The 72,089-nt window shown below is 39.4% G+C and overlaps 1 protein-coding gene and 1 long non-coding RNA gene across 8 annotated transcripts in view; both read left to right on the top strand.

The window, feature by feature from the left end:
- Positions 1-14,678, top strand: part of Parp8 (poly (ADP-ribose) polymerase family, member 8) — a 175,178-nt gene extending 160,500 nt beyond the window's left edge. For 5 of the 7 annotated variants that reach the window (XM_006517719.4, XM_006517720.2, XM_030247321.1 and 2 more), the window contains 4 exons: positions 1,261-1,334; positions 2,376-2,445; positions 3,226-3,310; positions 10,228-14,678. In XM_006517719.4, coding sequence (XP_006517782.1) covers positions 1,261-1,334; positions 2,376-2,445; positions 3,226-3,310; positions 10,228-10,330 — 332 coding nt within the window. In that variant the 3' untranslated portion in view covers positions 10,331-14,678. Of the gene's footprint in view, positions 1-1,260; positions 1,335-2,375; positions 2,446-3,225; positions 3,311-4,983; positions 5,001-10,227 lie in introns of all 7 variants that reach the window. The other 2 variants (XM_011244679.3, NM_001081009.2) reach the window with 2 other exon arrangements.
- A 12,663-nt stretch (positions 14,679-27,341) lies between these two features.
- Positions 27,342-63,425, top strand: 4930435F18Rik (RIKEN cDNA 4930435F18 gene). Its single transcript, NR_153406.1, has 4 exons — positions 27,342-28,318; positions 29,170-29,533; positions 29,634-29,747; positions 63,095-63,425. It is a non-coding gene; the product is annotated as an RIKEN cDNA 4930435F18 gene (long non-coding RNA).
- The last annotated feature ends 8,664 nt before the right edge of the window (positions 63,426-72,089 follow it).

Here is a 72,089-nt window from a genome sequence, read left to right as displayed (position 1 = left end):
GAAATAACTAAAATCAGATTTAAAACTAAATACTGTTTAGCTAAATAGTACATCAGCAGCATAGATAGCCAAAATGACAACAAAAATCATTTTTTTTTAATTTCTGCTTTCTTATGCTAGTGCATAGAGTCCTTAAATGGGATCGTAGAAACAGTTGGGAGAAGACTAGATACAGACTGAACGGATGCAAACTTTTGTCTTTGCGTGTGCACTTATCTAGAAGGGAGTCTACAGCTTTCATCAGAATCTGAAGGTCCTTGACATATTTCTAAAAGGAGGAATCAAGGACTTGGGTGATAGAGACCTTGAGTTCTGTCCATAGCCCAGGTTGGGGCAGGGGTTAGGGGTGTAAAGTCCCCAGAGAGAGATGAAGTTGTGGTTAGTTTTGAGGTCTGAAGACATAGAGCCTAGACCAGCCCTGCAGGCAAGACTTTGCCTCCCCCTCGCCCCCCTGTTCTACATATCAGGTCTGTTCTACCCACCCAAGACACTTCCAGAGAATGCCTGGCTTAGAAAAGGTTAGAAGAACTTCCTTTGCAAATTTCTGAGCAGCTCCACTCCTGCCACCAAGATACTCATTGACGTTCAAGAATTTCTCAGTTTCTGGTGTGGTAGTATGTCAAACGTTCTCATAAATTTAGTTTTTACATAGTTTATAATAAAATATGCACTGGTTCCCTTTTTCTAAAATACTTCACAGCAGAACATTATATCATGACCTCAATAGAGCAAAACTAAAATTTATGATTGAGCACAGACAAAAGAATATATAGTTGTTTGAGTTAGAAAGATAGTAATTTCTACACAGACACAGAAGTGAGTGTATATTAGCAGTTTACAACACCATGGTGAAATCTCTCTTTTCTCCTGTCTGAATTTTCCACTCTGTATCTTATCATAGTACTCAACAGACAATATGGATGGGAGTTAAATGTAATTCAGTAAACATTTTAAAATCAACTTCTGTAAGTACTCTAGTTATAGTGTATGCAAAATAATTTCCTGTCCCTATTTTCAATGCCAAGAACAAACAGAGAGATTCCTATTTTACAATCCTTCTGGGGTATCTCAGACCTTCAGAACATCAGCTCCGAGGTCTGGGATACAAGCAGCTGTTGCCTCGTGAGCCTGTCATGTCTGCATCTGGCACAGTGTGATTAGACTTCAGCATACAGTACAGCTTCTGCCATACATCGATTGTACTTTCGTTTGCTTCAGTCAGCCGTGTCTCTGAGTTACTACTGTGCTGATGTTTTTCAGGGATGAACAAGAAGCAGAAGGTGTCAAGCAAGGACGAGCCAGCTTCCAGTAGTAAAAGCAGCAATGCATCACAGGTGCTGTAGTCACTCACAAGTCAGGCGTGAACTGCAGTTTCATTAGACAACCGGGTATCAATAAATACTGAGGATTATTAAGCCCTCAAAATGTACTTTAAGTGGTCATTACTCATAAAGGAGTCAAACTCACTGTACATGCAAAAACCTCATTGCTTGTAGGTAATAATTAATATACATTCATGAACACACACATTCTGGTGTCTCACTGTACTACCAGAGTCTAGTCTCTGGTGAATAAAACTAGATTACTTCTCCTGTCCTCTTGACAAAACAAAGTATAAACATGCTTAAGTCAGAGGACTTTTAAATGAGGAAGAACAATAGCTCACAGAAAGGGCTGTTTAATGTTATAGAGAAGTTAATACTGGAACGAGTGCTACATGGCATGCTCATGAATCCTTCTGAGAAGGATAGCCTTTGAGTATAGCAGTGGAGATGGAGACAGCATGAGCCACATGTCTCTGAGAGAAACAACACTCCAGGCAGAGAAGAGTGGGGCGAAATCTCATGCTCTCATGAGACTGTAAGAATGTAGTCAGGAAACGGAAACCCATCTGATGAAGAATAAGCATTGCTCATCTTAAATCTGAAAGTACGCCCGGAGGGAGTGCTTTGAAACCTCCGTGGCTCCAGTAAATGTTGTTGTAAATGTGGGTCGGTTTGGCTAGCTGGTTGTATTATCTGGTTGTATTGAAAACATCATGCAAACTTCATTGTTTGCCTTGATATACATTTGTCAGCCTCACCGGCAAAACTAACTTTGAATTCTACTTATGTGTTTATGAGACTACTGAACTCTGTCTTAACATTGCTCCAGGTCAGTGGCCTTATGAAGGACTTGACAGAGATTATTTACACACATTAAACAATGCAACAAAAACAGCTGGAGGTTAAAAGAATGCATAGATGGTGGTAGATAACTCTCCACAACCATCTTATTGGTTCATGCTTATCAATGACCAGCTCTTGTTGTTGATGCTTACTAGAGTGCCCCGTTTTAAATTTTAACTGTAAGTTTTCAATTGTTTTATGATTTAGTCTCAGAAAAAAGGACAGCAATCCCAGTTCCTGCAAAGCCGTAACTTGAAATGCATAGCCTTATGTGAAGGTGAGTGTCCGACTCTTATATCCTACCTTTGCATTTCGCAGCTGAAGTGTGTTTACAGAGAGTTCATGATGAAATAGTGGAGGATTGTTCCTTAGGACCGTTTCAGAGGGCACTGTGGGAAATGAGCATACATGAGATCGTAGAGGCTAAAACCAAAGTGCAGAACTGGCGTGGGTTCAGACAGGGCCGTATGATTCCTGGGAGATTTTCCAAACATAACTCAGCTTTCAGATAGTGTGATTCTTATTTGTTCTTGTGATACTTCCTCTTCAAGTTGGTGCTTGACTGTGTGAGATAATGAAAACCTTGAACGAGCCATGCACCAAGAAGAAAACATCATAGGACTTTCCTTCACTCCAGGGAAGGCGTTTCTTTCTGAGCTCCGTGCAGAAAGATTGAGACGTAGTTTGGAAGACCATAGGCTTTTCTTTGTTCTTGCTCTAATGTCTGACGGGCTTCAAGTCATCTTTTCTTTCTGAATTAAGACTTTCCTTACCCTGTAGTGTCTGTCCCAAGTGTTCCACTCCTGACTGTTATGTGTGACAGTGAATTGCTGTCTGTGCTTTCAGGACCCATTTGTTTCTGATAGTAGTCAAATGATTTCCTTAATGGCAAAGTGGCCTTTTGTTGATTTCATTTACATTTATTGATAGCTTCTGTGGTTAGGTATTCATTATATGTTCCTTTGGACAGATTTCAGAGAGAAGGACGATAGTTACTTAATTGGATTCCTGTTCCTTTCCAATGAAATAGGTCTTTAATTATGTCTTCCACTTTCAGTGATCACGTCACCTGACCTGCACAAACATGGCGAGATATGGGTTGTCCCGAACACGGATCATGTCTGTACAAGATTCTTTTTTGTGTAAGTCTGCATGCTCAGATTTGTAAGTTACTGTGTTTTCTACAAATGGAAGACTGACTGCAGTATTGTTTGTTCAATTTAGCTGCCAAATATAACAAACAAATAATAGAACTTCTCATGAGTCTAATGATTGATACATCTGAGTATGCTTATTGAGGTCAGTGATGGTTGAACTAAAGGAAAACCTTCTATAGATGCTTTAATAATGAAATTTTCTAGAATCAGGGACAGAGAAAACAATAATGAAAATTTTGTTCTATAAAAAGTAATGTACATTTCATTGTGTACAGGCTGGCAAGATATTTCATGTTGGCCTGTGTATTTGTTGGCACGTGAATAGAAAATCATTGTCTTCATTCCAAATCCACAGATGCAGTCAGCCAGCCTGAGTCTTCAGTCCATCTTTGCATCTGTAGTCCCACGTCCCCTGCCTGGCCACAACTCTTACCAGACCTAGGCACAGAAAGGATTTTTAAGGATGGACTGAGTTGTTGGTTTTATAGTTTATGGAGTATCTGAAAACAAATTGAAAAGTGATCTGGGTTCTTTTGTAAGTATGCCAATGCAATGGCATTAAAATCACTATAGATCCACAGGACCCATGTGTTTCATCTTTGGATCCAAGAGCATGTGGGCAGCTTGTCCACTAGGAGAGATTCTATGGAAACTGATTTTCTTGTGACATTTATTCACTGGCTCCAGGTTTCACAGGAAATGGGTATAGCAGCTAGAACTCCTGGTTTTATCAGGGAGTTTTGAGTTTCAACTCCACAGAAATTAGGAAGAACAATCACCAAGTTGTATAACCTCTCTAAGCTTCATCAACAAAATGAGAACAGTATGTCTACCTGCATCACTTAGAGACTCAACAGCAAGCAGATGGCTCACAAGAACATTGATACTTTTATTGCCCACAATTAGATGATTTGCAAAGGTATAACTGTGGGGCCTCACACATCTAGAGTAGCATTTTGGAAATAATAGCAGTAGGATTGTTCTACATCCTCAGGTCCAGATGGCTGAGTCAGGATGAGGTCCTTTGGCAGGACCCCTACTTGACCAAACTCTACTCTAAGTGGAGACCAGTGGGGCTGATGACTGAAGTCTATACAGGTCAGCCTAGGAGGGACAAATAACAGCGAGAAGGACTCAGGGCCTATGCGCTACTAGGAAAGCTGTCAGGATACATTACATTACAAGATTATTTGGAGATTAAGCCAATGTAGTTCTCTAGTACAAAGCTCATAAAACATTCTCATTTTTCTTGACTAAGCTTCAATTACAGAATTACCTTTACCTATCTAGTAAGCTTGAGATGTTGATAAAAGGATAACTCCAGGATCTTTTCCTGTAGTCTGTTCTTTTGTAGCTTACAAAAATTCAGATTTATTGAACAGAACAGACAGCCTTACATGCAGAAGTAGCTCAGTTCTCAATGTGACCTTTTTATATTTTCATAAATGATACATAAAACACTTGTAGAGGATTAATTATAGGAGGAAAGGACTCCTGTTCTCCACAGTAGTGAACAGAGAAGCAAAGCTGCCTGATGAAAATCAGTGTGCCCAGATGCTTTCAAAATGATTCACAGGAGAAATCTTTATTAAGGTAATTTTCGTTGCTTTGTAAACACAATGAGATGTCTTTTTTTTTCTTTTCTTTTTGCACCTCAGTAGATGGAACTCATTAGGTAAGACTGATAAATTCAGAACACACCACGGAGAAAATGCATTCAGTCATTATTGTACATTCTGATTACAGCTTTTAGTCTCTTCCTTCATAAAAGACACAACCACAGGGTTGTGCCTCCCTTATGAGTGGAGCAACTAGGAAAGAGTAAGTCAGTGAGGATGAGATTAACAAGCAAGTTAATTAGCAAGTTCTCCAGTGTAACATCAGGAAGGATCACATAAAACATTTGTCTGCAGAAGATAGGGCCAAATATGTCAGGTCCTTGGGCCAAGCAGTTCTTAGTCCTACATCCTTTTCAGGAATTCTGCTTCAGTCCAGTTTGCCTTCGGTCCAGTTCAAATATCTCCTCATGATAAAATTTTCTTGAAAATGGGACAAGAAGACTATGGTGTCTTGGCTCTCCTGTGGCACATGGCAGAGCTTAGACTTAAAATTTAATCCATTATCTTTTAGACTGATGAAAATCCCTTGGAGTTAAATTTCCTTTCCTCTCTTTCTCTGCCCCACCTACATGCAGCTCTCTGTATTTGAATTACCCAATGGTCACTAACTTGTTTTACATTTTGGCTTTGTGAAACATGGTCTCACTACCATGATGCTTTTGAACTCAGCCGTGATCCTCCTGGCTCAGCTTCCCAAGTGTAGGAATTACATATGGTTTTTACTTAGGTTTTTTTTTTTTTAGTTTGAAAAATTTTAGTCGGATATAATAATAACGTATAAGATAGGAAATGTATAATACCCATCAGGTAGAATTAGCATCATCTTTAGTGATGCATTTATAAAAGGTGGATATTGTTCAACTGTAGACTTTGATAGGAAGCAATGTGCTTGCACAATTAGATGCCAGGGAAGGCTTCCTCTGTGTGAACATAAATACTGATTGGGCTGCTTGATCTCTAAGTGAACCCAGTTTGTCCCCAAGCAAGATCCCCTTCCTAGCGCTTAGCTGCTCTGTCACCTCCTCACAGTCCATGGCAGCTGCCTCTTACCCTTGAGAGTCTTCAGTGCTTCACAGACCGATCTGTTCTCTGCAGTGCTTATATTCCATGCGGGTAGAGGTCTGGTGTGTAGCTTCTTAGCCCCGCCATTGCTTCTGGTTTCCTGCCTCGGGTACCAAACTTCAACTGTTGTGCTACGATTTTCATGACTGCGGTTCTGTTCTTTCTCAGTGAAGCTGAGATTCTGTCCCCTGCTCTGTCTCTCTCCATTTGTCTTTGTATACATGCCATTGGTCGGGTAGGAGAGAATGAAGACCTGCATTTTAACTGATCTTTGACTACCTGCTCTCAAAGATATCAACAATACCTTTGAAAAAGTAAAGGTAGTTTTACAATACCTTTAAGGAATTAATGTATACCAAGTGGAAGCCATCATTTAAAATCTCTCTGTAACGTCTCTCGCACCTGTGTGTCTAGTTTTCACTCCTTATCCGATTTTTCCTTCTTGCTTCCCTCCTTCCATTAGCATCTCGGTGCATCAGCTCTGTGCAAACTGGGTAATGCCCAAGGCATATCTCTGTCATTGCATTTTCTGTTTTCCTGCATGGCCTTCTCCCTAGCCCAGCCTCCTTGTAGTCACTGACTGTGTGAGTCCATTTGTATGTATGTCCATGGTGTTTGTCAGGTAGGAGTGGGTGACTGACAGACATTTTAACTGTTCAGTAACCATTTGTTCTCAAATGTCTTAATAATACCTTTTTTAAAAAAATCAACGCATACTAAGAAGGATCCATTATTTAAAATGCCTTTGCAGCATCTCAATGCCTTTTGTCTATTCTGAGCTGCGATTTTCAGTGTCCTTTCACTTCATTATATTTACCTCCTCCTAAGTATTGTCTTTGTTTTTGCTGTTTTCTCCTATAAACACCTCCATTCCTGTAGCACTATCACTGTCTCCCACAGAATTCATTTAAAAAGTTACTGGTTCTTGTTGCTTTTAATTTCATTGCTCTCAATGAAATTTTGTTGCTGTACCATGACAGATTTACTAACTGTTAGGATTTTTACACCGATAATTTAGGTTTGATATGCAGAATTTTTATTTTTATTTTTGGGTTTGTGTTGTTGTTGTTGGTGGTGGTGGTGGTGGTGGTGGTTCAGTTTGGTGTTTTGAGGCAAGGTTTCTCTGTGTAGCTTTGCCTGTTCTGGAACTCACTTTGTCCACCAGGCTGGCCTGGATTTCCAAGATCTACCTGCCTCTTCCTCCCAAGTGCTGGGAGTAAAGGCGTGCACCACCGTGCCCAGCCTCATACGCAGAAATTTAAGACAAGAAAAAAGAAGAAACATGGTTCTGCTTTTGAAGCTCTCAGACCTTGCATGCTGAGCAGACGCTCAGGCCCATAGCTGCACTCCCAGTGGCTGTTTCTCAAGGCGAGCTCAAGCCCTTCTCTGGCTTCCTCATCAAAAGTGACATCTGAAGTCACCTTTAGTTTTGTACACTGTCACTGTACTTCTAGGCTGCTTTGCCCCTGCCTCACCCCTGCAGCCCCTGAAGTATTTTGAATAGTTCTGTTTCCTCCCTTCATGTAGTTCTCGTTATGAATTGGTAGTATCAAAGACGGCTTATGCTGGAGCTGTGAGTGCATCCTGTATGGAGGCATCTACAAAATCCTGAGGGATCCATGTTAATGGAAAGAGTATATGTGACTTTAATGTCTCAGATATATTTCATTGGTGATACCTGTGGAAAACTGTATCAGAAGAAGATGTGAGGAATGGAAGTGTGGAGATACATATTTTAAGAATGAGCATTCAAGTGAGAATTAAAACCTGGGAGATGCTGAAAGGGGTGAGGGAGTTCATATATATCCAGGAGAAAGGGAAATGGTTCGGCTGGGAGACTGAGGAAGAAGAGCGAAAGGCAGCAAAGGGATGAAGCAGTGTAGTGAGAGAGACAGAGAAAGACACACACACATGGAGAGAGAGAGAGGGAGAGAGAGAGAGAGAGAGAGAGGTAATATAGTGGTGAGCTATATGTTATGTATTTTACTCATAGGATATAATGTATCCTGAGCACATCAACCATGAGGCTCAGGAAGCTTTTTTGTGACTTAAGTAGAACATTAAGGTCAGGAGAGAAAATGTACAAGGTTGAGCCAAAGTTGGCAAATTACAATGATTTACATAAAAATCCCATCACCGATCAATTTCACATTGCACAGAACAGAGAAAATAGCATGTCAGCTGCATACCAGTTAGGCTAAGCATGTCCTACTCATTGAAGGTCCAGATCTGTCTGTCACAGAGAGTGAATCCACCTGAACGGAGCGCTTTAAAGCTGTACCGAGGTGGTAATCTGAAGTTGGAAATCACTGGCCTCTCTCAGGGCAGCATGTTCTTCTCTGTCTCTTCATCTCTCTCCCAGCCTCCTCCTCTTCACATCCCAGTCCTAGAGAGTTAGTCTGTCCTGGAAAACCACAGTCATGTACCTATATGGGAGGCTGCCTGCCTTCTTTTAAGAAACATGGACTTGCCATCTGTGTTTATACAAAAATCAAGTCAGCCTGGCTTTTTCTTAGGGTTTCTTCGATATAGCATTTCATACATATGCACAATGCATTTCAGTTGCGTTCTAACCCTTGCATTCTAACAGTGCATTCAGTTGTATTCTAACTCCTGGTCTCCTCCACCTCCTGTGAACCCCTTCCTTTTCTTCAATATAAGATCATATATTTTGCTTGCCCAATAAAGAATAACTATACACAACCTGCCCCAAACTTCTGATGTAGTTTGAACAACTCAACATTTTTTCACTCTTATTGTAAAGGAATGCTTTGATTTATCATTTTATAAGTGTGTATATGTATGTGCTTACTTGAGCTTATGTGTACCATATGCATGCAGTTGTCCCCCCAAGGGTTGTCAGATGTCCTAGGAGTGAAGTTACATGCAGGTTGCCGTGAACCACTTGCTATAGATACTGGAGACCAAGCCTGAGTCCGCAAGAGCAGTGAGTGTTCTTGCTGCTTAGCCATCTCTCCAACCCACGTATGTTCTGATGTTTTAATGTGACATTTACTGTTTGATTTCCTGAGAAAATATTAGTGCTTGGGCTATGCACTAGGCATTTTAATGAGTTCCCGTCTTACAGTAATATTACAGCCTTGAGGTGGAAGAAACAGAGCAAGTTGTATGTAGATTAGGAAAATTGTATGGTAAGCATCAAACAAGTTTATCAATATTCTGGGCCAGCTCCACTCTTGGAACCTGGACTAGATGCAAGTGGAATTATTCCTCTGTGTGTAAGCAGTGTATTATGTAAGGAGCTAAGTTCCCATTTCTGTGTGAGAGTGCTTTCTTCTCCCACCTCATGCTATCTCAAGAGAATGTCAGTATGGCAAGGAAAAGACAGAAGCCTTCATTCATCTCTGAGACTCTGTGCTTATGCCTCTGGTTATCTATTTTGAAGTAATTACCACTTCTCTACGTCTTCTTTCTTAAAGCCATTTTTATGTCATAAAATTAATTCATCACCTATTTCACTCTGAATATTATTATCTCAAGTTTGAAAATTTGTTCTTTGGAAGCCCTTATTGCATAAGTCAACTTATTTGAGGAAATGAATTATCTAAAATGTAATTATTTCTTTCTCAAGCACTTAGCAATTGCTGTTCTTTAGAATCACATCTTCACTTTTTATTTTATTTTATTTCATTTTTTTTTACTGCTAGGCTGAACTTAGCTGGTTTGCAGTCTTATGTGAGGTGCCGGCATAAACAAAAATATATTACAGACAAAGAGAACAAGCCTCTGGTTGATAAGGAATGCTGGAGTGCTGATTATGCAACACAGTAGTTAGAAAGTGGCCATGGCGAGGATGCAAGGGTAGACCGTGAAGCCAGTGCAGGTGAGGGAGAGGGCAGCTGAGACGTGACAGAAACAAGGGGCATGAAGGTGTAGGTGCTAGATTCTTTTGCAGTTGATGTCACAGCTGCCGGTGGGAGAGATGCTTGCATTGTGGGTGTCCCTACAAGTCTGGCAGTGCTTTATGGGAGATGAAGCACTTAACATTGAAATGGGCAGAAGGGAATAAATGAAGGTCTGGCAGAAAAGAACAAATGATACCAAGTTTCACCTTTAACACACATTACAAGATACAACTAAAACCAAATTACCTTCTGCCTTTGGTGTCCTTGGATGACTTTTAGGAATCAAATGGGATTTTGAAGCCATTTAAACAGTGCCATCCTTGTCCATATTTCCTGTTTCTTCTTTCTGTTGTAGTTATGAAGATGGCCAGGTGGGAGATGCCAATATCAACACACAAGAAGGAGGTATTCACAAAGAGATACTCCGTGTGATTGGTAATCAGACTGCGACTGGTTAAAGGAAGACCACGTAACAGGATCTGAAAAGCCTTCCTCGGGTTCAAAGCTGGATTTTGAACTGAAGAAGATGACAAAATAATTTATTGTTATTATAAACAAAATTAACCCTTTGAATACTGATTTTTTTTTCTTTTCTTAGTATTTCTAAATATTTCATTAAATGCCTAAAATGGTATAAGATTTACCGATTGTAGGGTTATGGAATCTAGTAAATAAACATTAAACAGCACTTAAACTGAAGTTTGGGTTGCGTACACAATAAACAGATTGAAAAAACAGTTTTGTGCTGATATTTTTATATGAAATCCTTTAATTGGACATTCGGTATCATATACTGCTATTATAGGATACTGAAGTAGAATTGAGGTCGTTCTATAATGGCTTCTAAATCTGCCAGACAGTCTGCAATAAGTACAATGTCTGCACGTGGCGGTGTGCTCAGTCAGTGTGAGTCACACCAACATTTGAATGCCATAGGAGGGATATTCCTATTCTCATGTCTTTTCTTATAAAACGGCAGTTAGGTCCAGAGGCAGTGCAATGCCAGAAGGCTTGGAGCACACCCATCTGTAGATGTCATGTTTCAGGATGTGCGATTGAGCACATGTGTGCATGTTCATGCTGCATGTATTTTGACAGCAGAGATGGATAGCTTCTTCATTCTGTCATTTAGTGAACAGAAAATCACAATCAATAGGCAGTAAGTCTGGACATAAACTGAAAAATGAGCCAAATTTACTGTAGTTCATTCACATACACAAAAAAATACTTATACGCTCATTTTTTTTCCCGATAGTTTGATGAAATTTTTCACTGGTTAATATAACTAATTTAAAATGTTACCTGAAAGTCAACTAGGGGAAAAGTAATGTCCCTGGTGGCTCACATCTGTATTTAAATACTTAGTTGATTTTTAAAAAGGACCATAGAAGTAACCGAAAGTGCACATTTCTTATTTCTTCCAGTGGAGTTTACTTGTACCATACCTGTATTTTTGTATTTTCATCTGCTACCTCTGATTATTTTTTTCATATTGAGAAAGAAGGTCAACTCTGAAGCTCCTTTTACATTAAAAGAACACAAGCTTACAGAGAACGCTCACCTCCCTGTCAGCACTTTGTCGAGAGTCATGCGCTCATCCAATCCTTTCTGTTCTTTTGTTTCTTAGATTCATAGGCCTTTCAAGTTTTAACTGACATTGTTTATTTTGCTATATGAACGATACCTTTGGAATCAGACCATTCATGGGAGCAGTTTAATTAGTGAGTTTGCCACTCTATTTAGTCCCTGAATCAAGGCTCCTATCTGATTTTGTGTAAACAGAAAAAAACTACAAACATGTCATCATTTGCAGTTGTGGTGTAATAATTTTCCTCTTTATTCCCTTTGGCATAAAAGGTGAGAGGCGGGTCATGCTTGTTGTCAGGGGTTGCAGTTTAGAAAGATTTTACTGGTCATTTGTTTTCCTTATACTATAAATAATTGAAATGCCACCACTTATGAAAAAAAAACAGAATTGAAGAGGCTGGGATACAAGTAGTTTAATAGTGTCTGCTCAGAGGAGCATCGATTTGTTGTGACTTCTCCCTCTGATCTAGGGAGTAATATCAGCATATTAGATCCTCTATTGAGCGTTCAGTGATCAGTTATTTGAAGACTTGTGTGGCATGAGAATATCATTTACTTCTTTCTACCAGACATCCTAAGTCATTGCAACAATATTTTGAGATATTTTCTAGGCAACAAAAAAGGAAGTGATTTTATGGGACGTTCTACATGAGATAATAATATAAAGATGTAATTCCTAAATTTAAAATGGGTGCTTGTCTTAGGATCCTCCTATCAAGATACCAGTGAGGAACCTCCGAAAAGTCTGTAGAATGCCTCCTAGCTTAATTGAAACCCCCTGACCTGTCAATTATGGTTTCATTTAATAGTTAGTATGCTGTACTCGAATATGAACCAGAAGGGTAACCTGTATTTGCATTCAAGGGAAATAATTAAGAGGAGGGAAAACTGACATCAAAAACTTCTACTGCCAATTTAAGAGTACAAGAAAATTTGCCTATTCAAGTAGAAAAGTAATTGGTAGTTTAATACCCATTTAATACAACACAGCAATGGGCATTTTATGATAATTAAATGAGATATCTTAAAATGATCATCGAGTTGTATTACCTTCCCAGAATTAGTTTCCCACAATTGCATCAGAACTTTTATAAGCAAATATTCTAAAAAGAGAAAAACTTTTATTGAACTTTTGAAATTGGAACTCTTATGATATATTAATGAAAATGCTTATATTTCTAAAGGATGTAATTTCTACTAATACCATTAGCTGGTGAATACCCTACTTCTAAAACTCAAGGTCTCTAAAAAATTCAGAAACAACTATCATCCTATGACCCAGTTGCCCTATTAGGGTGATTTTACTTGATGACTCTAGAAATTTTAGATGGTATTGCAGTTTAATTATCGTTGGAAATCTATCCATTGTCTTTTATAACAGTAATATTAGCTCTTTAGTCATTGCTACTCAGTACTACCCACAAAGCAAACCTCATTCGTCATATAGAGTAGGGTCCATTCTTTCTCATGTTGCTAATTTTATGGAACATTTCATTAGGAAACATTCTTCCTCTTTTGCTACAAAATAGAGATGAAATGACTGGAAATTGAAGCAGAGAAAAATGTAATGAGATATAAATAATGAAGTACTACAGAGTTGAGTGTGTCACAGTGAAGCACTTTGATGTGCCCAGGAGTATGATAGGCTGGGAGTTAATCTCAGTCAGATGTTGGGTTCAAAGGTTTTTTATTTAAACTTGAATTTTAAAAGTGCCATATCCTTAGAGTTGCTGTGAAACTCTGTAGAAATAAGAGATGAACCCAAGTTGATGTGATTGTTCCTCCTTGGAAATTTTAAGAATATGGCATAGTAGCCACTCAGTTTCCACTCCTCTACTGATTAAAAGTGAGCATTAAATATGGAAGTCTATAATCTTTAATACCCCTTGAGACTTTTACCAATGTTTGCCAAATTGGTAAAAGTTTCATTAATCATAACTTGTTTCAGGACATGCAGTTTCAGAAAGCATTCAGGACAAACTCATCCACAACTTTCATCACACAGTAATTTAATATCACGAAGGGCCACTCAATCTTGGATCATCTCTCATCCAAATGAATAGAGATATCATGGTCACATTTGAAGCACATTAAAGAAACACACTATCCTATTGGCCTGCTGAATTCTTCGTTCTAACACTACCTCAGCACTAAAGAGTGACTGCTTATAAAAGCAAATTGGTTTCCAGAGTAAGGAACAAATACAATTTTACAGACTGAAGTCGTCAAATCAATCAACAGTTGAGACCATACTAGACACAGACATTGCCGGCTCCTTCCCAAGGGCAGTAGCCTAGGCATCTTAGTCACAGCAATCAATGACATAGTTAATGAGTTATTGCAAAGGATTTAAGTGGCATAATTATAAGTCAATTAGTTCACTGTTAGGCTCATTTTCTACATGGGCCACTTTCATGTCCAATCACTTAAGAGCCACAGTTACGCACACGAAAGGGTTAAAGAGTTTAAAGAGCAAAACAAAATAACCCCAGTTGCTGGGCTAGAACGACAAACTGAATATTCAAATACTGTTGGCAACTATTGCCTATGAAATTTTTGTCAGCTCATCTATGGATTTGATGTATATTATTACCCAGTAAATTTTTCTTGGGGACTTTGTACACACCATGAAATATAGACTAAGTTTTTGTCAGTCAAAAGTATTTCAAGTAGCTTTTAGACAAAACATATCCATGAGTGTGAAAACGCTGTCTTGAGGAATAGATTACGTTACCCATTTACCAGCAAGTCCACAAAAAATAAAATAAAAAATAAAATAAAAAATAAAAATAAATAAATAGTACTTACTTACATAGTCAACGTCATTTAATGTTCTAAAACAGTTTCTTCAAATCTGCCCAATATTTAATGTATCATTTGAGATTTTTAAAACTGCAGCCACATCTTTATGTAAACATTAAGGTATGCCTATGTTTCTTTGACAACCTTCTTTACAAGAAATTTCTTGACTTTTGTGCACAGAATAGTATTGCAACCTGCTATTTAGCCTTTGGTGCCTTAGAGTTATTCTAACTATTTAACAATATGTACATAATGTAAATACTGCCAAGAGATCACTAAGGCCAAATATTTTCTCTATTCACTTTTTATTGCACTTGCTTTCTATTGCTCCCTCAGCCTCTTTTATCCAGCTTTGTAATAGTTCTACCATTGTAGCCGATGTACATGTTTACTTTCAATAAATCTGGATTTGTTCAACGAGTGTCTATGTGGGCACTGCTTTGCAGACTCGGGGAGGCCCTTTTGGTAAATCTGCCTTCTAAGGACTGCATATTGGATGGTCTCAACAAACTCTAAAAATGATGTTGCCATTGTGGCTTTAAAATTATTTTTTAATAGTGGGGAAAAGAGAAAAAAAAAAGCTTTTCCCATTCTTCCCTCCTCACATAGCTGCAATGCATCTAACTGGCCATGAGGATGCTGCTATGGCTTCAGGTTCTGAACCACTTGAGGTTCAGATGTAAGGGGTTGAAAAATATTTGTATATGTTTTATAAGCTTCTGCTCATAGTATCTGGATTTAATATTTCAGATCATTTCAGGTGAATGATTTTTTTCTAGACATATTAGTCATCGCAAAATTATTTGGGAGAGGGCAGAAAGGGAGTGAGAAAGAATTTTACTGTGTGGACTAGTCTGGCCAAAGACTCGTGTAACTTGGGCTGGCCCAAAATTTACAGCAATCCTTCTGCCCCAGTCTCCTAAATGCTACAATTACAAATGTTGAGACATCATGTTTAGTTATAAGATTTTTAGGGTATGTGCTGTAGAGACAGATGCACAAGTGTTTTGAACCACCACATTTTATAAACTACTTTATTAACTGAACAAGATATTAAGTCTATAAATAAAATATGGCCTTGTAGATAGTAATAGTATGACTGCCTATTTATATTCTCACAATAAAATAACTTTTTTGCTTGTAGTACATTTATGATTGAGAAACTTTTAAGCAACTAACTTCTGTCTCCTACAGCTAGTCTCCTTACTTCTTGAAATGGTAAGAATACCATATGCATGTCGGCAGTCAGTGTAAAGACTCAACAGGTTAGCTTGTACATGATGCTCGTGGGCTTCAATATATTTGTGAAATGAAAATGGGTTTGGGATGCTGAATGGAAAAGTCAAATACCAGTGCTGCTGGGGACAGAGCGGATTATGTACATCAGAGCAGTAAGGAAAGCAGCACAAAGGACCCACGAGGATAGCGGGACACACAGTCTCCTGTCCAAAACTCGGGACTGAAACCAGCAGTAAAGGAGAATTATGCCTCAAGGGAAATAGATGTAAAGGTGCAACAGTCTTGGGTGAACCCACAAACGTCGTTGAAGGGAGTTTACATTAAATGAGGAGAAAACTTCACTCCACGTGGTGTTTGAATTTTTAAGTCGGTGTAGTGATAGAGTATTGTTTATTTACTTGACCAAGAATTTACACAGTTCTCATACATAATCTGGTATTCACTCTAGCCTTTGAGCTGCCCAGATTCATGAGACTTTTGACAAATTCCTAGATGACTGGAATCAGGACACCTTTGCCTTTTTGCAGATCATATCCACATGTTTCCAATGTCTCAATTTTCTTTTTGATAATGTGTTTTTATTTGATGACCCAGAATAACTTCTGGATCTCCCCCCCCCACCCCAACAGACTCTCTTGCTCTCCATGGGAGCTTTTCCCAGATGTGGCTTTCTGTTCTAGAGTCACTTCACTTATTTTCACTTGTTCTCAGCTGCCCTACTCTTGAAACAATCACTGGTTAGTCTGCTAAAAACCTTCATTTAAAAAAAAAACTTTACATGGATGGTTTATTTTACAGTCACTGAAAATTGGCTGAATATTATTTGGCCTCTGCTACTCTTCCCAAGTGTCAGTCATTTGATTCAGACAGAAGTGACATGTAATTCACCTAAGAAGACATGGCATTTTCAAAGATTTAAAACCTATCAATAGCTTAAAATTTGTGGGATTTGGTCTCAGAAATATTTTTTTTAATCAGGCACAATTAATTTCATATGACAGTTTATAACAATAAACAGTTTCACATAGATGTTGTGACTTTCCCTTCAATGTAACTATGAACTACATGGATAGGTGGCCTTCTCTCAGCATTCCATGTCTCTCAACTGAGCTTTTCCTAATAAACTACATTTGTTCTTGACAAGAGAGGAGGTTGACAAAGCAGATGATATAGCAAAGTAAGATTTATAGTGGACTTGTAGGAAGAATCAATGAACAGAGATTTGATTGCTGCAAAAGCTCTATTAGGGAAATGTGGAACACTGCTGTGTGAGCTAGATTAGATTTCAGTCTAAGGAGGTTGAAAGGCGTTCTACCTCAATGTAATTGCAATATGAGAAGTTGTCATCCCTTGGATGAGTGACATTGGGAAAGCAGAAATTTGAAAGCATGCCAGCAGTAGCTATTCATAAAGGGTTTTCTTAAAAAGAAGTAAAGGACAAAAGGGAATGTTAGAAATCTGTAATAGAGAAATAGAGGACTCATAAAGTACTGAGAGTAACATGGTCTGGGGGCGGCATGTATGGGGTAAAAGTCAGTAAATGCACATCCAGCCATGAAACAGAGAGTGATATTCTGTACCACATGGAGACATTGAAGAATAAATCTCCCACTCGCCTATAAGACAGCTTTATAAACACCGAGATGGGTGAGAATGCTAGTATAGTAAGTATAATGCTAGTTTAATAAGTATTAAGATGTTCTAATATGACTTAGCATTTCCAAAATTTATTAGATTGTGTGTGTGTGTGTGTGTGTGTGTGTGCTTGCACTCATTGCACAATAATCTGAAGGATATCTTAAAATTTTATAGACCAGGATGGTGGCATCTTTCTCTTTAAATTCCAGTTAAATTCCTGATCCACGGCAAATACCTCTGACTTATTTCTGTAGTCTGACAACTCCTAAATATGCAATCTCCCTATCTCCATTGAACTTCAAAATAATGTGATCAAATACTACAAAGCAAGTGTCTTTATTTCACAATTCAAGGACACTTGAAACTAACCAATGACCCTGCTTGTCATCATTTTTTCTCTTTTATCCACTTACCAGTGAACCAAGAAATGGCCTGACCACCTACCTCATGGCTCTAGAAATCAACCAACCCCTGATGACTTTGTTCAAGTCTACCATTCAGTCAACTCTCATGGCCATCTGCACGTTGACTGTGTGCCTGATTATCTTACGACTTGTTTGTAACTTACTTTGCTAAGTTTTAACTGAGTCATACAGATGCCCTCCAAATGGCTCGGCATGACGGAATCCGCTTCCATCTGCCAGGAACAGACTCAACACAAGAGTCATTGGCTTGTTCTGCAGATGCTCGCTGACATCTCATGTTACTTAGATGGAGCATCGGAATGGTTGACAGAGCACACATTGGCTATTCTTGCTCTAGGATGATTCCAGCTCAATGGGCACCTAGAGCTTCCTACTCATCTGCTTCTCCCAACTCCCAAGGCAGAATGATCTTCTAAAATCTAAGTCTGATTTTGTGAGTTCTTTTTCTAAAAACCTTCAGGCTCCCTCGTTCTCTCTTTCAAAAACTTCTTACACACAACCATTGAAGATCTGACCCCTGCTCCTCTCCCTCCTTATTTTGTCCCACTCAGCAACATGACTGCATGGTCCGCTTAGTGTGAAGAGCTGGCTGTTTGTCACATCCTCATACATGCTCTCTCCTCCAGCCCCAGTTCTTATCTTCAACTACGGTTGACCAAGAATGTGTTCTTGTTTCGTCCAAAAATATTGCTTCATATTCTAACTCCAAACTAGATAGTCTTGATAAATCTCCCAGTATCAACAACAGCTCCTCTTTCTCACTACAGTCATTTCAGTGGTTATTAGTTTGCCTGCTTCTTGCACCATGACTACCAGATGTAGGTTATTTTTCTTTTATTATTATTTTCTATAAATATATAATATAATTGTTTTCATTATGACATTTTTACACACATATATATCATTCTACTTTGCTCATATTACATCCATAGATACATTCTTTTGTGCAAGCCTCCTTCTCATGGTGGTCCCCTTACTTCCCCCATATTTTCCTAACAGTCATTCTTCTGCTTTATTATACATACATACACACACACACACACACACACACACATATATATATACATATATATACATATATATATAATATATACATGTGTATACATTGTAATGTATATCATACATATGTATTATACATGAGATATATCATATATTTATATATGTATATGATATAGTATATACAATATGATATATACAATATATCATATGTATTAATATGATATATCCATGCATTTTAAATTTGTTTTATGTATATGGGTGTTTTGCCTGTGTGTATGTCTGTGAACCATGTGTGTACCTGTTGCCCTTGCAGGACAAAAGAGGGGATGGGATCTTCTGGGACTGGAATTAAACTTGTGTGCTTGAAGGTTGTGGTGGCTGGAATTTGCTTGGCCCTGGGAGTGGCAATATTAGGAGGTGTAGCCTTGTTGGAGTAGGTACAGCCTTGTTAGAGGAAGTGTATCACTGTGGGGGTGGACAATGAGACCCTTCACCTAATCATGTGGGATATAGTCTTCTCCTGCTTGCCTTTGGAACATGATGTAGAACTTTCAGCTTCTTCAGTGCCATGCCTGCCTGGACCCTGGCATGCTTCCCACCATGATAATGGATTGAACCTATAAGCCAGCCACAGTTAAATGCTGTCCTTTTATAAGAGTTGCCTTGGTCATGATACCTCTTCACAGCAATGGAAACACTAAGACAAGAGTACTGGGAGGTGAACCTGAGGTCCTCTAGAAGAACAGTGAGTTCTCTTAAACATTAAGCCACTTCTCTAGCCCTAGAAATGGATTCTTTATTGTACTTTGTCATTTGGCCACATATATAGTGAATAAAATCACAAACATCCCTCTGATAAAGGGGGTTTCAAAATAAGTGGCAGGATTGAAAATATTTAGAATAGGTATTCTAATTTATATAATTGTTGTATTCATAAATCTAAACAATTTACCATTCAGTGAAATACAGCAAGCCAAAGTTATATTCCATGATCCTCCTCATCATCATTATTGTCGTCATAATCCCTTCCTACAGCTCTATTACTGCACAAAGACACAGGATTCCACAGAGTGAAAACATCTATCAACTCTGTGCCATTCCTGAGGAAAATGTTTTCATCTTAACTATAGATCAAAGGAACCTGGACTGAAAGGTCATTTTGAGGACCCTGAACAAAACATAAAATCAGATACTTCCACATTTATAGTTTAATGACAGTAATTTGCATAATGGAAGCATCATTGCTTTGCTAAATAATTGCCTTAAATAACACGAATCCCTGACATATTTAAGAGTTCATTTACAGGTCATTAACTGCTTGACACAAGAAAGTGGGATACTTTATACTACTAATCTATCAATAAAAATACATGAGTAATGGAATTAACACATCTGCAGTTACAAGTCAGTGGGTAATTAAGGCTGGTTCCAAAGGAATTGCTTTCTTCTGACAAGCTATAAGTTGTAACAGATCTGAACTTTATTACACATACTGCTCTGACATCTAACTTCATTTTGCAGCTTTGTAATTGACAACGTTTCCATTCCTTATGTACTTCCTGCTTGACTACTTGGTGTCTATTTAATAGTTCTAAGTTACAGCAAATCTAAGTTTCTCCTTCAGCTGAACAGCAGCCTTAGAATGATTTCACTCCTCTGTCATTTATTCTTTGAACAGTTTTTCTTTAAGTTGCTTCGTGGTGCAAATATACCCATAGTTCAAGATCAAATTCATTCCATCTCAAGTACATGGAGGATTCTTGGTTCATCCAGGCATACAAACATCTCTCTCTATGCACTACATCCACAACACGTTGTAATTCCTATTGAGCCTCAACTTAGAATTATCACCCTTTCTAGGGCTCTTTTATAAAACAAACAAATAAACATTAAATTTCATCCATAACTACTATCATTTTTCAATTAATACAATGCCTCTCTGTTAATGTTATGCTTCATTGTGTACATTTACTTTGTTAAACAGTAAATGTTTAAGTTTTCAAGACTGTTTAATGGCTTTGTGTTTCTATTAATATTACTGAAGAACATGACAAGAAATTGAGTCCAGTCTCAATAGATAGAAGGTTGTCACAGCCTTTCCTTCGTGAGTGCTTTCTCCACTTAGTTCCTAACAAGGATGACTTTGAGAAGGAAGGAGTGGTCCCTGTGAGAATGTACCATAACAATTTAATGAATAACTGATGCTCCACCATTTTGATGTCATGGGAGTTCTCTTAATTTGTTGAATGTGAAAAATACTGCTTATTCATTGGGCATGAGGCATGATATGAAGCTGTGTGTTGACAGAATGTTATCAAAATAGAGAACAACTCACATTTCAATGCACAACACACATGCATAAGCAAACACAAAATTCCAAGGGCAAACTGATATATTTGGTATGAGTTCTGATAGCATCTGCTTCCAGTGATCAAGAGCACTGTGTCAACTTCCATGGTTCTGGTTAGCAAAGTTTAGAGAAGCCACCAGCGTATATATCCCCATCAAAATAGAGTTTCCTAACTGCCTCATCTCTCTTTAAGGCAATTCTCTTCCCATAGTCAACATGGCAAAAGTGTTCCTCTTGTGTCTGTCACCTCAAACTGGCAAGATTAAATCCAGAATATCCGAATCTTATTGTCAGTGCTCCAATTGTGTTATCTGTCTAAAACACACTTTTTTTTTCCATCTGTGGAATGTACTGGGTCATGACAAGCATTGTCTAGGAGATTGTCTTTCAACTTCCAGCACAAGGTCATTGCAAAAGACTTTAGAGGCCAGAGCGGGGGGAGCGGGGGAACTTGTTAGAAGTGGTTACATTCACTGTCTTGTCTGGCGAGACAGGATGAGAGACTTATACGTATTCTCTTGCTCAATAGATGCTGTGGTTTCATTTCCACCCAAATAGATTCTACCTCCTCTGATAGCATTTCAACCTCATGTGAAGAGTGTTCCCAGTTCTCTCTCTCTCTCTCCTTTCTCTCTCTCTCTCTCTCTCTCTCTCTCTCTCTCTCTCTCTCTCTCTCTCTCTCTCTCAGAGTGTTAGAATCATCTGATTTAGCCACCACTCCTAGACCAGCCAAGATTCTCAATTCCTGAATCGAGCAAACCCTGTAATCTTGATTTTATCATTCCTTTATCTTCCCCTTGCCCTATCTTACTTTTTAAAATTACTTATTCTTTGAGAATTTCATTATGTGTTCCCATCAGCACCCTTTCCCAACTCTTCCCTGATCCAGCCCTGCCGACTTAACTTTGTTTTCTGTTCTAAACACACACACACACATGCACACAAAAATGTATGCACATGCCTGTGTGCACACCACCTTCAGGACCAATTTGTATTACCCAAATATTGTTGGATGCATTGGCTTCTTCCACTTGGTGTAGTCAACTTACTTCTTAGAGAAAACTCCCTCTCCCTCTCTCAGCAGCAACCCAGTCCCTTTTTCCAACCTATTAGTTTTAACTTCTCTTTTTTTTGACATCTTGAAGTCTTACCATCTTCTGAAGACTGCTTTATATTCAAATTATTCTTGTCTATCAACTATTTTTTTTAATTAGGTATTTTCCTCGTTTACATTTTCAATGCTATCCCAAAGGTCCCCCATACCCACCCCCCCAATCCCCTACCCACCCACTCCCCCTTTTTGGCCCTGGTGTTCCCCTGTACTGGGGCATATAAAGTTTGCAAGTCCAATGGGCCTCTCTTTGCAGTGATGGCCGACTAGGCCATCTTTTGATACATATGCAGCTAAAGACAAGAGCTCCCGGGTACTGGTTAGTTCATATTGTTGTTCCACCTATAGGGTTGCAGTTCCCTTTAGCTCCTTGGGTAATTGGGTAATTTCTCTAGCTCCTCCATTAGGGGCCGTGTGACCCATCCAATAGCTGACTGTGACCATCCACTTCTGTGTTTGCTAGGCCCCAGCATAGTCTCACAAGAGAGAGCTATATCTGGGTCCTTTCAGCGAAATCTTGCTAGTGTATGCAATGGTGTCAGCATTTGGAAGCTGATTATGGGATGGATCCCTGCATATGGCAATCACTAGATGGTCCATCCTTTCGTCACAGCTCCAAATTTTGTCTCTGTAACTCCTGCTATGGGTGTTTTGTTCCCATTTCTAAGAAAGGGTACAGTGTCCACACTTTGGTCTTCATTCTTCTTGAATTTCATGCGTTTGGCAAGTTGTATCTTATATCTTGGGTATCCTAAGTTTCTGGGCTAATATCCACTTATCAGTGAGTACATATTGTGCGAGTTCCTTTGTGATTGGGTTACTTCACTCAGGATAATACCCTCCAGGTCCATCCATTTGCCTAGGAATTTCATAAATTCATTTTTTAAATAGCTGAGTAGTATCCCATTGTGTAAATGTACCACATTTTCTGTATCCATTCCTCTGTTGAGGGGCATCTGGGTTCTTTCCAGCTTCTGGCGATTATAAACAAGGCTGCTATGAACATAGTGGAGCATGTGTTCTTCTTACCGGTTGGGACATCTTCTGGATATATGCCCAGGAGAGGTATTGCGGGATCCTCCGGTAGTACTATGTCCAATTTTCTGAGGAACCGCCAGACTGATTTCCAGAGTGGTTGTACAAGCTTGCAATCCCACCAACAATGGAGGAGTGTTCCCCTTTATCCACATCCTCGCCAGCATCTGCTGTCACCTGAGTTTTTGATTTTGCCATTCTGACTGGAGTGAAGTGGAATCTCAGTGTTGTTTTGATTTGCATTTCCCTGATGATTAAGGATGTTGAACATTTTTTCAGGTGTTTCTCTGCCATTCGGTATTCCTCAGGTGAGAATTCTTTGTTCAGCTCTGAGCCCCATTTTTTAATGGGGTTATTTGATTTTCTGGAGTCCACCTTCGTGAGTTCTTTATATATATTGGATATTAGTCCCCTATCTGATTTGGGATAGGTAAAGATCCTTTCCCAATCTGTTGGTGACCTTGTTGTCTTATTGACGGTGTCTTTTGCTTTGCAGAAGCTTTGCAATTTTATGAGGTCCCATTTATCGATTCTTGATCTTACAGCACAAGCCATTGCTGTTCTATTCAGGAATTTTTCCCCTGTACCCATATCTTCGAGGCTTTTCCCTACTTTCTCCTCTATAAGTTTCAGTGTCTCTGGTTTTATGTGGAGTTCCTTAATCCACTTAGATTTGACCTTAGTACAAGGAGATAGAAATGGATCAATTCGCATTCTTCTATATGATAACCTCCAGTTGTGCCAGCACCATTTGTTGAAAATGCTGTCTTTTTTCCACTGGATGGTTTTTGCTCCCTTGTCAAAGATCAAGTGACCATAGGTGTGTGGGTTCATCTCTGGGTCTTCAATTCTGTTCCATTGGTCTACTTGTCTGTCACTATACCAGTACCATGCAGTTTTGATCACAATTGCTCTGTAGTACAGTTTTAGGTCCGGCATGGTGATTCCACCAGAGGTTCTTTTATCCTTGAGAAGAGTTTTTGCTATCCTCGGTTTTTTGTTATTCCAGATGAATTTGCCGATTGCCCTTTCTAATTCGTTGAAGAATTGAGTTGGAATTTTGATGGGGATTGCATTGAATCTGTAGATTGCTTTTGGCAAGATAGCCATTTTTACAATGTTGATCCTGCCAATCCATGAGCATGGGAGATCTTTCCATCTTCTGAGATCTTCTTTAATTTCTTTCTTTAGAGACTTGAAGTTCTTATCATACAGATCTTTCACCTCCTTAGTTAGAGTCACGCCAAGGTATTTTATATTATTTGTGACTATTGAGAAGGGTGTTGTTTACCTAATTTCTTTCTCAGCCTGTTTATCCTTTGTGTACAGAAAGGCCATTGACTTGTTTGAGTTAATTTTATATCCAGCTACTTCATTGAAGCTGTTTATCAGGCTTAGGAGTTCTCTGGTGGAATTTTTAGGGTCACTTATATATACTATCATATCATCTGCAAAAAGTGATATTTTGACTTCTTCCTTTCCAATTTGTATCCCCTTGATCTCCGTTTGTTGTCTAATTGCTCTGGCTAGGACTTCAAGTACAATGTTGAATAGGTAGGGCGAGAGTGGACAGCCTTGTCTAGTCCCTGATTTTAGTGGGATTGCTTCCAGCTTCTCACCATTTACTTTGATGTTGGCTATTGGTTTGCTGTAGATTGCTTTTATCATGTTTAGGTATGGGCCTTGAATTCCTGATCTTTCCAAGACTTTTATCATGAATGGGTGTTGGATTTTGTCAAATGCTTTCTCAGCATCTAATGAGATGATCATGTGGTTTTTGTCTTTGAGTTTGTTTATATACTGGATTACATTGATGGATTTCCGTATATTAAACCATTCCTGCATCCCTGGGATGAAACCTACTTGGTCAGGATGGATGATTGTTTTGATGTGTTCTTAGATTCGGTTAGCAAGAACTTTATTAAGGATTTTTGCATCAATATTCATAAGAGAAATTGGTCTGAAGTTCTCTATCTTTGTTGGGTCTTTTTGTGGTTTAGGTATCAGAGTAATTGTGGCTTCATAGAATGAGTTGGGTAGAGTACCTTCCGTTTCTATTTTGTGGAATAGTTTGTGAAGAACTGGAATTAGGTCTTCTTTGAAGGTCTGATAGAACTCTGCACTAAACCCATCTGGTCCTGGGCTTTTTTTGGCTGGGAGACTATTAATAACTGCTTCTATTTCTTTAGGGGATATGGGACTGTTTAGATGGTCAACTTGATCCTGATTCAACTTTGGTACCTGGTATCTGTCCAGAAATTTGTCCATTTCGTCCAGGTTTTCCAGTTTTGTTGAGTATAGCCTTTTGTAGAAGGATCTGATGGTGTTTTGGATTTCTTCAGGATCTGTTGTTATGTCTCCCTTTTCAGTTCTGATTTTGTTAATTAGGATTTTGTCCCTGTGCCCTCTAGTGAGTCTAGCTAAGGGTTTATCTATCTTGTTGTTTTTCTCAAAGAACCAACTCCTCGTTTGGTTAATTCTTTGAATAGTTCTTCTTGTTTCCACTTGGTTGATTTCACCCCTGAGTTTGATTATTTCCTGCCTTCTATTCCTCTTAGATGAATTTGCTTCCTTTTCTTCTAGAGCTTTTAGGTGTGTTGTCAAGCTGCTAATGTGTGCTCTCTCTAGTTTCTTTTTGGAGGCACTCAGAGGTATGAGTTTTCCTCTTAGGAATGCTTTCATTGTGTCCCATAAGTTTGGGTATGTTGTGGCTTCATTTTCATTAAACTCCAAAAAGTCCTTAATTTCTTTCTTTATTCCTTCCTTGACCAAGTTATCATTGAGAAGAGTGTTGTTCAGTTTCCACGTGAATGTTGGCTTTCTATTATTTATTTTGTTATTGAAGATCAGCCTTAGTCCATGGTGATCTGATAGGATGCATGGGACAATTTCAATATTTTTGTATCTGTTGAGGCTTGTTTTGTGACCAATTATGTGGTCAATTTTAGAGAAGGTACCCTGAGGTGCTGAGAAGAAGGTATATCCTTTTGTTTTAGGATAAAATGTTCTGTAGATATCTGTTAAGTCCATTTGTTTCATCACTTCTGTTAGTTTCACTGTGTCCCTGTTTAGTTTCTGTTTCCATGATCTGTCCATTGGTGAAAGTGGTGTGTTGAAGTCTCCCACTATTATTGTGTGAGGTGCAATGTGTGCTTTGAGCTTTACTAAAGTGTCTTTAATGAATGTGGCTGCCCTTGTATTTGGAGCACAGATATTCAGAATTGAGAGTTCCTCTTGGAGGATTTTACCTTTGATGAGTATGAAGTGCCCCTCCTTGTCTTTTTTGATGACTTTGGGTTGGAAGTCAATCTTATCAGATATTAGGATGGCTACTCCAGCTTGTTTCTTCATACCATTTGCTTGGAAAATTGTTTTCCAGTCTTTCATTCTGAGGTAGTGTCTATCTTTTTCTCTGAGATGAGTTTCCTGTAAGCAGCAAAATGTTGGATCTTGTTCGTGTAGCCAGTTTGTTAGTCTATGTCTTTTTATTGGGGAGTTGAGACCATTGATATTAAGAGATATTAAGGAAAAATAATTGTTGCTTCCTGTTATTTTTGTTGTTAGAGTTGGCATTCTGTTCTTGTGGCTGTCTTCTTTTAGTTTTGTTGAGGGATTATCTTCTTGTTTTTTCTAGGGCGTGGTTCCCGTCCTTGTATTGGTTTTTTTCTGTTATTATCCTTTGAAGGGCTGGATTCGTGGAGAGATAATGGGTGAATTTAGTTTTGTCGTGAAATACTTTGGTTTCTCCATCTATGGTAATTGAGAGTTTGGCTGGGTATAGTAGCCTGGGCTGGAATTTGTGTTCTCTTAGTGTCTGTCCAGGCTCTTCTGGCTTTCATAGTCTCTGGTGAAATATCTGGTGTAATTCTGATAGGCTTGCCTTTATATGTTACTTGACCTTTTTCCCTTACTGCTTTTAGTATTCTATCTTTATTTAGTGTATTTGATGTTCTGATTATTATGTGTCGGGAGGAATTTCTTTTCTGGTCCAGTCTATTTGGAGTTCTGTAGGCTTCTTGTATGATCATGGGCATCTCTTTCTTTAGATTTGGGAAGTTTTCTTCAATAATTTTGTTGAAGATGTTTGCTGGTCCTTTGAGTTGAAAATCTTCATTCTCATCCACTCCTATTATCTGTAGGTTTGGTCTTCTCATTGTGTCCTGGATTTCCTGGATGTTTTGAGTTAGGATCTTTTTGCCTTTTCCATTCTCTTTGATTGTTGTGCCGATGTTCTCTATGGAATCTTCTGCACCTGAGATTCTGTCTTCCATCTCTTGTATTCTGTTGCTGATGCTGGCATCTATGGTTCCAGATTTCTTTCCTAGGGTTTCTATCTCCAGCATTGCCTCACTTTGGGTGTTCTTTATTGTGTCTACTTCCCTTTTTAGGTCTAGTATGGTTTTGTTCATTTCCATCACCTGTTTGGATGTGTTTTCCTGTTTTTCTATAAGGACTTCTACCTGTTTGGTTGTGTTTTCCTGTTTTTCTTTAAGGACTTGTAACTCTTTAGCAGTGTTCTCCTGTATTTCTTTAAGTGAGTTATTAAATTCCTTCTTTATGTCCTCTACCATCATCATGAGATATGCTTTTAAATCCAGGTCTACCTTTTCAGGTGTGTTAGGGTGCCCTGGACTGGGCGAAATGGGCGTTCTGGGTTCTGATGATGGTTAGTGGTCCTGGTTTCTGTTAGTAGGATTCTTACGTTTACCTTTTGCCATCTGGCAATCTCTGGAATTAGTTGTTATAGTTGTCTTTGTTTAGAGATTGTTCCTCTGTTGATTTTGTTACCCTCTATCAGCAGATGTGGGAGACTAGCTCTCTCCTCTGAGTTTCAGTGGTCAGAGCAGTCTCTGCAGGCAAGCTCTCCTCTTTCAGGGAAGGTGCACAGTTATCTGGTGTTTGGACCTCCTCCTGGCTGAAGATGAAGGCCCAAAACAGGATCTTTCCCAGAAGCTGTGTTGCTTTGGCCAGGAAGGTGGCCGGTTGTCTGGAGCTGAAGATGGCGCCGCCTCAGAAGCTCTCTGGCTCTCGCCTGTCCCAGAAACGGTTGGCCTCTGTTTTCCACACCTTCACCGGTGCAGCCTGCCCTCTGCGGGGTCCCGGAGCCAAGGAGGCTCCCGCCGGGGCCTGAGGCACAAACCTCTCGGGCCGGGCGGACCCCTGTGCTCTCACCAGGAAGGTGGCCGGTTGTCTGGAGCCGAAGATGGTGCCGCCTCAGAAGCTCTGTGGCTCTCGCCTGTCCGTCTATCAACTATTGAAGGTATCACTTGAAAATCTCTCTTTCTCTAACTGTCTGAAGTTTTTTTTATTGTGTATGCGTGTTTTGCCTACATGCATGTATGTACTCCACATGTTTGCCTGGCACTCACTGAGTTCAGAAGCAGCTGTTGGATATCCTGGAACTGTAGCTATGACAGTCAAGAGCGACAATGTTAGTGATTGAAAATAAACTCAGGGCTTTTGCATGAGAAAATTATGTTCTAAATTAGAGAGCCATCTCTCCAGCCCTTGACATTGACTTGAACATTTCTTAAGAAAATTTTCCCTAGTGATAGAAACAGACTTGTTTGTTTCTTCCACTAAATTGTAGAAAGCTCTTCTGAATAAGAAATTGTGAATGTTTTTATTTCTTTGTAACCTCCACCACTGGAAGGAGCAGGAAATGTTTTCAAATAAAGTAAAACAATATCGTTTAAAAAGGCATGTGGGCAAAATAATGCTGCTGCTGCCACTGGTGCTGTTGCTACTGGTTTGGTCGCTTTCTTTTGTTTCTTCTTCTTGTGCAGTGCTGAGAATGAAGCAGACCTAACAGATGACACAGAGCATCCCAGGTGCTTCACACATCTCTTTTAAGTGATTTCTTTTTTCTACTCTAATAGTAGTAAACTATAAAACCAGAGTAATGTATCTCTACCTTGCTTTGTGGTTTTAGTAAAATAGTTGCCTGCCCTACAGCCAACATTAGGAAAAAATACCTCTCTACTCCATACCCACCCCTCCAAGCTGAATCCTAATGCAATTGATCCTTACTGTTCTTTACTATTTTGCCTTGAAAGTACAGCTGTCTGATTGCCCATCACATCTTGTTTTCTTCCAACAAAATCTGGACAGCCCTGAGAGGATCAGCATCTTTGCTGTCTACAGAGTGAAATGTGGCAGGCCACCACTGAGCTGAATGACCGTTTAACCTTACAGCTATGCAAGTCTCCAGTCTGCTGTCATGAGTTTTTTCTTATGCTCATGAGGCACAAACTTCCTGCTTCTTTTATGGAATCCTCAAGAGGTTCAACAAGACAAATTCATTTTGACATTAGATGAAACTACTTTATACCTTTGGGCATCCAAAGGCTACTCCCCATCCCTTCCCCAGCTAGGAAGAGAGAGGTGAGAAAACTTCTTGAGAGATTGTAGGAGCCAGAGGAACAGGGAGTTTGGTGTGAGACTGTGTCTCCTAGGAACATCGGAAGCTACATCGGTAAGTGCTCATCAACATGACTGCTTAAACCTGAGATGATCATACATATAGACATGCTATCATGGATGCGAGGAAAGCTCATAAGTTCTCAACCTTACAGAAAGAACTACAGGCAGCTAAGAAGAGTCGAAAGCTGGAGAAATCCCCTTCGTTAGGAAAGAGCACAGGAATTGATTATCCAATACAAAATGGTTAGCCCTGAAAACTCATAAAGGTAATGTTATGCAGGTTGACTGAGTTGTGTTTCTGTATATAGGAATGCACATACATGCACCCAAGACTGTGTGCACCTGCACATATGTATTTAACAACTCTTAATGAAAAGGAAGGCCATGGATTTGGAAGAGAACAAGGGGAAATATATGAAGAGTATTGAGGGAGGAAAAGGAGGAGAAAATGTAATTGTATTATAATTTCAAAAAAAAAAACCATTTTAAAAGAGTGTTGAATCATGAACATTTGGGTAATTTCCTAGACAACTAAGAGCAACCATGGCTTCCTTTACTAACATGAGGTAAGGACGTGGGTACCAGGAAAGAAGGAGTTTGCATTTCATTCCAGACATATTAGGCAGAGGAAGGGACTCCAGTCAAGATGGTCTTCAGGGGATGAGGGGAACAAGACAGCTGTGGAACAATGGAGCAAGAGTACCAAGAGGTATTGACTTCTCAACCTCCTAAAAGAGAAGCCCATATTAATCAACTACAGCCATGACTTGCCCTAACATTTTTGCTTTGAACTTAAAACTCTGTAACTTACTTGATCTTCTCCATAATTCTGACTATGGTCCAGTAATCTGGCCATTGGCATCAGAGCAAGTGCACATTTGTCCACTCTTTCTTATTTTGTTTATAATCTATGTAATGACATTTTTCTGGAGCATGATTGTCAGCATACTTTTACCCACAGCTCACTTCCACAATTACATTCTAAGGACATGTGTTGATTAATTGCTATAGACACCATTCTGGTAGGTAACAATGTGAAGAATTAGTCTTACTGGGTGGTGACACTGTTGTCAAAGTTCTATCATCTAAGAGTTGCTTACCCAAGGAAAGCAAAGTGAACAGATTTTAGGAGTCAATATAACCAATAACCTGTTCCTCATGACCACTGACAGCCCTCACACCAGCAGAGCGACCAAAGTGAAATGTTTAAAGGCAGTGACATCTAATAAAACTGGCAGAGACTCAATGTTAAATATTAAGGTCAGGCTACAAGTTATTATGTGCTGAGCAAATGTCCAGGATGCTCAGTTTGTTAAAGAAAGCCTTGCAATATTTATTAGCTTTTTATTGTTTTATAATGTGCAGCCTGGAGAACAAAGTACACATAGGCTCTAGGCTCTCCAATTATAACTCTGTGCCATCTACCTCCATGGGATTTCTAGACCCCATGAAACATGGCACCTGCCCTCATTCCCACCTACTTTTTTCTTCCCACTCAGTGAATTGAGCCTCTTTCTCTTTTTGCTCCTGTCCAGTCAGCACACCTTTGTCCTTACGCAGTGCTCAAATACTGTCACTCAGAAGGTCCTCCTTAATCTTTGTCACCCATGTTTCATTCCTCTTTCTGTCTCATGAGGACACATGCTGAGTTTAGCCTCCTGTCAGTTCTCTGCAGGCTGTCAGTGCCATTCCTAGCAGGTGCTTTGAAAAGCCATTTTGTCTTTTCCCCTCTTTAATCCTCTGCTTAAACCTTTACGATGGACTTACCTGTACTGTTTGAGTGTCTCTGGTGACTGAAAGTTCATTTAAGTTGCCATCAAGAGTAGCTATCATATATGGCATCAGATACAAATTATAAGTAAATATTGATTTAAGAAAAACAAAACAAATTTTAAGGCAAAAGCTATAATCAAGAAAATTAATGCCAGCCAGACTGACTAGATCACGAGTAATCACACTAATTTCTAGAAGCTGATGGGTTTGTAACAAAGATACAATTGCTTGTAACAAAACACCAATTAATATGCACTGTATGGTTTATTTCTATACATTTTAATATATATGAAGCTAATTTATACTGCTAGATTTCAGTATAGCAGTTATTATTGAAGAAAGTAAAATTACTAAAAACATCATAAGAGCATCTCAGGATGAGAAAATACTGCTTTTTCTACTAGATATTTTAAATTTTAGTGACATACAAATGTGCACCTTACAAAAATCCTTGGGGCTTATACATATACATGCTACATATCACAAATTACAAATCAAAATACTTATTAAAATTCGTCAGTATCATTTAGCAAATATGAAATGTGTACATTTTGTAAATATGTTTCTTGGCTTCCTGCCAGTAAAAGAATTAAAAGATTGAAAAAAATGCTAGGATGGAAAGAGGTATTTACCCTTTCCATCCCTATAAAGCTTAGCAGAGAGTAAGCATGCGACAGGTAATTATTACACAAGCAAATTGAATTAATCAGGTCATCAATGACAAATGAATGAGAAAATTTAGATTTAAGGAAGATCTGAACTGATTCTTTTTAAAATGGTCTCACTAATCTACTTATCCATATTAAGGCCTTTTGGAGTCTTGAAAGGCCAAAAATCTCAGCGTTACTCATATGTATGATGTGCCTTTGGGTCATACTTGCTCCATACTTGTTCCCTCCTAGACGAGCTAGTCACACACTAGGGAAACGAGTTAGTGAAACCAATCCTACTTAGAGCTTGCAAGCAACATCTACTGAAGCCCCTGGCAATGATTCAGAGTCCTCATAGAAACACACTCACTCGAGTTTCAATAAGGATGGTTAGGAACTGGGCACATGCAGAGAGGAAAGGAGTCTTTTAAACAACAAGAACAGTGCGGTAACACCCGGAAGAGTAGGGACCCTGAGTGTTTTTCTGCTGCTTCATTCTCTGCTGAGGCTTGGGATTTTGTTTTCTTTTACCTCACCTGTCCACTTGTGAACATCTGGATGCCTGGTAAAGTGATTGAAACTAAGTTTGTTCTTTTTTAATAGCCTATAATAAGCAACTAAGGGCATTATACTACATTTGAATATAGCTAATGAAGGAATACAGTGACTATCATGAGCCAGGTCCTACAGTTGACATTGAGTGGATTCAAAGAAGAGGTGTCTCAGTCCTTGAGCCTTGGGAGTGTTTAATCTCTGTAGTGATCAGTAGTAAGAATGACAGTGGTGCTCAGCAGTATGTGCAGGGCACTCTTCTCACTATTTTTTTAATATTTTTATTATTATGAGTTTCCACAATTACATTTAGAATGCTATCCCAAAAGTCCCCCATACCCTCCCCCCCCCCACTTCCCTACCCACCCATTCCCATTTTTTGGCCCTGGCATTCCCCTGTACTGGGGCATATAAAGTTTGCTTGCCCAACGGGCCTCTCTTTCCAGTGATGGCCTACTAGGCCATCTTTTGATACATATGCAGCTAGAGTCAAGAGCTCTGGGGTACTGGTTAGTTCATAATGTTGTTGCACCTACAGGGTTGCAGATCTCTTTAACTCCTTGTATACTTTCTCTAGCTCCTCCATTGGGGGCCCTGTGCTCCATCCAATAGCTGACTGTGAGCATCTACTTATGTGTTTGCTAGGCCCCGGCCTAGTTACCCTGCTCATGTCGTAATTCAAATAATCTTTGTGGTTCGTTCCATTATTTTTCATACTCTACATATTAGAAAACCAAGGCTGGGGAGGTACGACACCTGCCCGAGGTCATATATTCAGTGAGTCACAGGTTCACTGCTTTCCAATTCAAGCTCAGCTTTGTGATTTCATCTCCCTCATCTTCAGCTCAGCACACACCAAATGTCTAAGATAAGGTGGTTTTTTTTATGTAGCTCTTTGAGCTACTTTGTCATTTAGAACAACAAAAAGACATTGTCAGAGGAGAAAGTCCCAGCAATGAGGGACGTGACGGCTGATATACATGCTGCTTACACTTCTGGAGCCTTGCCAACAAGGTCATCAGAATCTTGGAAGTGTCTTCCAGAAGAGCTTGCGATCTGAACACCATCTGCAAGGGGGATTTGGAGACCTGTCACTTTCAAAATACAACGGAACAAAACCTGGAATTTTCATAGTTTGTGTTCCCTGGGATACAGTGATGCTGATTATCCTCTGGACTTGTGAAGCCTAGGAAAGATAACAGATTGATTAAGGTCTAAAGCAAAATACCACTAAGACTATAGTGCATGCAGAGAGCTCAGGAGGCAGTTAGTCAGGTGCAGAAGGAACCAGCAGATAATGACAGTGACTTATCTGGTGTGGATTACTTCTTTTCTCAGATAGGTCACCACACAGGACTTAGCAATACAAATCAAAAGCAGAACAAAATGCTCATTGCATTCACGAGGAAAGGGAATATGTTCTGATGTGGATCTCACTCCCCTGGTCCTGTCAACCTTGTTTTGTGTCTCTTCTCTCCTTTGATGCTGTGCTGTGTCACTGGGGAAATGGAATCTGCAGACTTTCACGTGTTGTTATTAGCCATCTTCCCAATGGTCTTGAATGGTTGAAGGCACTAACTATAGATTGAATGTATGGAAAAGAAGGTATTTTTATGGCATCTCTGTATCCCAGGTGATGGAAATTACCTTGGCAGTTGTCAGGAGGCTCTTCTGCTATTCTCTCTAGGAGGTAGCTTCTCCCATGAACCCTCCATCTTGCAGGCAGAGGGTTCAATATTTGGTGAGCAGAACACTGCCTTTTGTGGTCTATTTCTCTTTCAAGCTGTAGAATATGAGTTTTTCTCCTCAGTGGCTCTAGCCAGCATTTGCAAATAGATCACCATGGCTGCAGTTTCTAAAGGGAGACTCTGGTCTTTGGCCTCTTGCAAAACTTCCCCCTCTAGCCTTACTTCTCTTTTAATGAGTGCACTCTCCTGAAATCATTAATTTCTAGGCTGACTTCTTGTGTCCAGTTTGGATTAGAATCTTCTCCATCTGCAACCTGTCACCTTGCATCAAATCTTCTTTGCTATAAATACTCAATGCTATGACCTTTCTTCCATCCTTCCCTCTTTCTCTTCCCTCTTCTCCTTCCTCTCTTCCTTCTCTTCTTTCCTTTTCTCCATCTTTTTCTCCTTTTCTCCTTTCTTTCATTTGTCTGTTCCTTTTAAAAAGGAGGTTGAAGCAGCATCTCACTGTATAGCCTTGATTAGCCAAAGACTTGGTCTGTAAACCAGGTTGTCCTTGAACTTTGAGTGATCCTCTTGCCTCTGCCTCATGAATGCTGGGATTAGAAACATTGAATTGCTATATCCTGCATTGGTTTTTAATTTAGGCCTTGGTTACTATAACGACTCCATTCCTCTTGTCTAGAATAGAGGCTATAGCACATTTCTTTGTGATTCTCTTATAGGTGTTAAATTCGTATCATAGTAAGGGTTTGTATTCCTACACAAAATATCCTGACCAAGAAGCAAGTTGGGGTAGAAAGGATTTATTCAGCTTAAAGTTCCACATTGCTGTTCATCACCAAAGGAAGTCAGGACTGGAACTCAAGCAGGTCAGGGAGCAGCAGCTGATGCAGAGGCCATGGAAGGGATGTTACTTACTGTCTTGCTTCCCCTGGCTTGCTCAGCTTGCTTTCCTATAGGAAAATCCAGGACTACCAGCCCTGGGATTGCACCACTCACAATGGGCCCTCCCACCTTTGATCACTAATTGAGAAATGCTTCACAGCTGGATCTCAAGGGAGGTTTTCTCTGTGATAACTCCAGCTTGTGTCAGGTTGACACACAAAACCAGCCAGTATAGTTAGTAAGTGAAAAAAATCATGGAAATGAATGTATAGATTGTGTTAATCAATGTATTAAGGTGAAAAGGTGGAAACAAACTATTGGAACATTGAAGGAAGAGATTTTTTTTGTTGTTGTCCTTAAAGATTTTAGGGATATTTGAGGTTCACAGGAGAAATTGGTAGGAAAACAGTAGTGATTTCCAAGTATCACTAGGAGTATCCAAGGAAAAATGCAAATAGAGACAGGCTAGGAAATGTATAATTCCTTAGAGTTCTTAGTGTCTTTTTTTTTTTTCATGAACATGGTATAAACTTGATGTTTGAGGATTGTAACAGTAAAACCCAAAAGAAAATAAGGTCTGAACTACAAAGGGGCTTCATACCTATACTAAGGACCTCGGATCTATGCTGCAAAACCATTTAAAAATCAGAAGCAAGGAAATTAAATGTACATAAAAAATTCTGATAGCCATGGCATGCCATTCTGGAAAAAAAAGCCATCTAATTTTATAGTCTCTTAATGTCAATACTTTGTTTATTTTATTACAAAGCCCAACTCACTATAATGTCTAGTCTTGTTAAAAGTGACTCTCAGTGGCAATTGATGCTTCAACTGTGACTTGTTTGAGGAATGCTAATTGGATAATGCCCTCAGGTTTTATGCTGCTCCACTACAGTAAACATCAGGCACCTTTCATTTTCTTTCTAACCACTGATGCATCATCTAATGTCAGAGGTGTGCTTTCCTCCAGCTGCCAGATGGATGCAGCGTGACAGTTGGCTAAGACTGGGCAATAATCTTATTGACAGATGACAGTTGTGCAGAAAATAAGAACAGCGTTGGGATTTAGGGAAGACAGTGTCACTCTGGAATCTTAGTCTTATAAAAAACAGGCCTATTTCTTGTGCTCAGGGCTAAGAGCATATCATGATCATTTGGATGTTAGATGATCCAGAGAGGATGTTGCAACATCTGCTTGAAAGAAGTCTTTTAAACTATTGGACTGTCTCTGTGTTCCCCTGCTTGAGGTTTTATATGGTTGGGTTAAATGCCTTGGTTTATATCATCAGGAAATCCAGAGGCTGACTCAAAGCTTCTGTATATGACTCATAGAGAGAGGTCACCCCACCCGCCTTCCAGCATGTGCTGGTTTTGTTCATATGGGATTACACGCAAGCATAGAACTCAATCATTCCTCACACACACACCCTAAGCGCAGCACTGTTGCTTTTCTTTGAACATTTCCATTTCCTAAGGTCTTTTCAGCTTCCTGTCACTGGAGTCTCTTCACTGGTTCTTCATTGATACCCACACCAGTAGTTTTCAAGTCCTTGATATTTTATAAATTTAAAAGATAACTTTTCATGCTTTTTGCTGACTAAGGAAACCTTTCTCCTCCACCTTATATGCCAAGTTCCAATGAGGAGAGACCTCAAGTTTCCATGAGGTTTCAACACAAGTGATCTCATTGTGAAAATATTACTATGATTTAGAAATCTTCATTTCCTGGGTCCCTTGGTGACAAAAGTCTTTGAATGTGATGAGAAAATTGTGTTGTCAAGTCAGTCATCTTGAGGAACAAGGTTGTGCATTTGATATTGAAAGGTTGTAAGATTTTCTAAAATCTAATCATAGATCAACTTTATGAGAGCCACAAGGTAGAAAACATGTGCTGCTATGTAAGCCTTGATTGTTTGTTATTCTTGGAAATTGTGTGAAAGCACTCTAGCTTGAAATGGATTCCTTTGAGAAGGCTTTCAGTTCCTTTGTACACCTAAAGGTCTTGTCCATGAATGAGTTCACATTACATTCCTCTCCACTCCCGTCCTCCCTCCTCTTTCCCCCTCTATTCCCCTCTCTTCTCCTGTCTCCTTTCTTTCTTCCCTTCCTTTCCCTCTCCTCCTTTCCCTTCCCTTCTCCTCTCTCCCCTTCACTCCCTCCCCTAGCACTTCCCTTCTCTCCTCTCCCTTCCTTTCCCTTCCCCTCCCTTCCCTCCCTTTCCCTCTCCTCTCTTCCATTTTCCTATCTTCCATTCATTCTTTTCTTCCTTTTTCTTTCATCACTTGAAAATGTTTTCTACTTTTGTCCAAATTTTATAATTTTTACTGTTCTTTGAATGGTACTTCCTCTATAGGAAATTCTCTTTTGCCCTTTGAATTTTAGTTTCTGTGTGTGCCCACATGAACATACATGCACATGCCACAGCATGTGTTTGTTCTCTTAGCCCATCATATGGTTCCTAGATCTCAGGAGACGGAGCTGAGGTTGTCAGTCTCACCAGCAAGCTCCTTTCCTCTCTGAGCATCATGTTGCTGTCTCCCATTTGTTCCATTTAAAATGCAGTATTTCTTGAATCCACACACCTATGGTCACTTGATCTTTGACAAGGGAGCTAAAACCATCCAGTGGAAAAAAGACAGCATTTTCAACAAATGGTGCTGGCACAACTGGTGGTATCATGTAGAAGAATGTGAATTGATCCATTCTTATCTCCTTGTACTAAGGTCAAGTCTAAGTGGATCAAGGAGCTCCACATACAACCAGAGACACTGAAATTAAATTAATAGAGGGGAAAGTGGGGAAAAGCCTCGGAGATATGGGCACAGGGGAAAAATTCCTAAACAGAACAACAATGGCTTGTGCTGTAAGATAAGAATTGACAAATGTGACCTCATAAAATCGCAAAGTTTCTGTAAGGCAAAAGACACTATCAATAAGACAAAAAGGCCACCAACAGATTGGGAAAGGATTTTTACCAATCCTAAATCTGATAGGGGACTAATATCCAATATATACAAAGAGCTCAAGAAACTGAACTCCAGAAATTCAAATAACCCCATTAAAAATGGGGTACAGAGCTAAACAAAGAATTCTCAACTGAGGAATACTGAATGACTGAGCAGCACCTGAAAAAATGTTCAACAGCCTTAATCATCAGGGAAATGCAAATCAAAACAACCTTGAGATTCCACCTCATACCAGTCAGAATAGCTAAGATCAAAAATTCCAGTGACAGCAGGTGCTGGTGAGGATGTGGAGAAAGAGGAACACTCCTCCATTGCTAGTGAGATTGCAAGCTTGTACAACCACTCTGGAGGTCAGTCTGGAGGTTCCTCAGAAAATTGGACATAGTACTACCAGAGGATCCAGCAATACCTCTCCTGGGCATATACCCAGAAGATGTTCCAACTGGTAATAAGGACACATCCTCCACTATGTTCATAGAAGCCTGATTTATAATAGCTAGAAGCTGGAAAGAACCCAGATACCCCTCAACAGAGGAATGGATACAGAAAATGTGGTACATTTACACAATGGAGTACTACTCAGCTATTAAAAACAATGAATTTATGAAATTCTTGGGCAAATCGATGTATCTGGAGGATATCATCCTTAGTGAGGTAACCCAGTCACAAAAGAAGTCATTAGATATGCACCCACTGAAAGTGGATATTAGCCCAGAAACTTAGAATACCCAAGATACAATTTGCAAAACACAAGAAAATCAAGAAGATTGAAGACCAACGTGTGGATACTTCATTCCTCCTTAGAATAGGGAACAAAATACCCATGAAAAGAGTTACAGAGACAAAGTTTGGAGCTAAGACGAAAGGATGGACTATGCCGCCCAGGGATCCATCCCATAATCAGCCACCAAACCCAAACAGTATTGCATATGCCAGCAAGATTTTGCTAAAAGGACCCTGATATAGCTGTCTCCCGTGAGGCTTTGCCAGTGCCTGGCAAATACAGAAGTGGATGCTCACAGTCATCTATAAGATGGAACACAGGGCCCCTAATGGAGGAGCTAGAGAAAGCACCCAAGGAGCTTAAGGGGTCTGCAACCCTATAGGTGGAACAACAATATGAACTAACCAGTACCCACAGAGCTCGTGTCTCTAGCTGCATATGTAGCAGAAGATGGCCTAGTTGGCAATCATTGGGAAGAGATGCCCCTTGGTCTTGCAAACTTTATGTGCCCCAGTACAGGGGAACGCCAGGGCCAAGAAGAGGGAATGAGTGGGTAGGGGAACAGGGCAGGGGGAGGGTATAGGGAACTTTCAGGATAGCATTTGAAATGTAAATAAAGAAAATATCTAATGAAAAAAAGAATAAAAAATACAGTATTTCTTTATAATTTATTGTTAAATAATTTTATATAAAAATATACTGTTTTGATCAAAATCTTTGCCCTTAAATTCCTCCTAAATAGCCCCTCCCACCTTTCCCATACAACATCTGGTACTCTACTGAGTCAGCTTAGTGCTGTCAATATGAGCCCGGGCATAGAGACACTGCCACTAGAGCTATCAGAGACTGCACCCAAAGGAAGCTGATTCTTCAGCAGCATCTATCAATTGCCAACATCTCCTCATCCAAGTGTGGATTTTCCTGAACCTCTCCTCTCTCCATACTGGAATTTCAGCTGGCTTCATCTTGTATGGCTTATGCATACAGTCATAACTGCTCTGAGTACATGTGGGTAATTGTCCTGTTCTGGAACAGTCCTCCATTATCTCTGGCTCTGAATATTTTTCCACCATTTCTTCTGAGGGGACCTCTCAGTGTTATATGGAAGGGATGTGTAACCAAAGGACTCTACATTCTACCACTGGGAAACTCGCTCATCTATGTTCATTGCTGTTCTAGACACAAAAGTCAGGAAATGGAAATAGCTTAGTTGTCTGTCAACTAGTAAATGAATAATGACAATATAGTAATATGCATAATAGGATTTTGTTCAGCTATAAAGAAAATGTAATTATGAAATTTGCTGGAAAATGCACAGAACTAGAAATAATCACTCTGAGTGACGATATCCCAGACCCAGAAACACAAGCGCAACATGTTCGCTCTCAGTTGAGGATCCCAGCCCTGAATTATGAATATATTCATAATTCATAATGTCAGGAAATTAGAAGGTGGTCCAGGGAGGACTTCAAAGAAAGGTGGATGGTTGAATGTGGGTAGCATAAAGGGAAAAGGGAGTGAAGTACCAGGAAGCACTAAATGAGGTGGGGTATGGGAAAGTAGGGAAGAGGAGAAGGGAGAGAGGGAGAGAAAACCAACAGTAAAGATACCGGGTTTCTTATTTTTGTTGTGTTTTATGTGGTCATTCTCTCTGTGTTACCCAGAATGGCCTCTAGCTCTTGAGTTGAAAAGGTCCTCCACCAAGAGCCTGTCTTCCTAGGTATCTCAGACTAGAGGTGCACGCCACAAAGCCCTTCTTACTCTTGAGGCTTTTGGCTTTATTTTTCAGAGATATGACCATACAGGGTCATGGTAAGGACTTCTGGGTTTTGTTCCTTTTGAGAATAAGTTTTGCTATGTATCTCTGATTGGCTTTGAACTCAAGATCTTTCTTTCTGGTGGACTGAGATGACAAGCATGCATGACCCAGCATGCCTTCCTTCTTGGATGGATTTGTCTTTGATTACTCTGTTTGGATTTGCTTCATCTAGACCTATAGCTTTATGCTTTGTGTAAAATTTGAAAAAAAAAACATTTTTTCTTCAGCAAGTATTGGAGTGGGATTTCTAGGCCTGCCTTCATCTCTCTTCAGAGATCCCATGATGCAAATGAAGGACCGTTTGCTGTAGGTTCATCCCTTTTCTGCCAGTTTGGAATGGCTCTCCTGGATCAAGCTATTCTGTCTTCATTCTGTTACTAAGATTCTTACTTCAGCATCCCTGTTTCCTTCTTCATGTTTTCTCTTTCTCTCCTAAGGCAGTCTCTTTGTAAGATTTCTACGTTTTTCATTTGTCTCCAGCATTGTCATGGAAGTGCTTTTGTGATTGATTCTGTCATAAAAGATGACAGCAGAGACTGAGAATATAGTTAACTCAATTGGTAAAATGCTGGTGTGAGGTGCTTTGGGTTTGGTCTCCAGAACCACATAAACTGGACACACACGGTGGTGCATGTCTGTAATCCCAGTTCTCAGGAGGCACAGATGAGGGGGGACAGGGTTTGGGTCCATACACCCTTAACAAATGCCACCACTCAGGAGGCAGAGGCAGGAGGATCTCTGAGTCTCAGGATAGCCAGCCAGGACTACATAGAAAGACTCCGTCTCAAAAGCCAAAAGTATGACAACATCTTTTTCAAAGAATTCTAGCACCTGTATCTGTATCATCTTGAAGGTGACTTCTACCATCTTTTCATTCTGTCTCATATCTTATTGGTTCTTGTACAATATGCGACTTTCATTTGAAATGTGGAAATTTGGAGTACTAAGTTTTAAATTTCCATATTTATTTAAAGTTCTGTCCTTCCCTCCTTTGTTCCCTTTCTTCCTCTCTCCCTCCTTTCCCTCTTTCCCTCCAGTAGATCAGACTGGTCTGGAACTCACTATGTAGATATGACCTTAAAAATCCTAATCCACTTGCTTCTACCTCCCAATTTCTGGGGTTATAGATGTGTGCCACTACACCTATAAGAACTTTTAACATTTATGTACTCACTCCCCCAATTAAATCTAAACATGAACCAAATATTTGTCCAGACTTATTTAGATCTTCAGTGACATCATTTTCTTCTAGTTTTTACTGCTTTATCCATTTAAATTGGTTTTGATCTATGATGTTAGCGGGAAAGGAGTTCTTTTGGTGGTTTGGGTTTTGTTTGTTAGTTGTCCTATTATTTTAGGGAAGGGATTATGCCGTATTTAAAACCTGAGTGTTCATACACTTATACTCAATGCATTTCAAAATGTTGAGGCAGTCACTACACTGTATACCTTCCTCCTGCCACCAATCCTTCCTGTGAGGGTATCTGCATTTTCTTCTCAACTCCAGCTGAGGATGATGGGAAGAAAACATGAGTGACCTGTCAGCAAGCTCTTTGACATCCCAAGGGTGAAGCTGAAGAGCCCATTTTGAGGGAGAAGGATTCCTGAGTTGGAGTGTCAGAGAATATTAGCTGAGGCATCTTGCCAAGTCTCCTATCATTCAACATACCCTTCCAAGGTCAGAAATTCAAGTTGGCTATGTTGAAATATTAATGAAGTGCGTTGCTTAAATCATCTTGATTCAGATTTAGGTAAGACTTGGAAGACAAACAAAGGTGTATTGTAGCTTTCTAAACTTATTTTCCCTCCAAGGGATAGTCTTTTCTAGGTACCACAGTGCTGAGCCAAAGTCCCTCCTTCCACTTACTTGGATGCTATGAGCATCTTTCTGATAAAAATGGGCTAGAGTGGTGCTGCCATCTTTGGACACCTGGCAACAGTTCTTGGCAGTTGACATAGAATGGAACACAAGTCCTTCCAAGCCTCTTAACTTTGCTTTTCCTCTCCTTAATTTTCTGCATCATCAAAACCATAGACCCAACAAAAGAACATGTCTTCTCTCAATAAAGTAAGGACTCATTTTCAATCAACCATGTAAGAAATGGAAGAATAGCTTTCAGAAATGAAGGCAAGATCATGAGTTTGAGCCCACTCTGTATAGAGAGTATGTCTAAAATACAAAACAAAATCACAGAGTAGAATCCCATAATTGCCAAAGTGAAACAACTATGAATAATTTCACAGAATCAATGTGGAAAGTATACTGCTTTCACTATCAGAAAATAAACAAAAAGTATATTAGGAACTTTCAACTAGTTTTTAGCCATCTTATTTCTAACCTTTATGCAATGATGCAAATTTAGTAAATACCTGAAAGTCATATTTTGCAGTATTTATGAGTTAGAGAGTAGAGCTGCATAAAATAAGTTTCTTGATACCGTTCCCTGTTGATTCCGTAGAGTTATAGGCATACCTATTTTAGAGTAGGCTCATGTTGGCTTCTTCTAAGACAATAAAATACTGTTTGTTGAAAACTGCCTTGTCATTGCCTGCATGTTTATTGCTACACAACCCAACAGTGGATTAAAAGGAATAAGTCAAACATTACAGTGCTTTATAAATACTGGTGCTACTTTATGTGAATTTCCCAGAGAGAAGATGGCACAAGATAAAACGTGCTTCCACAGTCTGTTGCTGCTTTCTGGACTGGAGAGAGATGTTAAAACCCAATGAAACCAGAAAAGTCCTGGCAGTTTCCTTGTGGTGTGTTTTTCCTAGATACTCTCTGCCAGAAACTCGGGCACCCGAGCTTGTTGAGTACCAGCTATCACCTTTAGCCTTACCGAGAATTTGTTGAGAAGCAACTGCATCTTCTAAAAGACTGATTTTGGTCCAGACAGAGATGCTGATTCATATCCATATGTGCATAACCCCAGGGCAAATGAGTTCTGTGATTCACAACAGAAACAGCCCAGTTACCATTAGTAAGTCAGGAGAAGACTTGCCGGTAGTCTAAGAACATTAGACTCAATAGCTGCAAGACAAACGAGAAATTTCCTAAGTGATGCATGGAAGTAAGGGAGATGTAGGTGCTGTTCCAAACACATACCCAATATACTACAGACACAAACACACACACACATTGTGTGTGTGTGTGGGTGTGGGGGGTGGGATTGTAAGGCAAAACTGCTGATAAATCTGAAAAATAATGTTCAGCAAACAAAAGTGAATACTGCCCTAGAGCCAGAGGAGAGTTAAACAACGTCGAAACAAAATAGTGTTTTCCAGACCCAGCAAGATGCACACAGGAAATCACAGCAGCCATGACAGCATACAGAAGACACGTAAGAACCCCAGTTAAACTAAAATTCCAGCAGAGAGGTGGAGATGGCTCCATGCCTAGATGGGAAGCTACTGGTGATCACCAGCTTTGGGGAAAGTTAGTTTTCTTTAAGGATGTAATTCCTGATATATTGAATATTTTCCGGTGGATGGCCCCACACTCAAGAGTATATATCCAGATCTAATAGGTGAGTATGAAATGGTAGTACATATGGGAAGAGTTAGGAGAGAGGGGAGAACATGCTAAAAATATGATATGTGAAATACAATATGTGTGTGTGTTTGTGTATGTATGCATGTGTGTGTATGCATATAAAGATAAATTAAAAGGTGAGAGAGAGAGAGAGAGAGAGAGAGAGAGAGAGAGAGGAGAGAGAGAGAGAGAGTGCTAACAGACTCCTGGTATGCATGTCCATGTATCTCTGGGTAAAAATATTCATGAATTTAGATATTTTTTGTAGCCTGTTGAAGTCTTTGCATGTATATAGTGAAGATAATATTATATATATGAGGAAACATATTTTCCAATGTTTATCCAGAAAATAACCTTTTTTTGTACAAGCCTTGGCAAAAGTCAAAAGATCAAAAGGTATATTTTTTTTAAAAAGACTTATAGGTATTGGCTGGCAAAGGATCACGTCACGAAATAGCTACACACAGGGTAGTGGATGAGCCATCTAGAAGAAAAGAGAGACTTCAGACTGCCATGTCATATCATGGCATACCATGTTCTGGCATGTATCATTATTGCCTTCACATGTCCCAGGTAAAGAGGCCCAGGGACTTGCTTAAGACCACATTAGTCAGGCAGTATAGCGCATGTTCTCCATTTCCCATCAGCAGGCTGAGTTTAATGTGTTTATGTTCACGTTTCCTCAGCTGCTTAAATGCCACTTAGAAAAGCCACTCTGGTGCCACTGCTGCAGTCCCTAGAGGGGCATGGTCTTCTGTTCCTACTCAGCAGGCACCAATGACAGGGCACATCGAATTCTCACGTCTGTGTTGTTTCAGGTTTCACTGAGATCACCTTAGCGGCATGCTGGTCTTTCCTTCTTGTGTCCCCAATGGGCACTTGATGCAGCCAAGAAGTCCTTTCTATTAAAAATCACACACACCCTTTTTTCTAGTAAAGCTATACTGTGTATTTTTAGTTTCAAGGAAAAAAAAATAAGGAAAGGGCAATGTAAATTTTCTAGACAGTATTTCTCAAGGAAATATTTACCTACCACTTCTCCCTATGATTGCTTCAGGGTTTTTCCATATAATAGTAATCCCCAAATGCCAGAGCTATTCTGGACCGTGTCACCACTCACCTGGCCCTTCCTTCTCTGGGAACATTCTAAAATACGTGCAATTACTTTATCCCACAGTTGGTGTCTCTGTCATATTCTGCAAATGCTAGTGTTTTGTATGTCACAGGAATATTGGAATTCAAGGAGTAAATATTGGAGGCTTGAAGATCTGAATTCAATTACAACTTTCTTTGAACCCCAAAGCACATTGCTGTTCTATGAGCTAGGCATCATTTTCACACAAAACAGAAGCAGAAGGAAATGGCATTTCCTCTTTGTCTTTTAGTTTTCCTTGTCTTACTTCTTTTTTACACTTCTTAGCAATATTCTTCCTAATAACAATTACTTATAATTATTTTAAAATGTGTTATTTTCAGTACACTGAAAAAGTGAAGCTGATAGATGTAGCTGTTTTGTTGTTTGTTTTGCTTTGCTTTATATTTTTCAGATTGCATCTCATATAGCCCAGGTTAGTCGCAAACTCTCTATGGAGTTGAACTCCTAATCCTTTTGCCTCTATCTTTATAGTGCTGATATTTTATGCATGTGCTCTCCTTATGTGTGGTTTCATATAGTATGTTTGATTTTTTTTCTTAGTAAGAATTATAGATGTTGAATTTCTATCAGGCTGTTATCATTCTCCTTTTGTTCATCTTCAGATTGCAAACTGCACTATGACTTTCTCCTGTGTCAAGTAGGAAATACATCACTTACACAAACTAAAGCTCTTATAGATGGATTCAGCACTCTGAGGCTGCGTTTCCATGCCCTCTGTTCCTGTAGGGATCACCTCAGGTTGTCATGAGGACACAGGTGACATAATGACTTGAGTATGAGGGTCATGCAATGACGCATTAAGAGAATAGTGACATGTGATTGAGCTCAACATGCAGCTCATTTTGACAGGAGAAAGAATGGCGGTAGAAAGCTTTATGGTTTTTATCATTTAGTCTTGAGTGTCCTGGCTGGAAGATGTGTCAGTCATTCCTAGGATGATTCTCGAGTTCTGTGCTCAAGGAGCTTACTACAGCCAACGACAAAGCCTGTAAGGCATTTGGTTCCTTGCTGACTTGAAGAGATTTCTACAGTGCTGACTGGAGATCCTTACGTTGGTCTCCTAGCATTCTTGCCAGTCCTTCCTGTATGTGTTTCTTGAACTTGCCCTTAAAATGTTAGAAATAAACTATCTTCTACCACAGTTGCAGTCACATAAAATAATATCTGTACTTATTCGTTACTCTGTTCGTACAGAGTATATCTGTAAAATCTAAATAAAGTCTAAAATCAAGTGGATCAAATATTTCCATTTTTCTCTTTCCAATGTTAGTGAACTGGACAATGCTAAGTTTTAAACAAGACTTTGTTGTTTTCATCTTCAGTTTAGATGCGTATGTGTGTGTATGTGTGTATGTATGTATGTATGTGTGTGTATGTGTCTGTATGTGTGTGTATATATTTATATGTGTGTGCATGTATGTGTGTGTATGTTGTGTATGACTGTCTCTGTGTATGTGCATGTATGTGTGTGTTTGTGTATGTGTGTGTGTGTGTGAGAGTATGTGTATGTTGTATGTAGATGCATATATGCACATATGAATGATGGCCAGAGGAAAATATCAGATGTAATTCTTGTTGTGTTGTTTGCTTTGTTTATATTTGTTATTCATTTATTTGTTGTTTGTTTGATTATTGAGACAGAATCTTCTAGTATGTATAGCTCTAGCTGGTCAGGAATGCACTATGTAGTTGAGACTGGCTTTAAACTCCCAGAGATTTGCTTCTGCCTCCCAAGCAGAAGTGAAGGTGTGAGCAGCCACATCTTTCTTGTTTTGTTTTTAATGTTTAATATATCTCGGTGCCTATGATATGTGTATGTGTCTGTGCTCATTTGTATGTGTGCGTGTATGTATGCGTGTGAACATGCCCAGTGTGTGTGTGCATGCCTTTCCAGTCTGCGCATGTGGAGGTCATAGGGCAACATTGCTTTTTACTTTTGACCTAAGGTCTCTTGTTCACTGTGGCATATGTTAGGCTAGCTTGCCTGCAAAATTTCCATGGATTCTACCATCTTTGTTTGCCAGCTTGTCATAAGAATTCTAAAAGTACAGACACCGAACTTCCTGGTTCCTGTTTCTGGGAATTATTAAAATACTGCTACTCAGATACCATCTGTGTTTTGCTCTCGCACTCTTGCAAACCCTTGGCGATGTTTCCCAGCGGCTATGCACAGTGTGATTACACATAGCTCTGCGCTTCGGCCAGGCACTAAAACAGTTGGTAGCACTGGGGATGTGGCTCAGAGATAGTGTTAAACTAGCAGGAAGATCCCAGTGCCAAACCCCACCAAACACGAAGGACAAAAAACAATCTTGCAAACAAATAAAATGATTCCCCCTTTGAAAAATATTGCTTTTTTTTTTCTTAAAAAGTCACATCCTTTAATAAAAACCACAGCATAGTGCTTATTGACATGATTTTAAAGTGAATGAAGTTTCTTGCTTTCTCTGAGGTAAATATTCAGAGATAAAATCCACAGGAGCTAAGGTCTTTTCAAACCCTGAATCTGAATTTTAGATTTGCTGTTCCCCAAATCCTTAACCCTCATTTAATCGTATTTCTTTAATGTTTTACCTCTGGGTGACAAATCCTTAATGGCAAGGTATATATTGATTTGTTCCCTATTTTGTCTAGTTATTCCACATTGCCCACACACTAGTCTCCCTCCTAGAACCAGCCCACACAGATTTCTCAGACTGATTCATTTGTACTCTGGGAAAATAAGAACCTGGAAGAAAATGAAAACAGCCTAGAGTAACAGAGTAAGAACCAGTGGTAGTCTCTAAATGTGGTTCCCAGGAAAATAAATTCCTATCCTGGATTATAAAAGGAGGGAGGAGATGTGGTATTTCCAGATGGCTTTGTGTCTCTGAGGCTCTGGTCAGGACTGAGTGGACAATTTCCTTCTTTCTGTGCCAACCAGAAAATGGCCCAAAATATCTTACACACCAATACTCAGGGTGGGAGTATATTTGACCAAAGAGAGTTTGTAGTAAAAAAAAAAAAAAAGAAACCACTAGACAGATTGATTTCTGAGGCCCCTCTCAGGCCCTATGTGACATGAAAACAAGGGCTCACAAGGAAATGTATGGATCTCCACTAATACAAGGTAAACTTGCTCTCTGCTCTGTACTTTGCTAGTTAAGAAGGGATCACCCATAAATGTGGGATATATAGAGATTCTAAATGAGGAAGATGTGGAGAAAGTCTTTATGTTCCACTCCTGGATCCGGGCCTCTTCAATACTAATTCAATCCTCTGGCTGACCGGAATCTCACCCTAACAGTACAGTCATCCGCTCTTTCTTTAATGAGGCCACAAACTTCTGAGAAACAATTTTACCTTGATCCAATAGAATATGATTGAGTACCAGCTTCCAAGACTGGTGACAGGTGGTTTCTTTTCTCCATGGACTGGAGTTTATGGAACATTTGTTCTGCTGTTCAGATGGAAAAAGAAAATGAGCTGCAAGATCTACAAAGCTATTGAAGTCGAAGATGGTTTTTAGATGAATCAGAGTAATAAAATATTGCAACAAAGTAGCATTTTTCCCCCTCAAGGGAGACTTTCTTATACACCATCCTTTCTCTTTGCCTTAACTCAATAAACTATTTAGACAAGTCACTATTTCTACTTGACAACATAGAAAATTGAGGCATGGTGATGCTGACCAATATGAAAGAATTCACTGTTGACAACAAAGGCTGAGCTAGACAGCATAGATTTTGAACCTTCATCTGGTTGGTGATTTTACAACCAAGACATTAGTTGTCTTTCTAAAAACAGAAAATTGCCTTGAAATACGTTCAGTACAAAACATTCCCCAAGCAAGCGTCTCTCGTATACTTGCTTCCATCTCTAATCCACTTTCCTCCTTCCACCATATGAATCTTGGATGCCCCCTTTTCAAGTTGATTAACACACACATCTTAATGAAGTGCATTTCAAATAAGTTAGAATTACCATCTGTATGATCTGTGCTTGTCGATTTTCAATGTGTAGATTAATTATATTTGGAGAAACTTTTTTGTAGTTTTTGTAGATGTTGATAAAGAAATGTAAACAAATAGTCACAGTCCCATTGGAAGAGGTGAAGGGAGAGTTTTTCTTTGCTTGTTTCAGTTCCAGATAAAACAAAAAGGCAAGTCTGACCTTGCCTGAGTTTAGGTGGCTGCTGTTTAAACTCTTTTCCTCTGAGACCCTTTAGAAACATTACCACCTGACACCCAGGGTCCTGGCCTTGAACTCGTGGCACAATCCTGCCCCAGCCTCCCAAGCTATTGGGACTACAGGTGCGCACCAAGAACAAAACACCCATGAAAGGAGTTACAGAGACACAGTTTGGAGCTGAGACGAAAGGATAGACCATCTAGAGACTGCCATATCCAGGGATCCATCCCATAATCAGCTTCCAAACACTGACACCATTGCATACACTAGCAAGATTTTGCTGAAAGGACCCAGATATAGCTGTCTCTTGTGAGACCATGCCCGAGCCTAGCAAACACAGAAGTGGATGCTCACAGTCAGCTATTGGATGGATCGCAGGGCCCCACTAGAGAAAGTAACCAAGGAGCTAAAGGGATCTGCAATCCTATAGGTAGAACAACAATATGAACTACCCAGTACTCCCCAGAGCTCGTGTCTCTAGCTGCATATGTATCAGAAGATGGCCTAGTCGGCCATCAGTGGAAAGAGAGGCCCATTGGTCGTGCAAACTTTATCTGCCTCAGTACAGGGGAATGCCAGGGCCAAGAAGTAGGAGTGGGTGGGTGGGGGAGGGTGTGGGGGACTTTTGGGATAGCATTGGAAATGTAAATGAAATAAATACCTAATAAATTTTAAAAAAAGAAAATGTAATCATGAGGTTGAAAATATTTTATTTTAAGGTGTAATGGTTTTGCTTCATTCAGTGATCTGATTCTCTTTTCTTTTTATTGAATATAGATTTTTTTCCTATAATATATTATCTTTGTGAATCCCTTCCTTCCCTCCAAACAGTTCTTCTCTAAAACCTCTCCCATTTGAATCCATCCTTTTTCTCTCATTTGAAAACAAGCAGATTTATAAGCCATAGGAATAAACTAAAATAAAGATAAAAACAAACACATCAGAATAGTAAAAACAATCAATAAAAAGAGCCCAAGAAAAGGTACAAGAAACGGATAGAGATGTAGAGATCTAACCCTTTGAACACTCAGGTATCTCATAAAAACACAAAACCGGAAGCCATATTGTATACACAAAGGACCTGAAGGTTAAAAAAAAAAGAGGAAAAAAATTAAAATTAAAACATGACAGTATGAGACAAGGAACCTCCAAAGATCATTGTCTATGTTTTTTGTTGGCGTGCAGCCTACTTTAAGAGTTTATTTCTCCACTGAGACTCAGAGAAGACAAGATTTTCATATATAAGTGATTATCAATTGGAGATTGCTTCTGGGTTAAGGGTGAGGGTATATGTTCATTTCTCCTTTATGTTCCAGGACCCGACCCACATAACTCAAACCCATGCAGGCCCTGTGCATAGTGCTTCAGATTCTATGGATTTATGTGTGTCGGTCTGTTGCATCTAAAAGGCCTTATTTTCTTAGTGTCCTCCATCTCCTTTGTTTCTTATTCTCTGATTCATCTTCTGCAATGTTTCCTGAGCTCTGTGGGGAGGGATTTGATGGAGACATCCCATTTAGCGCTGAGTGTTCCCAGGTCTCTCACTCTCTGCATGTTGTCTGGCTATTGTTCTCTGTATTTGTTTCTATCTGCTGCATGGGGGGAAGCTTCTCTGATAACAGCTGAGCAAGGCACTGGTTTATGAGCCGAATGTCATGAGGAGACATTTTATAACTGTGTTTCTTTAGTTGAACATATCATTTGGTTTCTTGGTCACCCAAATAATATCAGGTATGGATTTCACGGAGAGTACCTTTCTGCACCAAGAATCATAGTTTTTAGTAGTAAGGGGTCTAAGTGGTACCATCGTGACTTCTGCATGCACGTTCAATGAGTTTAGTATGTGTTATCTTCAGTAATAGGGATTTTTCATCAGTTTTTAGAGAGAAACAAAGCCTTGGCTACAGCCTGAGTTTGGGTGATTCTATTGGGACCACTTGGCCAACAGCACAATTAGACGTCACCCATTTCTGATGCAGGAAACTTCACTTGGCATCAAGAGATGCCCATTTAGATCTCTCTCTCCCCATTATTTGGCAATTTCATTTATATCACTTTCATATGTATATATTTTAGGAAGCTTTAATTTTATTAGGTTTCCATACTACACCTCAAAGTTATTTCTCTCTCCTAGTATTCCCTTGCCACCCCCCTCCACACTTGATCCTTCAGTTCTAGTGCCCCATCTCAAATGCATCCATAACTATCTATTTTATTTCCCCTTTCTAGGGAAATCTATCTATCCCCTCTTTGTTACAGTGGTTCTCTGGATTGTAGCTTAGTTATTACTGATTTAGCCAATATATACATATAAGTAAATACATACTGTATTCATATTTGTCTTTCTGGCTCTGGGTTACCTCACTCAAAATGACTTTTTTCTAGTTGGATACATTTACATACAAATTTTATGATTTCATTTTTCCCCCTAGTGACTGACTAAAATTCAACTGTGTACCACATTTTTCTTTATCATTTTTTTCTTCTGAGGAACATCTAGAGTGTCTACAGTTTCTGGCCATTATGAATTAGGCAGCAATGAACAAGGATAAGCAAGTGTTTCTAAGGCAGTATGAAGCATCCTTTGGTATATGCCCAAGAATGACATAGCTGGATTTGGAGATAGATTGATTCTTGTCTTTCTGAGAAACCAGCACCCTGTTTCTGTTTGTAGTTGTGTAAGTTTGCGTTTCACCTAGCAATGAATGGGGTCTCCTCCTTACTCCACATCCTCACTAGCATGGACTGTCACTTGTTTTACAGATCTTATCTATTCTCCTGAGTGTGAGATGGAATCTCAAAGTAGTTTTGACTTGCATTTCCCAATGTTTTATGGATGTTGAGCATTTCTGTTTCTCAGCCATTTTGAGTTTCATCTTCTGAGAATTCTCTGCTTAGATCTGTTCACCTTATTTATATTGGGTTATTTGTTTCTTTTTTTTTTCCATTTTTATTAGGTATTTAGCTCATTTACATTTCCAATGCTATACCAAAAGTCCCCCATATCCACCCACCCCCACTCCCCTGCCCACCCACTCCCCCTTTTTGGCCCTGGTATTCCCCTGTACTGGGGCATATAAAGTTTGCAAGTCCAATGGGCCTCTCTTTCCAGTGATGGCCGACTAGGCCATCTTTTGATATATATGCAGCTAGAGTCAAGAGCTCCGGGGTACTGGTTAGTTCATAATGTTGTTCCACCTATAGGGTTGCAAGTTCTTTATATATTTTGGATGTTAGACCCCTGTCAGATGTGTAGGTGGTAAAATTCTTTCCCCAGTCTGTAGCCTGCTGCTTTGTCCAAATGATGGTGTCCTTTATCATACGGAAACTTTCAGTTTCATGAGGTCCCATTTATTGATATTTGGTCTTTGTTCATGTGATAATGGTATTCTGTTCAGAAAGTTCCTATACACTGAGTTCTATGATATATGCCACTTTCTCTTAAATCAGGTTTAGGGAATTTGGTTTTATGTTAAGGTTTATGGTTCATATGGAGTTGAATTCTGTGCAAGGTTATAAATATGCATCCGTTTGCATTCTTCTATGTAGTCATCCAGTTTGACCAGCATCTTTGTTGCAAATGCTACCTTTTTTTCAATGTGTATTTCTGTCTTCTTTATCAAAAACAAGGTGTTCATAGCTGTGTGAATTTATGGCTAGGGTTTCAGTTCAATTCTGCTATTCACTTTGTCTGTTTTTGTGCCAGTAGCATGCTGCTTTTATGATTTTTATCTCTGTGGTACAACTTGATGTCAGGGATGTTGATACTTCTAGCATTATTATTATTATTATTATTATTATTATTATTATTATTATTGCCTTAGCTATCCTGGGTTTGTTGTCTTTCCATATGAAGATAAAAATCATCCTTTCAAGATTTGTGAAGAACTGTATTGGAATTTTGATAGTGATTGCATTGAATAACTAGATTGCTTTTGGGAGGATGGCCATTTTTATTGTGTTAATCCACTGACCCACACAACCATTGGAGGTTATTCCATCTACTGACAACTTTTTCAAGCTCTTTCTTCACATATTAAATTTTTATCATATAAGACTTTCACTTGCTTGATTAGAGTGAGCCCAAGATAGTTTATATTATTTGAGGCTATTGTGAAAGCTGTTGTTTCTGTGATTTCTCTCTCAGTCCATTTGTCATTTGTATATATGAACCCTACTGAATGTTGTTAGTTAATTTTGCATCCATCTACTTTGCTGAAAGCATTAATCAGCTGTGGGATTTTCCTGGTGAAAATTTATACTGTCATTTCATCTGTATAAAATGATACTTTGACTTCTTTATGTCCAGTTTGTATCTCTATGATTTCCTTTCACTGTCTTATCTAAGCCTTCAAGTACTATATTGAGTAAGCATGGCGAGAGTGAACAATCTTGTCTTGCTCCTGTGTAACCTTCCCCCAGCCTGAAGCAGGCAAGCCAGACCTTGACCTTTCTGCCACTAAGGAGATTACCTAGGGTGGAGCCTTCCTAGATCACTCTATTGTTCAGCCACTGTCTCTGTTCCTCTTCAAGATACTGCTACCTGCTGGGAGGCCACCAAGCTATTCAGGAGACTACATCCTATCCTGGACATCATCACCTGCAGCTGGGCTTCAAGAATGAATTGACAGGAATGGGCCTCCCTCCACCCTTTATAAGCACATTTGCCATTAAACATTTGAGCCTTTATCAGGAACCTTATCTTGGCTCCATTTTTCTCTCAACCACCTAGTTTCTCCTCTTCTTTCAGCTCTGGCCTGCCACTCAGGTGTACCCCGTCCATGTGACCCGTTGGCCGGCCCGCAACACTCCTGATTTTAGTGGAATTGATTTGAGTTTCTTTATATTTTAGTTAATGTTGGCTATGTTTTTGTTGTAAACTGTCTTTATTATGTTGAGATCTATCCCATGTATCACTAATCTCGCAGTACTTTTATTATGAAGAGACATTAGATTTTGTCCAAGGCCTTTAGTGCATCTAATGAGATGATCATATAATTGTTTTATCTTTCAGCTTGCTTATACAGTGAATCATATTTATCTATTAAAGTATATTAAAAGCATCTCTTCATGTCTGAGATGAGGCCTAGTCAATCATGGTGGATAACGTTTTTGATGTATTCTTCGATTTGGTTCATAAATATTTTTGTTTGCTTTTGAGAATTTTTATATCTATGTGCAGAAGTAAAACTGTTCTATAATTCTCTTTCTTTGTTGAGTCTTTGTGTGGTTTGTGTATCAGAGTAATTATAAAATGGATTGGGTAATGTTTCTTCTGTTTCTATATTGTGGAATAATTTGAGAGATATTGATATTCACTCTTTGAATGTCTGGTTAAGATTTGGCATTGGAACCATCTGACCCTGGATTTTTTTTTTTTTTTTTTGGTTGGGAGACATTTAATGACTGCTTCTATTTCACTAGGGTTTATAGGTCTGCTTAAATTGCTTATCTGATCTTGTTTTAACGTTGCCAGCTGGTATATATGGAGATAATTTCCATCTCTTTTAGATTTTCAAATCTGTGCAGGTGTTTGAAGCATGTCCCCATGATTCTCTGATTTTCCTGATGCATGTAGTTATGTCCCTTTTCATTTATAATTGTGTTAATTTGGTTTTTCATTCTCCACCTTCTACTCAACTTTCCTAAGGGTTTGACAACCTTATTAATTGTCCTAAACAACTAACTCTTTGTTTTATTGATTCTTTGTATTGTTTATGTTTTGTTGATATTATTTCTATTTTATGGATTGCAATCTCAAGGTTAATTATTTTTTGGCCCTTACTCCTTTCAGATGTGATTTCTCCTTTTTGTTCTAGAGCTTTCAGGTATACCAAGAAGCTACTAGTATGAGATTGCTCCAATTTTCTGTGTAGGTATTTAGTGTTATGAACTTGCCTCTTAGAACTGCCTTGTTGTGCCCATAAATTTGGATACTCTGTGTATTCATTTTAATTCAATCCTAGTAAGACTTTAATTTTCTTCTTAACTTTTTGACTTGTTCTATTTTTCATTACGTAGAGAGTTGTTCAGTTTTCACTAGTGTGTAATCTTTCTGTTGTTGGTAATCTGCACTTGTTAGGATCCAGGGAGTTATTTCAATTTTATTGTTTCTATGGAGACTTTAATTTGTGTGTGAATATGTGGTCAATTTGAAGGAAGTTCCATGAGGTACTGAGAAGAATGTATATTTTTTTGTGTTGGATTAAATATTTTGTAAATATATTAGATTCATTTGGCTTATGATATCAGTTAGCTCCAGAATTTCTCTGCTCAGTTTTAGTCTGGGTGACCTGTCTCATGGAGACAGTAGCTTATTCATTTAAGCTGTAGTAGTGTTTCTTTTATAAATGTGAGTCTCCCTGTGTTTGGTGAATAGATATAAAGAATTTATTGGTAGATTTTTTCCTTTAATTGGTATATTGTGTCCTTCCCTATCTCTCTCTCTCTTTTTTTTTTCTTTTGTTCTTTTTGAGACAGGGTTTCTCTGTGTAGCCCTGGCTGTCCTGGAACTAACTCACTCTGTAGACCAGGCTGGCCTCGAACTCAGAAATTCGCCTGCCTCTGCCTCCCAAGTGCTGGGATTAAAGGCACACACCACCACACCCAGCCTTTTCTTCTTTTTAATTCTGGTTTACAGACTATTTTGGAAAATATTAAAATTGGTATACTGGCTTTTTCTTTAGGTCTGGTTGTTTAGAATATCATTTTCCATCCTATTACCATGAGGTAATGTCTACCTTTGATGTTGAAATGTATTTCTTGGATGTAGCAGAAGGAAATGATACTATTTTGAATCCAGTTTTTAGTCTGCAATGTTTTATTGTGGAAATAAGACCATTGATTTTGAGAAATATTAATGAGCATGTTTCTTGATTCCTGTTAGTTTGCTGGCGTGGTGGTGGTGGTGGTGGTGGTGGTGGTGGTGGTGGTGGTGGTAGTGTTGTGTGTGTGTGTGTGTGTGTGTGTGTGTGTGTGTGTGTGTGCATATGCATGTGTGTGTCTCCCCTATTTAATTTTCTGGTCTGATATTATTTATTCTTGTGTTTTCTTGGATGTGGTTAACCTCTTCAGGTTGAAGTTTCACTGTAGTGACTTTTGCAGTGCTGGATTTATAGATAGATACTCTTAAATTTGTTTTTAATCACAAAATGTCTTTTTCACCATCTATTGGGATTGATGGTTCTCTTGGGTATTATAGTCCAGACAGGTATCTGTGGTCTCTTACAGTTTATAGAACATCTGTTTGGGCCCTTCTTCTTTTTTTAGTCTCTGTTGAGAAGTCAGGTATTATTCTAGTAGGTCTACTTTCATATGTTAACATGATCTTTTCCCTTGCAACTTCTAATATTCTATCTTTGTTTGGTACATTTAGTGTTTTGATAGTTATAGACAGAAGGGAATTTCTTTTTTGATCTATTTGGTGTTCTGGATGCTTCTTGTACTTTGAGAAACACCTTTTTTTAGCTTGGGAAAAGTTTCCTTTATGATTTTATTAAAGATATTTTTCTGTGCCCTTGACTTGGGCTTTTTCTTCTTTCTCGATTACTCTTAGATATGTTTTTTTCATAGTGTCTCATATTTCTTGCATGTTCTATGCCAGAAAATTTTTTAGCTTTAACATTTTCTTTGGCTGAGATATCCATTTCCTTTATTATGCCTTCAATGCCTGAGATTATTTCTTCAATTTCTTGTGTTCTGTTGATGATACTTTCCTCTAGGGTTCTTGTTAAAGTTCCTAATTTCTCCTTTGCCAATCTCTGTTTTAATTTTTTTTTCATTCTTTTTCCATGTTTAGGGCTTTAACTGTTTTATTCATTTCCTTCTACTGCTTCTTTGTGCTTTAATAATTTCTTTAAGAGATTTATTCATTTTCTCTTCAAGGAATAGTCTTTGTATCATATCTACAAAGATTATTGCAAGGTCCTGGTCTTATGTTCACTATATATTTTATTTGAGAAAACCTTCCGTAGTGGGGTTGCTAAGCTGTGGTGGAGACATATTGTTCTGAATGTTGTGGATTTTCTTTTTGCACTGGCACCTGGGGTTGAGATGATCGTAATTGTACATTCTTTCATCAGTCTTGTCTTTGTTGTGTGTGTGTGTGTTTTGTTCCTTGGTTTCTGTTGCCCAATCTGGTTCTTAGGAGAGGGTAGTAGACTTGTTGTCTGCTAGAAAACCATTCTAGTTCTGGTTACTGGATGTCCTGGGTAGAATGTGTTTCTAGGTATTGGGAGCTGAAACTTAGGTATGGGAGTGGGCTAGAGTTGGGTTAAGGGTGTTCAGAGGAGGGAAGAAAACATGTTGTTGGACCAGAATTTGTTTAATCTTCTGGAAATGATGCCGGAGAATAAGGAGCAGCCACATCAAAATGTCTGCTACAGATGTGAGCATGAGACTAAAGGATTGGACTCAGAAGAATTGAGCGAGAGGCAAAGATCTACAGTTGGCCTTTCTGATTTGCGAGACAAAGTAGACTGGGAGTGTCCAGGGAATGCCTATTGGTGTTGAGGGCTGGGATAAAACAAGGGGACAGGTGAAGGAAATTTGGAAGGTAAGATCTGTGTGATCTATTGGAGAAGGGACAGAAAGGAAAAGAGGGCCTCAGCAGTTAGTCTGCTGCAAAGCTTGTGATGACACTAGAGAATTGGATCTGAAGGCACAGGAAGAGGAAAAGGAGGAGAAAAGGGAGGAGGAGGAGCAGAAGGAGGAGAAGGAGAGAGGAGAGGAGAGGAGAGGAGAGAGGATCTGAATGTTGCCTACCTGCTTGGCTGGTGTACTTGCTTCTCTGGCAGGCTTGGTTGGTGGGATGGCAGGAATGCTTGCTGGATTGAGGGTGGGACACTGGGAAAGTTCATGGTGAAGACCGAGATTAGGGAGAAGTGGCAATAGAAAGGAATGGGAGGGTATAGCAAGTGCTCTTCTACAGAGCTGGGGTGGAGTCTGAGGGCTCTGGATTTGAAGGAGAGAAGGGCGTGGTGAAGACCTGCAGTTGGGCTATTTGTTTCCTTGGATAACATGAAGATTGAAAATCTTTAGTTAAAAAAAAAATGTTTACCGTGATGTTAAGAGATTTTTTTTTTCTTCATCAATCACAGCTGTGCCACTTGCAAGGTACACTCTGCAGTGTGGCTCCCTGACAATTTATGGCTCTCTCTAGCTTGAGTTCCCTCTTATGTAAAGAGTGCTCAGTTTTTCATTTGGATTATGAATTTAAAAAAAAGTCACTTGAAAGATAAACTTCATTATGCTGTTCAGATTCCACACCAATTACTGCCCCACAGAAACTGTGAATGGGTTAGTTATTTCCTGCAATTATTAATGACCTTCATATGAGTCTCTGATGAAAGTTCTGCTTTCCTAGTTAATTACGTTTGGGGCCTTTGGGGAAGTTTCCTGATTTTAGTTTCTTTGAGCCACTTCTGTGGTACACTAAATTGGTTCATTTCTGTCTACTATTTCAGCAATAAGTTATGTGTGACCCATTTATTTTTTGCATGCTTATCTGGGAATGGTCCATTATTGACTTGGTTTGGAGTAGATATAATTTACTAATCTTAGTCATCAGAAATATGCCCTACTTAGGGAAAATTTCCATTCAATTTATTTTTCAAATGCAAAACACACTTTTAAAAGTTCTTATCTAAAAACGACAGAGAGTGGTTTTCATCCTCTAAGAATTTATCATGAGCCACTAGAGAATTTGATATATCCTTAACATCTAACTTATTCACTTGAAGTCCATTTCAGCATCAATCCCTTAGATGATTAAATGAAATCCATTCAACCATTTACTGGCATAGCTTGAAGATATACGACAGAAATGATGGTTTTATTTTGTGGGAAAAATATGACTTAAATTGCTACCTTGACACAAAACAAAACTCTTCCATGTTTTGCAAGTGCTTTAGGCATTTAGATTTGGAACGGATATGAGTTATAGCGACCTTGTACAACTTTATCATTCTGTGCAACTTTTGTTTTTCCATTTTCTCTCCTCCCCTTTAACATAATCTCTATCTGCTGCTCTATGTCACATTCATTTTGTAGCACAAGCACAAAACTTTCTGGAATAGGATATCACTCTTGTCTCTTTATATTCTTCTTCTTCCATATTGTTCCATTTCTATAAAATGCAATCCAGAGAATGAAAAAAAAAGTGAAAGGCATCTGACAGCATCTTACCCACAGAAGACACTGGGATCATCTACAAAATCAGTTTAACTCGGATGGGGAAATAAGTATTTCTTGCTCAGGAGAAGCAGAAAGTTAAGTAAGTTAATAAATAGCTCAACAAATTAATTTTTAAGGACTCTCGAGTTCTATTCTAGAGAGCAGGCTTGAATGCAGCAGATTCAGAGACTTATTGATATTGTAGTCTCAAGTTCAAAGGCAATCAGAAGCATAATTCTTTCTCTCTTCAAAGGGTTCCCAAATGACCACAACCTCTTCTAGTAAGTCTTTCTGTTAACTAATGGGCAATCTACTTAAAGTTTACATGTTTTAAAATCAATCACATGTAAAAATACATATTTACAACAACACAAGACATGACCTGACCAAACAACTGGATACAATAACCTATACAAGTTGACACGTAAAATTAACCATTGCAGTGGATTTTATAATATGGTTGTAGCAAATCATTGTAACTCTTATCTAGTCCCAGATCATGTGCTGACTGTTCCTGGTAGGCTCTGTTAGGCTGACTGTAACCCACTGTTAGGCAACTGGAGAGCATCGAAGGTCAGCCTCCCGTCATGGAGTCATCTTGAAGTGAAAATGGGCAGCTCCCAACGATCATCTCCATGCACACCAGATTCTTAATCCAGACCACAAGAGGAATGGATGCATGCTGAATGAACGCTCATCTTCTTGGATATACAGCGTGATGTCATGTGTTTGTCTAGGATTTTGAATCCACTATCTATACCAAACATATCATTACTGTCCCATTAGTTTAATGCAATAGATTCCTATTTCTTTTAGGTAGAGGTATTTTGACCCCTCTCTTCAGATGATATAGGTGAAAATGGAGTGAAAGGAAGTGCCAGTGGACGTGGACCTCTCACCTTCTCCCTTCTCCATTTCTCCATTTTTTTTTTTTGTTTGTTTTAAAACTATCCTAAGGTTTGGTCTCTCTATAGCCACACATTGGCAATGTTGTATTCAGAACAAAACCATACTAGAAATTGAAAATGTATGTCCTAGTTTGAAATAGTTCCTGCAAAACTTCTGCTTTATGGACTGTGTTCCATTGTTTAAGACTCTTTATGTGGCTTTATTCGCTCGAATTTATTATACCACCCTCCACCAAGCCCAATTATGTGCCTTCTCAAGCCATAACATATTACTGTGGCAAGCAAGCCTCTTGGTTGAAAAAGGTGAAGCTATAAACCTAATAGCTTCTTTGGTCTCTGTCTTACGACTTATGAGAAAGCACAGTTCTTCACAAATGTGATGAGAAGAGGAATGGAGGCAGGGTGAGGGAAGGAGGTCGCAGGATGGACTTCCAACATGGTGATAGATGTTTGTAGTGATGGATGGATAATAATAAATAATAAAAATTTAATTTAAACAAGGTAGCCTTCCTTAAGAAATCAGAAAGTTATTTTAGAAGCCTCACAGGAAGGTTGGTTAACCTTTTTTTTAAAAAGTCAGTTTCAACAAACCATAAGGGCAAAGGTAACTTTGAACCAATTTCACTTACATAAAACTGAGAGTATTGATTAGTAATATATTTATTTACATGATAATTTTACAATTGTCTATCTAAGTGCTCTATTTTCCCAATCAAGCTCAATACCAGATTTTGGAAGACAGTGAGTCTTACTCTGGAGGAAGAACTTTTACTACAGTGACAAAAGTAAGTCCATGAATGAGGTGACCTATAACCAATATAAGGAAGATAAAAATAACTATAGGTAACTGTTAGTAAGCATTCCAGAATGCCAGGGCCTGACCTGAGCATTTTGTAGTAAGAAATTATTTAATTCTCCCAATATTCTTATTCCTTACCTGTGCAACTAAGGACACAGAAACATGGAAGATTGGTGGTCTAACACAATGTGAGCAAACACAAGCACTGTGGCAAAACACTCATACTCTGGTACAAATGGAACAAAATACAGAAGAGTTTGCTCAAAAAAAAAAAAAAAAAACCAACAGCAGCAGCAGCAGCAGCAGCAACAACAACAACAACAACAACAAAAGTTATCCTTGAAGGACCAGAGATATAGAGAGATAAGGAGAAGAGAGGGGAAACAGCACTTCCGAGTGAGATGTAATTAAAAAAAAAAAAAAACAAAAAAAAACTACCAGGGACACAGAAGGACCAAGGGTTCAGCAAAGATATCCTCAGCTTCAGCAAGCTGTCCATAGAGAGTAGTCTATGATGTGAGGAGCTGGGGAAAAATAGAAGTCAGTTGATGGGGGAGTTCAAGCTGAGTGCATATCTGGCACTTAAATCCAACAAGAGTAATGGAACCCATTGGAGGCTCCTGAGTGTGGTAAGTCAATGAAAATGGCTTTGGAGAAATAATGGTCATTTTATTGTGGTGCTATACAAGAGAAACCCATTTGAGAAAAGAAATGGACTGTTATAGCACCTGTCATGAACCCTCCTAACTCTGAGAACATGGTTGAAGTTACATGAAATTTCTGTAACCTCGTTGTTGTGGCATTGCCCATACTCTGTGCCAAGCAATGGGTCTCAGGGCACTTCAGGAAACTCTCAGTAGCACAAAAAGTTACTTTAAAATGTGAAGTAAATCTGTAGGTTTGCTGGAGCTCGGGGACCCCAATGGAAGAGTTAGGGGAAGGAATAAAGGAGCTTAAGTGGATTGCAACCCCATAGGAAGAACAACAATTATCAACTAACCAGACCCCCCCCCCCCCCCAGAGCTCTCAGGGACTAAACCACCAACCAAAGAATACACATGGAGCAACCCATAGCTTCAGCTGCATATGTAGCAAAGGATTGCCTTACCTGGTGTATTGGCTAGTTTTGTGTCAACTTGATACAGCTGGAGTTATCACAGAGAAAGGAGCTTCAGTTGAGGAAATGCCTCCATGAGATACAACTGTCAGGCATTTTCTCAATTAGTGATCAAGGGGGAAAGGCCCCTTGTGGGTGGGACCATCCTGGGCTGGTAGTCTTGGTTCTATAAGAGAGCAGACTGAGCACGCCAGGGGAGGCAAGCCAGTAAAGAACATCCCTCCATGGCCTCTGCAACAGCTCCTGCTTCCTGACCTGCTTGAGTTCCAGTCCTGACTTCCTTTGGTGATGAACAGCAGTATGGAAGTGTAAGCCAAATAAACCCTTTCCTCCCCAACTTGCTTCTTGGTCATGATGTTTGTGCAGGAATAGAAACCCTGACTAAGACACCTGGCATCAGTGGGAAGGGAGACCTTTGATCCCGTGGAGGCTTGCTGTCCCAGTGTAGGGGAATGCTAGGGCAGTGAGGTGGGAATGGGTGGGTGAGGGAGCACCCTCATAGAAGCAGCCAGAGTGGAGATGGAATGTGGGGGCTTGCAGAGGGAAGACCAGGAAGGGGGACAACATTTGAAATGTAAATAAATAAAATAACCAATATAAAATCTGAAGTAAAACAAGACAACATTTAATATAGTTTAGAGACAAGCAAATACCTTAACCTTTCCAACTGAAGTGTACTGTGTTCTTCTTTACAGCTTTGATGTTGAAGCCGCTGTATTTTCTAAGGCTACAATTACAAAACCCAATGGAATACAGGAGTGCACATGAAAGGAGAAACAAGGTTTGGTTTTGAGATTTGAATTGCTGTGCATTATCCAAAGTGGAACATCCATCCAATCAATCCATTAATAAAAACTTGGAGTATTTAAGGGCAAATCCAAAGAAGATTGTTCCAGTGTCTATGGACATGTGTTTATCCAGCCATATGGGAAAAAAATTACTCAGGCATCTAATATCTGGTTGAGAAGCTTAAAAATGCCATCAACTGAGTGGTTTCTTTAAAATAAAAAATTAGTTTTTGTCTCCAAGTCCTGTTTGAGAAATACCAAAGCAAGTGCCCAGATTTTGCTTTCTGCTTTTACAGATGTTATTTTGCCTCATCTTCACAAGTTAGAACCAGGGTAAAGCTCTTCTGAGTCTACTTTGTAAGGGTGTTAGCAGTCCCAACTGCTTCTCCCTCATTATCTAATCTCTTCTTAACTGCCAATGTAATCCTTCTAGAAGTTCAGTTGTCTCTATATTAGAGGAACACAAGCTTTCAGACTAGCAGGCTTCATCAACTTGGAAAATCCACAAATCATCCTAGAGATTATGGCTGTTTGATACCATCTATCTATCACTTGAGGAATGGGTTTTGGTGTTCTAAATCTGTAGGCTTTAAAAAAAATTGTTTGTATAAAACTGAAAAAGATATGATCAAGTGTGGTCATGCATGGCTACAATGTCAGCAAGTGGAGGAAGGCCGAGGCCGAGGCCGAGGCAGACTAGGAGTTTTAAACTCAGTTTTACTGCAGTGATTTGCAGGCCAGTCTGGATTACACAGTGAAACTTTGTATCAAAGCAAATGAGGGAGATGGAATGGAAACATTGCAAGAGCTTTTGCTCCACAGTAGCGATTGTATCATTTAGAAAAAACAAGAACTTTGGGGCTGGGAAGATGATGGCTCAGCAGAGAAGAACACTTGTTGCTTTTCCAAAAGATTCTTATTTGGTTCCTAACACTCATGATAGGAGGTTCACAATTGCCTGTAACGCCAGCATTAGGGGATCTAACACCCTCTTCTTGTCTATGTAGATACTATGTAGATAGTACCTTCACAGGTACCTGTTGCAAGCACGCACAGACACACAGGCACACACAAACCCAAACAAAAACAAAAATCAACCAACCACACAAGACCTTTATGTTTAACAAAAGCATGCAGTTATTTAATCTAACCCCCAAATATCCTATCAATCCCTTACATGGTTTTATACAGTTTTTTTTTTAAACTTTGGAAGACATACCTCCCCTACATCCAAAGGCTATCACCCTTTAGTCTTCCTCTCTGTTCCTCCTTAGTGTCCCTGCTACTGAGGCATGTGACTTCTGCCTTCTGCATTCATCTTAAGCCCAACCATTTCTCTCTGCCTGTGCACCTATCCATGATGCAAATTCCACCTCCCCCCCCCCCCCCCCCAGTATGCCATAGACTTTGAGAAGCACAACAAAGAAGACTTTGAGGAGTCTTCCTGTGCCCGTCCTTCTTCTCTTCCAGGTAACAACAAAACAAACAAGTTATTTCCTTGCTTAAAACTTTTGCTATCCTTCAAGTTCATTCTATATTTAAAATAACATCATAGCCACTGCAGTGAAAAACAGACCCCACCTGACTTGCCTTTATCCTTTCTGAGCACTGTCTGCATCACAACCTCTGACCATAGTACATACTAGCATCTTTCAGATTTCCACTCTGGCCTTTCACAGCTGAACCTAAAATGTCCTCCCAGGCACCCCACAAGTGTGGTGGGGCTCTTTCATGGTTCAGGTGACAGTTCAACTGTAATTTCAACCAAATTGTTTCAGATCTCAGTTCCACAGTTAGTTCTTCTGCATAGCCTCAGGCTTGCCATGGTCACAGATATTATTTACATTGTAAATAATAACACCTTCTCGTCCCATCTCAGGGTTTCACTATTTAGTTCAGGCAGTTTTAAACACACCAGTTCAGCTTCCCAAGACTTCCAGTTCTCTAGCTAGAGCTACATATTGCCAGGTTAGGCTCCATCTGTATCTATTGCTCAATTGGCTTCACTCAACAAGAAACTGTAGTTGGGTCAGAGTGGATCTTGGTATTCAGTGGCACCATGCAGTGTTTCTGCCTTTCCTGGGTTTTCCACAATGACCATAGAATGAATAAATGAATGGACAAGCAAATGGAAGTGTGCACTCTGCTCTATGCATCCATTAGGTGTGTGGGTGAGGATCTGAGCTGATCCACTGGATTTCTGCTAGCCACTCCAGTAGTCTGGTCTTCTTGTTGTTGGTGTGTAACTTCAAGAGTTCAAATAACTTAATATTCCAACTCCTTTTCCTTGGATTTCTCTTTCCATATAATTCTACCTACTAGCATGACTAGTTTAGTAGTTAAGTGATAATGACTATCCGCCACCCAAGAGAGATTTCCAGGGTAACCATTACGTTCATGTGACAAATTCTATACTAGCATCTTCATTTATAGATATCACAGAAGTGATGCTCATGACACGGGAGCAAGAATTCTTGACATATCTGCAACACACGGCAGAGGATGGTGCAAAGCAATATTTCAGGTTCCTGAAAAGAAATCTTATCTCTGGCCTTGTACTCTATTAAAAAAATCCACCTATCTCTGCCTCCCACGTGCTGGGATTAAAGGCATGTGCCACCACTGCCTGGCGTGTTTTGATTTTCTTAATCATAGTAAATCTACTTGTATAGTCATTCATTTAACATTTCACAGGTACGCAAATATTAATTTCTTAATTGCAAGGGGGCAAGTTTTAGCGTAAGCACAAAAGGGAAATGAAAACCATAGAAGATTTGGTTTCCTCCTTCTGGGGATTTACGCTGTAACAGGACACGTTAGACATCTTCCTGTGAACACTGATGCTGAGAATAAGATGGGTACCTGTGGAATCCACAGTGCTTCAGAATATAGAAGTGGGGCTGATGGAAAAGAGAGCCATTTTAAGATTTTTTTTTTTTTTTTTTTTGGTTTGGTTGCATTATGACAGGATCTTTCTACGTTGCCAAGGATAGCCTGGAATTTACTGTTTAGCCCAGGCTGACCTTGAACCTGTAGAAGTAATAATACCTCTGTCTCTGTATCTCAAGTACTGGAAATGCTCACACCCAGCAAAAGCTTTAGCTGATTAAAATATTGTATAAAGAATATGGAATTCTCACTGGCCCTAGAATATCAAATTGTTTATGAGCATTATTTTTTTAGAGTAGTACATAAAATAGGAGCATAATACGAAGCACAGCTGTCTTGAGCAAGCACTACCAATGGATGAAAAGAAGCAGGGCATTCTAGAGGTTGGTGGCTTAAGTTGCCAGATGGTCCTGCAAGTGACATCTCCTGTCTTAGTTACTATTTCTAGTTACTTAGTTCTTAGTTCGGTTTAGTTCTAAGTTAGTTCTAACTTAGTAACTTAGTTCTATTGCTAGGAGGTGGTACTATGGCAAAGGCAACTTATCAAAGAGAGCATTTAATTTGGGGCTTGCTTATAGCTTCAAAGGGTGAGTCTGTGATCATCATGACAGGGAGCATGGCAGCAGAGAGGCTGGGCTCTGGAGCGGTGGCTAGCTGAGAGCTTTATATTCTGATACACAGCTGGCAAGAAAAAGACTGGGCTTGATGTGGGTTTTTTATCTTTTTATTTTTATGTTTTAGTAGAAATGGTCAAAGCAATGGCTTTTTAATTTTGTTTTTGAGAAATAAACAGCATCTAAACAATGCAATATCATTGAATATATTAACGTTGAACAGTGATATGTTCATTGGTCCCAGGTATAGACAGACAACCGCAGGAAAATAATGAACACTAGAAGAAAGGGAATTAGCTCTTCACAGATATAAGCCCATTCATCAGATGCCCAGTGTAGAGTATTTAGACCTGTAATGTTTCTTTCTTTCCTTTTTTCTTCCTTTCTTTTATTAATTATTTTATGTACTTACATTCCAGCCATTGCCTCCTCTCCTAGTCCCTTTGCACAGTTCATCACCCCATTCCCCCTCCCCTTTGCCTCCAAGAGGGTGTTCCCCACCATTCTGCTTCCTTGGGGCCTCAAGTCTCTGGAGTCATATCTTCTCCCACTAAAGCCAGACCAGGCAATCCTCTGCTATATATAAATCCCATGGAGGCCTTAGACCATCCTGTGTATGTTGTCTGGTTGGTGGCTCAGTCTCTGGAATCTCCTAAGGGTCCAGGTTAGTTGAAACTGCTGGTCTTCCTATGTGATCTCCATCCACTTCCACTCCTTTAACCCTTCTCCTAATTCCTCCAGAGGGATCCCTGAACTCATTCCAATGGTTCTGTGTAAGTATCTGCATCTATCTCAGAGGACTTTCTTGCTAGGCTTCTGTCTATAAACACGTTATAACATTAGTAATAGTGTCAAGCCTTGGTGCCCCACCCCACTGCCGTGAGATGGATCCCACATTGGGCTGGTCACTGGACAGCCTTTGCTTCAGTCTCTTCTCCATTTTTGTCCCCACAGTTCTTTTTAGATAGGAACAATTCTGTGTCAGAAACCTTGATTGTGGGCTGGTAACCTCACCCCTCCACTTGGGGCCCTCTTCAAGCTCCCTCTCCCCACTGTTAGGCATTTTGGTTAAATTCACCACCATTGAGTCCTAAGAGTCTCTCATCTCCCAGGTTTCTGGGACTTTCTAGAGAGTTCCCTTGTCTTCCACCCCATGCATATTTTAATTCATTCTCCTGGTCCTCTGGGTTTCTTTCCTGTCTCCCTGGCCCCCATACCTGATCCTGTTACACTTTCCCTTCCCCCTCCCATCTCTCACCCAGATTCCTCCCTCTGCCTTCCATGATTATTTTGTTTCCCCTTCTAAGTGGGATTTAAGCATCCTCACTTGTGTCTTCTTGCTTATACTTTGGGGCTAAAATCCACTTATCAGCGAGTACATACTATGCATATCATTTTAGGTCTGGGTTACCTCACTCAGGATAATATTTCCTACTTTCACCTGCTTTCTTGCAAAATTCACGATGTCCCCTTATTTTTAATAGTTGAATAGTATTCTGTTGTGTAAATGAGCCACATTTTCTGTATCCATTCTTTAGTGGAGGGAAATCTGGGTTGTTTCCAGCTTCTGGCTATAACAAGTAAGGCTGCAATGAACATAGTGGAGCACGTTCCCTTGTGGTATGGTGGAGCATCTTTTGGGTGTAAGCTTAGAGGTGGTATAGCTGTGTCTTCAGTTAGAGCTATTTCTAATTTTCTGGGGAACTGCCAGCTTGATTGCCAGAGTAGTCATACTGGTTTGCAATCCCACCAGCAATGGAAGATGTGGGTTTTTTAAATCTCAAACTCTACTCCCAGTGACATAACTTGTCCCACAAGACCACACCTCCTATCCTTTCCAAATAGTTCTACTAACTAGGGAGCAAAGATTCAAACATATGAACTTATAGAGGTTATTCTCATTCAAACCACCACATCCACTAAAATGTCAAATGTAAACAGGGTCCTGGTAGCCAGCCCCTCCTGTGTTTTTCACTAAAATTTAACAGAACAACACTGGACTTTTTTTTTTTTTTATTTCTCTCAAGAAAATAAACAAATATGTGAGTAGATAGATATATCAGTAATTTTTAATACAAGAGTCAGTAGGAAGGTGCAGGCTCTTCTCTCAGACCACTGACCTGGTCCAGACTTTTCTGTAATGACTAAGCTCTAGGGAGAGGTTGTAGTTGAGCAGATAGTTGAAGTTTCAATGACATAATCTCTTCCAAGTCTGTACCTCAATAATATTTGCACGGAAACATCCTTCATCAGTATCTCTCATTGGGAACATGTTCTTGCCGCCTTAAGAGATTGTTCTGATTAGTGAAAATTGTTTTGGAGAAATGAACCTGCTAAGACTATATTCTAAGACTTTTGACTGCAACTTTTATATTAGTCTTACATAGTTTTGCTTTCTATTTTTACTTCAAATATCTTTGATTGAATAGAAAGCCAGAGGTTTAGATTTTTATAAAGATCTTTTAAAGTTCAAAACAGAATAAAGAAAGGTAAATAGCTTTATGTTTATGCCTTTCTGCATTCAGTTCAAGCATTCAATTTAATCTAAAAAAAAAAGTTCAATTAAAGTGTAAGCGTTTTGCACCCACTTTAAGTCAATAGGCAATAGATGTTACAGTGCATGAGGTACCATAAAAATAGCCACGGGGAATTTGAAAAGCTTAATATATGGTCCCTGAATCACAGAGAAGAGGAGATATAATCACAGGAAATACAAAATATATAAGGCAATATGTTAAGAGATTCAGCAATTTAAATTTCAAGACCCAAAGCCTCATTTTAATTGCAAATCACATAATTGCATTTTCATGTTTTCCAATAAATGAGAGGAGTTTCTTTCTAAATCACTGTCTTGGAGGAGCTCCTTGGCCAGAGTAAGTTTGTACTGAAAGCCAGAGCCCAACATCTCTGGCATAGAGTGCTGATTCTGGATTAGTACAGCCTCACATGTACCACTCGGGTAGATTGAAAATTGTGTGTCTTGAATTAAAGAATAGAGAGGTAATTATTATGAATGACTACATTTTGAGAGAAAAGAAAGGCTTTTTTTTCCACAGCACTATGAAAACAAACCATTATGTTCTCAAGTAAATAAATGAGAGAATTAATTTTTAAGTAATCATACATGGGTATTTAAAATAACACTTAGGTAATTGAAATATTTACAGAAGGAGCTATGGCTTATATGCATGGTTCAAAGACAAGGATTCTGAACAGGGCAACTGTTGAAGATTGGAGATCACATAGTGTAAGACTCTGATGAGCCTTAGCTTACTGGAGAGCCCCGAGTGAACAGTGTGGAGCTAGGGATCGATGCAAAAGCAAGAGGAATTTATTGTTCCAACAGACTGGGGTTGTCCTGCACCTAAAGGAGAGGCAGCTACCTCGGGCAGTCTGTTCAGCCAGTTTATATACAGTTTTCAGGGGTGGAATAGAGCAACAGCCACAAGGCACAATGTGATTGGCAGAACAGTGTGATATATAAACTGGTTGGTCCTTAGGGAATGAGGTAGCGAGGGGTTTCCTTATCTGCAGGTGGCTAATGGTCAGTCTGCCCTGAGGAATGTGTCTATGTGCTCTGGGCTTCTCTCATCTGCAGCTCAGTCCCTCCTGTGGTCTGAGGAATGTAATTAGCCTCTCCCTGCTGGAGGGGAGGGGTGCCTCTGTGCTCTATGATCGTTTTTCTTTCTTCCAGGAGGGCAGGGGTCTGGTGGAATTTTCCAAAGTTCCTGAGCTGACCTTTTCAGTAGCTCAAGGGTGATTTTTCTTGCCTGGTGTACAATCAGCTTTGATATTTTCTTCCTGGATAGAAAGAGTTTTGCCATAGAAGTTAGTCCAGGATCCCAGTTTCTGTGAGGTAAGATTTTCTAAGTGAACTTACACCTTTAATTTAATTATGAGAAAGCTAGTTTATGCAAAAAAAAAACCCTACATTTTGAGCCAAAGTTCAGTTTACTGTTGGGATCCAGAAATGGCATCATCAGTTTTGGAAAATAGGTACTATTCATTCACGTACTTTGAATATTACAGGATTAAGTATTTATGTAAAAAAAAAAAGTGTGTGTGTAGAGGGGGGGGGGTGGGGAATCACAGGGATTTGAATGTCCGACTTAGATGTCGATCCCACAGTGACTAGTGGGAAATCTAGATCTCATCTAGGTTTCTGCTGGGGTGTCCTGATGGTATCATACACTCACACACTCCCTACAGGGCTGAAGTGGACATTCTATATTCTATTCTAGCCAGGCTGACTCTTTTTTACCTAAGAATCTGGAATTGAAGGGATTATAAAACAGACAGGAAGCCTGTCAATGAGACGAAATCACATAAATGGTTGTGTTGCAGTCTCAGCAACATAATCTGTCATATCAAAGGAAAGCAGGAAAAGCTGTTTAGCAATCCAAGTTTCTAGTAAACACGCATAACCCCTAGCTGAATCAGAGGCAGAAGGACCACAAGACTAAAGGTAGTTTGGTCAACACAGAGATCCTGCTTCAAAAACTAATGAAAAGAAACATTAAATCATAGCAGTTAGGATAATAACAACAACAACAACAACAACAAAATCCCAAGTCTGACGAGTGGCATGTGAAAAGCAAGCAGCTGTATCAGAAACCCAAAGTCCTATGCTGGACAGCCATCTTAATTTGATTCCTATTATTCTGACAAACAGCATTACCTAAAGTAACTTGGGTAGGAAAGGGTTTATTTCATGGTACAGCTTACTCTCCACCATGAAAGAAAGTCAGGACAGGAACTCAAGACAGGAACTGAAACAGAGGCCATGGAGGAGTTCTGTTCACAAGCTTGATCTTCCTGGCTTGTTCAGACTGCTTTTTAAAACAACTGAGGATCACCTGCTCTGGTGGCACTGCCCACAGTGGGCTGCGCCCATCCACATTGATTACCAATCAAGAAAACTTCCCACACTTTGTGCCCAGGCAAGTCTAATGGAAGCAATTTCTCAGGTGGGGGTTCTTCTTCTAATGATTCCAACTTGTGCCCAGTTGATAAACACACACACACACACACACACACACACACACACACACACACACACACACACACGTATACCCACAATCAGCATTGTATTCGAGGTTGCCGGTGAACACGTGTCTACAGGCCAGAAAGATAGTTCCATATTTCCAGTGGAGTTACCAATGGTAAATCCAGAAGCGCCCTGCATGTATGACACAAGGAGTGGTGGCAATGTCTACTTGGAAGTGAATAAGGCCAGACCAACATGAATATCATATGGTCGCCTCGAGATATAACTGTAGAAAATCTGTATCTATAAGGTGAGGAGGCTAGTTGGCTACTGGACTTGACTTTACTTGTACTGTATTGATGGTACTACCAACCCTTTACTACGAACCACTGGTTAGGCTTAAAGAATCTTC

Source organism: Mus musculus, chromosome 13 (genome assembly GCF_000001635.26).
Source record: "Mus musculus strain C57BL/6J chromosome 13, GRCm38.p6 C57BL/6J".
Lineage (NCBI taxonomy): Eukaryota > Metazoa > Chordata > Mammalia > Rodentia > Muridae > Mus > Mus musculus.
The sequence above is the reverse complement of the archived record's forward strand: the minus strand, read 5'-3'. Positions and strand labels throughout refer to the sequence as shown.